The sequence below is a fragment of the Budorcas taxicolor genome, chromosome 20, assembly GCF_023091745.1.
Source record: "Budorcas taxicolor isolate Tak-1 chromosome 20, Takin1.1, whole genome shotgun sequence".
NCBI classification, from domain to species: domain Eukaryota; kingdom Metazoa; phylum Chordata; class Mammalia; order Artiodactyla; family Bovidae; genus Budorcas; species Budorcas taxicolor.
Genome location: NC_068929.1, coordinates 28,102,803 through 28,174,891, shown reverse-complemented (window position 1 = coordinate 28,174,891; position 72,089 = coordinate 28,102,803). Strand labels below are relative to the sequence as shown.

Here is a 72,089-nt window from a genome sequence, read left to right as displayed (position 1 = left end):
ATTCACTGTATTGAAACATAAATGCACAATGGCTTTTTCAGTTATCATCTGTCTTAGTTTTTTCTGCTAGGAAATGTAAAAAGTCTCAGACGAAGAATATCACTTTTCATACTAACTTATATAAACATCATCCTTAAAATATTCTTTACTCGTATTCAAAGCACACACTATAATGCTCCTTCTGCAGTTGAATGTCTCCTGACAACACACTAGTGGGCAATATAAGTTTTTTTTTTTTTTTTTTTTTTTTTTTAATTTTTATTTTTTTTTATTTTTTTTAATTTTAAAATCTTTAATTCTTACATGTGTTCCCAAACATGAACCCCCCTCCCACTTCCCTCCCCATAACATCTCTGTGGGTCATCCCCATGCACCAGCCCCAAGCATGCTGTATCCTGCGTCAGACATAGACTAGCGATTCAATTCTTACATGATAGTATACATGATAGAATGCCATTCTCCCATATCATCCCACCCTCTCCCTCTCCCTCTGAGTCCAAAAGTCCGTTATAGACAGCTGCGTCTTTTTCCTGTCTTGCATACAGGGTCGTCATTGCCATCTTTCTAAATTCCGTATATATGTGTTAGTATACTGTATTGGTGTTTTTCTTTCTGGCTTACTTCACTCTGTATAATCGGCTCCAGTTTCGTCCATCTCATCAGAACTGATTCAAATGAATTCTTTTTAACGGCTGAGTAATACTCCATTGTGTATATGTACCACAGCTTTCTTATCCATTCATCTGCTGATGGACATCTAGGTTGTTTCCATGTCCTGGCTATTATAAACAGTGCTGCGATGAACATTGGGGTACATGTGTCTCTTTCAATTCTGGTTTCCTCGGTGTGTATGCCCAGCAGTGGGATTGCTGGGTCATAAGGGAGTTCTATTTGCAATTTTTTAAGGAATCTCCACACTGTTCTCCATAGTGGCTGTACTAGTTTGCATTCCCACCAACAGTGTAGGAGGGTTCCCTTTTCTCCACACCCTCTCCAGCATTTATTGCTTGCAGATTTTTGGATCGCAGCCATTCTGACTGGTGTGAAGTGGTACCTCATTGTGGTTTTGATTTGCATTTCTCTGATAATGAGTGATGTTGAGCATCTTTTCATGTGTTTGTTAGCCATCCGTATGTCTTCTTTGGAGATGTGTCTATTTAGTTCTTTGGCCCATTTTTTGATTGGGTCATTTATTTTTCTGGAATTGAGCTGCATAAGTTGCTTGTATATTTTTGAGATTAGTTGTTTGTCAGTTGCTTCATTTGCTATTATTTTCTCCCATTCAGAAGGCTGTCTTTTCACCTTGCTGATATTTTCCTTTGTTGTGCAGAAGCTTTTAATTTTAATTAGATCCCATTTGTTTATTTTTGCTTTTATTTCCAGAATTCTGGGGGGTGGATCATAGAGGATCCTGTTGTGATTTATGTCTGAGAGTGTTTTGCCTATGTTCTCCTCTAGGAGTTTTATAGTTTCTGGTCTTACATTTAGATCTTTAATCCATTTTGAGTTTATTTTTGTGTGTGGTGTTAGAAAGTGATCTAGTTTCATTCTTTTACAAGTGGTTGACCAGTTTTCCCAGCACCACTTGTTAAAGAGATTGTCTTTACTCCATTGTATATTCTTGCCTCCTTTGTCAAAGATAAGGTGTCCATATGTGTGTGGATTTATCTCTGGGCTTTCTATTTTGTTCCATTGATCTATATGTCTGTCTTTGTGCCAGTACCATACTGTTTTGATGACTGTGGCTTTGTAGTAGAGCCTGAAGTCAGGCAAGTTGATTCCTCCAGTTCCATTCTTCTTTCTCAAGATTGCTTTGGCAATTCGAGGTTTTTTGTATTTCCATACAAATCTTGAAATTATTTGTTCTAGTTCTGTGAAAAATATGGCTGGTAGCTTGATAGGGATTGCATTGAATTTGTAAATTGCTTTGGGTAGTATACTCATTTTCACTATATTGATTCTTCCGATCCATGAACATGGTATATTTCTCCATCTATTAGTGTCCTCTTTGATTTCTTTCATCAGTGTTTTATAGTTTTCTGTATATAGGTCTTTAGTTTCTTTGGGTAGATATATTCCTAAGTATTTTATTCTTTTCGTTGCAAAGGTGAATGGAATTGTTTCCTTAATTGCTTTTTCTACTTTCTCATTATTGGTGTATAGGAATGCAAGGGATTTCTGTGTGTTGATTTTATATCCTGCAACTTTACTATATTCATTGATGAGCTCTAGTAATTTTCTGGTGGAGTCTTTAGGGTTTTCTATGTAGAGGATCATGTCATCTGCAAACAGTGAGAGTTTTACTTCTTCTTTTCCAATTTGGATTCCTTTTATTTCTTTTTCTGCTCTGATTGCTGTGGCCAAAACTTCCAGAACTATGTTGAATAGTAGCGGTGAAAGTGGACACCCTTGCCTTGTTCCTGACTTTAGGGGAAATGCTTTCAATTTTTCACCATTGAGGATAATGTTTGCTGTGGGTTTGTCATATATAGCTTTTATTATGTTGAGGTATGTTCCTTCTATTCCTGCTTTCTGGAGAGTTTTAATCATAAATGGATGTTGAATTTTGTCAAAGGCCTTCTCTGCATCTATTGAGATAATCATATGGTTTTTATTTTTCAGTTTGTTAATGTGGTGAATTACATTGATTGATTTGCGGATATTGAAGAATCCTTGCATCCCTGGGATAAAGCCCACTTGGTCATGGTGTATGATCTTTTTAATGTGTTGTTGGATTCTGATTGCTAGAATTTTGTTGAGGATTTTTGCATCTATGTTCATCAGTGATATTGGCCTGTAGTTTTCTTTTTTTGTGACATCTTTGTCAGGTTTTGGTATTAGAGTGATGGTGGCCTCATAGAATGAGTTTGGAAGTTTACCTTCCTCTGCAATTTTCTGGAAGAGTTTGAGTAGGATAGGTGTTAGCTCTTCTCGAAATTTTTGGTAGAATTCAGCTGTGAAGCCGTCTGGACCTGGGCTTTTGTTTCCTGGAAGATTTCTGATTACAGTTTCAATTTCCGTGCTTGTGATGGGTCTGTTAAGATTTTCTATTTCTTCCTGGTTCAGTTTTGGAAACTTGTACTTTTCTAAGAATTTGTCCATTTCTTCCATGTTGTCCATTTTATTGGCATACAACTGCTGATAGTAGTCTCTTATGATCCTTTGTATTTCTGTGTTGTCTGTTGTGATCTCTCCATTTTCATTTCTAATTTTATTGATTTGATTTTTCTCTCTTTGCTTCTTGATGAGTCTGGCTAATGGTTTGTCAATTTTATTTATCCTTTCAAAGAACCAGCTTTTGGCTTTGTTGATTTTTGCTATGGTCTCTTTTGTTTCTTTTGCATTTATTTCTGCCCTAATTTTTAAGATTTCTTTCCTTCTACTAACTCTGGGGTTCTCCAATTCTTCCTTTTCTAGTTGCTTTAGTTGTAGAGTTAGGTTATTTATTTGACTTTTTTCTTGTTTCTTGAGGTATGCCTGTATTGCTATGAACTTTCCTCTTAGCACTGCTTTTATAGTGTCCCACAGGTTTTGGGTTGTTGTGTTTTCATTTTCATTAGTTTCTATGCATATTTTGATTTCTTTTTTGATTTCTTCTATGATTTGTTGGTTATTCAGAAGTGTGTTGTTCAACCTCCATATGTTGGAATTTTTAGTAGTTTTTCTCCTGTAATTGAGATCTAATCTTAATGCATTATGGTCAGAAAAGATGCTTGGAATGATTGGCAGGTGATTTTTAACCGCTGGACCACCAGGGAAGTTCTGGAGACCTATTTATTAAGGTGACCCCCTTGGAGACTCCAACAGAACATGCTGACCCATAAAAACAATTCATTGCTAACCTGTATGGTATGGACATACAAACCTGTCCAGAAATGAGAGTCTGGTATAGTCTGAAGGAACAGAAAAGAGTTTCATGGAAATGGGACTTATGTTGGCTCTTAAAGAATGGGATAGAATTTGGGTAGGAGGAGTCCTTCTGCTAGCAGAGCAAATTTTTCCTAAAGCTTGCAGTAATTTGCACTTCTGTGCCATTGGAATAAAATATAAAATAGTGGTTAAAATTAGAAAGTCATTTCCTGTTTGATGACTACATGGTGCTACAGCCAAGCTAGGGCAGAGAAACGGGTGATGTAGTTCCTCAATGCCTGATTTTCCAATCACATGTCACCCGAGTGCCAGGAAAGTTCTAAGGACTTTATACATACCAATCACTCACTCCATACAGCAACCCGGAGATCCAGATATTATGTTTTCCCCATTTTGTGGCTGAGGGTATCTAAGCATATACAATGTCTTGCTGCACAAGACATTACTGCAAACTAGTGGCTTTAAAACAACACGTGTTTACTACCTCACAGTGGGTCAGAAATCAGGATGGCTCAGCTGGGTCCTCTGTAAGGTGCCATCAAATTATCAACCAGGGCTCAGTCCTCATCTGGAAGCTTGACTAACCACAGTGAATCCTCTTCCAAACACATTTAGTAAAGTTACTGAGTCGTGTCCGACTCTTTGTGACCCCATTGACCGTAGCCTACTAGGATCCTCCGTCCATGGAGTGGGTTGCCATTTCCTTCTCTAGGGGATCTTCCCGACCCAGGTATCGAACCCAGGTCTCCCACATTTCAGGCAGATGCTTTACCATCTGAACCACCAGGGAAGTGTAGTAATTTGTTCAGCATCAGTAAGAAACAGAACAAGGGCTTGAACCCATGCAGTCTGACCCTAGACACCATTCTCTCACATCTCTCTGCTTTGTGATTTCTCAGTCCAAGAGAGGGGGTTGGGCTGAGCCTTCCTTATGAAGGTGATCAGTAAAGAACCAGCCTGATCAGGGTGAAGGTTTAGACTTTAGAGGCTGCAACAGGAGGCTGGGGCTGGTCAACAAGTAGGTGGGGCTGGTCAATCAGTTCAGTTCAGTCACTCAGTCGTGTCTGACTAAAGAGTCAGATGGGGAAACAGTGACAGACTTTATCAGACTAAAGAGTCAGACATGACTCTGCAACCCCATGGACTTCAGCACACCAGGCCTCTGTGTCCATCACCAACCCCCAGAGTTTACTCAAACTCATGTCCATTGAGTCGATGATGCCATCCAACCATCTCATCCTCTGTTGCCCCCTTCTCCGCCTGCCTTCAATCTTCCCCAGCATCAGGGTCTTTTCAAATGAGTCATTTCTTCTCATTAGGTGGCCAAAGTATAGGAGTTTCAGCTTCAGCATCTGTCCTTCCAATGAATATTCAGGACTGATTTCCTTTAGGATAGCCTGGTTGGATTTCCTTGCTGTCCAAGGGACTTTCAAGAGTCTTCTCTAACACCATGGTTCAAAAGCATCAGTTCTTCAGCGCTCAGCTTTCTTTATAGTCCAACTCTCACACCTATACACGACTACTAGAAAAACCATTGCTTTGACTAGACGGACCTTTGTTGGCAAAAAATGTCTCTGCTTTTTAATATGCTATCTAGGTTGGTCATAACTTTTCTTTCAAGGAGCAAGTATCTTTTAATTTCATGGCGGGAGTGACCATCTGCAGTGATTTTGGAGCCCCCCAAAATAAAGTCTGTCACTGTTTCCCCATCAATTTGCCATGAAGTGATGGGAACAGATGCCATAATCTTAGTTTTCTGAATGTTGAGGTTTTTTAAAAATTTATTTATTTTAATTGGAGGCTAATTACTTTAAAATATTGTAGTGGTTTTTGTCATACTTTGACATGAATCAGCCATGGGTGTACATGTGTTCCCTATCCTGAACCCCCCACCCACCTCCCTCCCCATCCCATCCCTCAGGGTCATCCCAGTGCACCAGCCCTGAGCACCCTGTCTCATGCATTGAACCTGGGCTGGCTATCTGTTTCACATATGGTAATATACATGTTTCAATGCTATTCCAAATGTTGAATTTTAAGCCAACTTTTTCACTCTCCTCTTTCACTTTTATCAAGAGGCTCTTTAGTTCATCTTCACTTTCTGCCATAAGGGTGGTGTCATCTGCATATCTGAGGTTATTGATATTTCTCCCGACCATCTTGATTCCAGCTTGTGCTTCCTCCAGCCCAGCATTTCTCATGATGTACTCTGCATATAAGTTAAATAAGCAGGGTGACAATATACAGCCTTGACGTACTCCTTTCCCTATTTGGAACCAGTCTGTTGTTCCATTTCCAGTTTTAACTGTTGCTTCCTGACCTGCACACAGGTTTCTCAAGAGGCAGGTCAGGCGCTCTGATATTCCCATCTCTTGAAGAGTTTTCCACAGTTTGTGGTGATCCACACAGTCAAAGGCTTTGGCATAGTCAATAAAGCAGAAATAGATGTTTTTCTGGAACTCTCTTGCTTTTTCCATGGTCCAGCGGACGTTGGCAATTTGATTTCTGGTTCCTCTGCCTTTTCTAAAACCAGCTTGAACATCAGGGAGTTCACGGTTCACGTATTGCTGAAGCCTGGCTTGGAGTATTTTGAGCATTACTTTACTAGCATGTGAGATGAGTGCAATTGTGCAGTAGTTTGAGCATTCTTTGGCATTGCCTTTCTTTGGGATTGGAATGAAAACTGACCTTTTCCAGGCCTGTGGCCACTGGTGAGTTTTCCAAATTTGCTGGTATATTGAGTGCAGCACTTTCACAGCATAATTTTTTAGAATTTGAAATAGCTCAATTGGAATTCCATCAGCTCTACTTGCTTTGTTCGTAGTGATGCTTCCTAAGGCCCACTTGACTTCACATTCCAGGATGTCTGACTCTAGGTGAGTAATCATACCATCATGATTATCTGGGTTGTGATGATCTTTTTTGTACAGTTCTTCTGTGTATTCTTGCTACCTTTTCTTAATATCTTCTGCTTCTGTTAGGTCCATACCATTTGTGTCCTCTATTGAGCCCATCTTTGCATGAAATATTCCCTTGGTATCTCTAATTTTCTTGAAGAGATCTCTAGTCTTTCCCATTCTATTGTTTTCCTCTATTTCTTTGCACTGATCACTGAGGAAGGCTTTCTTATCTCTCCTTGATATTCTGTGGAACACTGCATTCAAATGGGTATATCTTTCCTTTTCTCCTTTGCCTTTAATGTCTCTTCTTTTCACAGCTATTTGTAAGGCCTCCTCAGACAACCATTTTGCCTTTTTACATTTCTTTCTCTTGGGGATGGTCTCTTATCCGTCTCCATCAGAGGGCAGACAGACTGAAAACCACAATCACAGAAAATTAACCACTCTGTCTTGCACAAGACCACAACCTTGTCTAACTCAATGAAACTATGAGCCATGCTGTGTAGGGCCACCCAAGACGGATGGGTCATGGTGGAGAGTTCTGAAAAAACATGGTCCACTGGAGAAGGGAATGGCAAACCACTTCAGTATTCTTGCCTTGAGAACCCCATGAACAGTATGAAATGGCAAAAAGATAGGACACTGAAAGATGAACTCCCCAGGTTGGTAGGTGCCCAATATGCTACTGGAGATCAGTGGAGAAATAACTGCATAAAGAATGAAGAGATGAAGCCAAAGCAAAAACACCACCAGTTGTGGATGTGACTGGTGATAGAAATAAAGTCTGATGCTGTAAAGAGGAATATTGCATAGGAACCTGGAATGTTAGGTCCATGAATCAAGGCAAATTGGAAGTGGTCATACAGGAGATGGCAAGACTGAACATTGACATTTTAGGAATCAGCAAACTAAAATGGACTGGAATGGGTGAATTTAACTCAGATGTCCATTATATCTACTACTGTGAGTAAGAATCCCTGAGAAAAAATGGAGTAACCATCATAGTCAACAAAAGAGTCCAAAATGAAGTAGTTGGATGCAGTCTCAAAAGTGACAGAATGATCTCTGTTTGTTTCCAAGGCAAACCATTCAATATCACAGTAATTCAAGTCTGTGCCCCAACCAGTAATGCTGAAGAAGCTGAAGTTGAATGGTTCTATGAAGACCTTCAAGACCTTCTAAAACTAACAGCCCCAAAAGATGTCCTTTTCATTATAGGGGACTGGAATGCAAAAGTAGGCAGCCAAGAAATACCCAGAGTAATAGGCAAATTTGGCCTTGGAGTACAGAATGAAACAAGGCAAAGGCTAATAGGGTTTTGCCAAGAGAATGCACTGGTCATAGCAAAGACCCTCTTCCAACAACACAAGAGAAGACTCTATACATGGACATCACCAGATGGTCAACACCAAAATCAGATTGATAATATTCTTTGCAGCCAAAGATGGAGAAGCTCTACAGAGTCAGCAAAAACAAGTCCGGGAGCTGACTGTGGCTCAGATCATGGTCTCCTTATTGCCAAATTCAGACTTAAATTGAAGAAAGTAGGGAAACCACTAGACCTTTCAAGTATTACCTAAATCAAACCCCTTATGATTATACAGTAGAAGTGAGAAAGAGATTTAAGGGACTAGATCTGATAGACAGAGTGCCTGAAGAACTATGGACAAAGGTTCGTGACATTGTACAGGAGGTCAATGGAAGGTCAATGGAAGGGTTGAAAAGCCAGGTACTGAAGTTTAGATTCAGAGATAAAAAGAAAGAGGGAGATTAATCTCATGATGTTCCTGCTCAAGAACGATTCTATATTGCTCATCCTATTAGCTCCAAAGGCGGCTTCAAGTGTTTCACTTTGGCAGAATGGACATTATACGTTTATGTAGGTATGACAGAACAAAACTGAAGTGAGAGTGAAAGTCACTCAGTCGTGTCCGACTCTTTGTGACCCCATGGACTATACAGTCCATGGAATTCTCTAGGCCCGAATACTGGAGTGGGTAGCCCTTCCCTTCTCCAGGGGACCTTCCCAACCCAAAGATCAAACCCAGGTCTCCCACATTCCAGATGGGTTCTTTACCAGGTGAGCCACCAGGGAAGTCCAAGAATACTGGAGTGGGTAGCCTATAGGTTCTCCAGCGGATCTTCCTGACCCAGGAATCAAACAAGGGTCTCCTGCATTGCAGGCAGATTCTTTACCAACTGAGCTATGAGGGAAGCCCTGACAGAACAAAACTAGACCCTGATCCTCTGTGCATCAGCTGGGCCACCAATAGGTAGGGCTTGTGAAACGTGTCCTCATTCAGCCTTGCCTTCCAAGCATCTGCCTAGAAGGCAAGCAAGGCTGGAAGTATAAGTGTGAGATTAAATATGTTGATATATTTAAGAACTGAAACCATGGCACGTGAAGCTCCCTGAAAAATAGATTGTAGAGGAGGCAGAAGAGAAATACCAGTAGAAAAGGGAACATGGGCAACCCAGGGCTGTGGGTGTTAGTTGACCTGTAAGACTTCCCTGGTCAGCTCCTTTAAAGTAGTGGTAGAAGATGAGGACAGGTACAAAGCCAGGAAATTGAATAATGAGTTGAAAATCATAAAAGAGAGGGGATGAAGCTTGGCTTCTTCCCTTACATCATTAGTGCATCAGGTAAGGAAACGGACAGGTTTCCTGGTTTGTGTGATGCTCCATACTGTTCACCATTCTCCTGGGGCACTGCTCTTGCTGCTGTTCCGTTGCTAAGTCATGTCCCATTCTTTGTGACCTTCAGACTACAGCCCGCCAGGCTCCTCTGTCCATGGGATTTCCAAGGCAAGTATACTGGAGTGGGTTGCCATTTCCTTCTCCAGGGGATCTTCCTGACCTAGGGATCGAACCTGCATCTCCTGCTTGGCAGGCTGAAGGTGAATTCTTTACCATTGAGCCACCTGGGTTTTAAACTGGCTCTGATGCTGCTGGCAGTGGTGGTGAACAGGCACGTTTGAGAAGTTTGGCAATAAAAAGAAATCAGGAAAGGGTAGCAGATTTTTTCAAAGATCTTTTAAGATAAAAGGATTTAACAGAATGCCCAACTCGTGGTATCATATATGTTTAATTCTTCCTATATAAATGCCATGATTATGTTATCAAGATCTTCGTATCAGTCCAGACCCCACCAGAAAAGCAGAAACCATCATGACTACTTGAAACTGGGGGCTTTAACGCATGTAACTTATGTAGGTGATAGAAAAAGTTGAAAAGCCAAATAGAGGACAGTGGGACAACTTAGAAATTAGCAACAGCAGGAAGCCACTTCTTTGCCAAGTCTGTGATTTGGAGGGTCAAAGAGAAGAGGCTGCTTTACTGGACATCAGAGACCAGTTTGACCTGCAGAAACTGGAAGAGGTGGGCCTGTGGGAAAGTTTGACAAAGAAGAGATACAACTGCTGCCACAGCATCCCCAGAATGGGGGCGGGAGGAGCCTCTAGCGTTTCAATTCCTCCCACTCCAGTCTCCCTCTAGCACCTCCCATGACCGAGTCCAGTGGGACATTCACTGACAGGGAGCCTGGGAAATTCATCCAGGAGGGGTCAGGCCCCAGGACACAGAACAAAACAGGGGACTGGCCAGGGGGAGGGGGCACCTGAGGGCAAACACATCCCAGTCCTGACCTGTGCTCATGTAACATCTGGCCCATTGTGGGGATGGTCTCTTCCTTACCAAGGGCCGAGGCTCATCTGAGGGTGACGTCATTTCTATGAGAAATAATTAGACTCATTCTTCAGCCTCAATTCCAGAAGAATCAAGGTGCCTATTGGTGCCTCTCGGGTGGGCATATGGTTTCTCCCAGATGGAGGGAGGCCAGCTGAGAGGTAGAGAGTGAAGGGTCAGGGAGAGGATCCCAGGAGCACTTCCCTCCCCCGTTAGAAGCTGTGAGAAACATACTGCGGTGGGGAGCAGAGTGGGGCAAAGCTGGGCGTGCTGGAGCTGAGTTGTGATAGGAATAGAGACCTCTACCTTGTAAGCCAGAAGGTTTCTATGTATCCCATACTTCCTCTTTGGTTTTCTTTCTGTGTTTTGATAAATTAAGAAAAGACATTTGAAACCCCTACATGTGATGGTGGTGTTGAGGAGATGGGTGGGGTGAGTGGAGTTTTGTTCAAGCTTGTGCCACAGCTTTAGAGGGCAGTGGATTCCTGGGGCTGGTGGTCATGGGAGCCGAAGCCCAAGGGGAAATGAAATCCAGAACAGAAGGTCCAGGCAGAGGGAGGCAGTTGGCTGTGTGCCTGACTATATAACCCTGTGAGATGGTTGGAGAGTATCTTCAACTCAATGGACTGGAATTTAAGCAAATTCCAGGAGGTAGTGAAGGACGGGGAAGCCTAGCGTGTTGCCATCCATGGGGTCACAAAGAGGTGGACATGACTTAGCAAATGAACAACAACAAAGCGTAGTGATTTGGAGGTTTTTTGTTTCGTTTTTTTTTTTTTTTTTTTGGCCACACCTCCAACTTCCCCAAACAAGGATAGAACCTGTGCTCTACGCAGTGGAAGTGTAGAGTCTTAATCATTGGACTGCCAGAGAAGTTCTTTTTGGAGTTTTTTTTAATAGCTAAGAGTTATTGAGCACTGTCTAACTCTATGTCCTTTTATTTACACTGCCTGTATCAATTAATTTAACCCCAATAACAACCTTATGAGGCAGATTAAAGATGGGGAAATCAAGGCTTAAAGGTTAAGTAACTTGCCCTGGGTTAACTGTGGAGCCAGGACTAAATTTTAGGCAGGCTGTTTCCAGAGTCTGCATGTTTAACCACTTTGAGAAAATCTGAGAACATTGAAAAACAAAAGAAGATGTCTCTGGGAAAAGAGGGAAGATTCTGGAAAAGATAAGATGAGGGAGGGAGCTCTTAGAAGAAGATGGGAAGGGCTGGAGAGGAGAGAACAAGTGAATGGTCCTATGAGAAAGTCTACGCTGCCCTGAGATTACATCAGCCAAGCTGAAACACTGTTGTACAGTCTGTGTCTGACGATTCTAATAGCTGGATTCCCTGTGGAGCTGTGGTCTGTTGTGTCTGCTGGTTCTTATTCAGGGCCTTGTCTCCTCATGTTTCTGGCACTCATTGAGAGGTGGAGTTGTACTTTAAAAAATAATTTATGGAAATATTTTTAAGTCTAGGCTTGTGTTAATTATTCTCAAAAAAAGACTTTGGTTTATTTCTGGGAAATGCTGGCAATCTGGGATCAGCTTACTTCAAGTTCAAGGCCTGAGGTTTTTCTGAACCACCAGGTAATGATAAACCTTGCCTGGTATAAGCTGCCTTATTTCTGATTTACTCTTTCTCTTGTGGTTATGGGAGAGGTCTTTGGGGTCGTAGGCCATAGCAAAGGATTACTTGCCATGGAAGAAGTGCTATTAGAAATAATGAGAAAGCAGTGAATGGATTGCTGTACACTTATCATGAGTTGGTTCTGCATTTCCTCTCAGACCTCTGCTTTCTCTTTCCTATCAACTCTTGTTGATTGTTGATTCTGGGCTGTGGACTGAGGCAGGTGACGTGGGGAGAGGTCAGGGTGGGGTCACAATCAGTAGACTAGACAGAGAACTATAGAAACGGTCGAGTGTAAATTCAATGCTGAACTTTTAGAAATACCCTGAACAATCTAAACTCACTCTCTGATTCAGAGAGTCAACATGAGTCGTGAGGGTGCCATGGGCTGTGACATCTCCCACATCATGAAGAGACAATGAGGTGGGGAGAGGAGGTTAGGTGGTCCTCGCTCAAGCACAAAAGGGCCCAGGTCAGTGGGCTCCCTGACCTTGCTTTTCCCACCAGACCTTCTCTTGGCTGTGAAGGGGGCTCCCAGGAGCTGAGGAGGGCAGACTATGTGCCGTGACTCAAAATTGGAAGGGGCGGGGATGGTCAGGGTCTGGGATTTGATTTTATCCTGTTTTTAAGTGAGTAAGTTAGCTTTAAAAAGCTAATTTGGGTAAAGAAAATATGGGGTGTATACACACACACACACCCATATATACATACACAATGGAATATTACTCAGCTATAAAAGTAATAGCTTATACACACACACACAAAGGAATATTACTCAGCTGTAAAAAGGAAAAATGCCATTTGTAGCAATATGGATGGACCTAGACATTATCATACTAAATGAAGTAAGTGAGAAAAAGAAAGACAAACACCATACGATATCACTTATATGTGGATTCTAAAAAATCATACAAATGAACTTATTTACAAAACAGATTCACAGACATAGAAAACAAACTTGTGATTACCAAAGGGAGAAGGTGGGGGAGTTGGGGATTGGCACATACATACACACTAGCATATCTAAAGCAGATGAACAAAGACCTACTGTAGAGTACAGGGAACTCTACTCAGTATTCCATAATAACCTATATGGGAAAAGAATCGGAAAAAAGAATCAATATATGTATATATATAACTGAATCACTTTGCTGTACACCTGAAACTAATGTAACATTGTAAGTCAACTATACATCAATATAAAATAATTGGCAGAGGGGAGATGGTCATGATCTGGGATTCGATTTAATCCTATTTTTAAGCTAACAAATTAGCCTAAGTATTTCATGCATGCTAGTGGCAGACATTGACTTGGGTTTCACAGAGATGGGACTTTACTACCCGTGGCATAGCACGGCCACTACCACATTGGCATGGACTCTTCTTGCCTCTGGCAAGTCCCTTGAGGGTAACAGAGGGGCCTGGGATGGCCATCTGCATGGGCAGTGAGTGGTGCAACAGAAGATAACCTTGAACTTGGGAAACCTGCTGTTTAAGAACCAGCAGTGAACAGCTTCCCCTTTGCCCCAGGGGAACACTTGATCTCATTCCTCAAGGTTGCCCTTAGCAAACAACCCTGAGAAATGAACTGGGAAAATCGCGGCCCTGCTTCATCCACATGCCAGCAAAAGTGCCCAAGGGCCTTTCAGGTTTCATGGTAAATTCATTTTCAGACAGAGGTGCTATAGGGGGATAACTTAAAATGTGCGTAACCTTAAAAAATTCTTACTTTCCATTTGCAGTCTCTAAACTTGGTGGTGAAAGCCCCAATTGTTAGGGTTCTGCTACTTGTGGGATCCCATCTGTCCAGTTAGCACGGCCTCCTTCACTGTTCTCTCCTGAAGTTTGCTGCCTCATTTCAACGCGGGGCATGTTTTCAATCATGTTCTTTGCATGCTCTGCTGATTTTGAAAGCACTGTGCACAGTGGCATGTTTGCTGATCTTGGCATTAAGAAAGCTGGGTTTAGGTCCAAGCTCTACCATTTGCCAAACAGGACACCAACATGGCTGTCAGGCAATTCAAAGCTGGGGTAACATAATACCTTTCCTTTGTTTAGTGAAGTACACTTCAAGATGTTCATTTTGAAAGTAACTTCTCCCAAAACGAGTTCCACTGCATTCTTTGTCTCACTGAGGGACACCATCTCTCTGTCCGGATTCTTATCTTCCATGCCTCTGCCTCTTATCTTCCAAGCTTTGCCTTTTAAGTAGTGCTGTTCTTTTCATCCTCTACTCTCTTCTCACTGACACTGCTCATCTTGGTCATGTTTCACCTGGAATCATTCAACAGTTCCCGGAGGAGCTTCTGGCCTCAGGTTCACTATCCTTCAATAGAACCGTCTTACTACTTACTGCCTGGTCTTTTCATTTCACTCATTTCAAATACCTCGCATCCTTGTCCAGTCAAATCCCCTTACAGCATGCTGTTTCCTTAAGTCCTTCTGTACCTTACATTGTATTATTGTTACTTACTTCTTGTATTTCTTAGCTCCCAGCATGGTGTTTTAAATCACTGAGTCTTTGACGTTCTTCCTACCTGGAATGACAATCCTCTCTATCTAAGCCCCATTCCTTTAAAAACTCAGGTCTTCTAATAGCCAATTACATGGAAAGGAAATTAGGAGTATAAAACTGGAACGGATATTATAACCCAGGAAAACTCAAAACAATCAATAGAAAAATTACTAGAAGCAGTAAGAGAATTCAGTAAGGTAGCTTGATCAAAATAGTACCCAGAAACATCCATCAATGGGAGAGGGAATGTTTCAATGTATTATGGTACACCCACGTAGTGTGATGTGATAGTGCAGTAGAAGGACAAGGGCATTTCCTATATCCGGACACGGAAATATTTCTAAGACATGTTGCTTAAAAAAGTTGCTTTACAATGCATATAATATGCCACCTCTGTAAAGGAGGAGGGATAAATATATTTGTGCAAGGAAACTGTGTATGCAGGTCAAGAAGCGACAGTTAAAACTGGACAGATCCACTCACAGTCTGGAACAAGAGACTGGTTCTAAATCGGGAGAGGAGTACATCAGAGCTATATATTGTCACCCTGCTTATTTAACTTATATGCAGAATGCCAGGCTTGATGAAGCACAAGCTGGAATCAAGATTGCCAGGAGAAACATCAATAGCCTCAGATATGCAGATGACACCACCCTTATGGCAGAAAGTGAAGAAGAACTAAAGAGCATCTTGATGAAAGTAAAAGAGGAGAGTGAAAAAACTGGCTAAAATTCAACATTCAGAAAACTAAGATTATGGCATCTGATCCCATAACTTCATGCCAAAGAGAGGAGGAAACAATGGAAACAGTGAGAGCCTTTATTTTGGGGGATCCAAAATCACTGCAGATGGTGACTGCAGCCATGAAACTAAAAGACATTTGCTCCTTGGAAGAAAAGCTATGACAAACCTAGACAGCATATTCAAAAGCAGAGACATTACTTTGCCAACAAAGATCCATCTAGTCAAAGCTATGGTTTTTCCAGAGGTCATGTATGGGTGTGAGAGTTGGACTATAAAGAAAGCTGAGCACTGAAGAATTGATGCTTTTGAACTGTGGTGTTGGAGAAGACTCTTGAGAGTCCCTTGGACTGCAAGGAGATACAACCAGTCCATTCTGAAGGAAATCAGTCTTGAATATTCATTGGAAGGACTGATGCTGTAGCTGAAACTCCAATACTTTGGCCACCTGATGTGAAGTACTGGCTCGTTGGAAAAGACCTTGATGCTGGGAAAGATTGAAGGCAAGAGGAGAAGGGGACGACAGAGGATGAGATGGTTGGATGGCATCACTGACTCAATGGACATGAGTCTAAGTAAACTCTGGGAGTTGGTGATGAACAGGGAAGCCTGGCGTGCTGCAGTCCATGGGGTCGCAAATAGCTGGACGTGACTGAGCAACTGAACTGAACTGAAGGAAACTCTTGAATGATAATGCTAAGCTACTGCTAAGTCACTTCAGTCGTGTCCGACTCTGTGCGACCCCATAGACGGCCGCCCACCAGGTTCCCCCATCCCTGGGATTCTCCAGGCAAGAACATTGGAGGGGGTTGCCATTTCCTTCTCCAATGCAGGAAAGTGGAAAGTAAAAGGGAAGTTGTTCAGTCGTGTCTGACTCTTAGTGACCCCATGGACTGCAGCCTACCAGGCTGCTCCGTCCATGGGATTTTCCATGCAAGAGTACTGGAGTGGAGTGCCATTGCCTTCTCTGTTGAATGATAATAAGAAAGTATAAAAGTTCTTGCTTTGGGGGACTTCCCTGGTGGTCCAGTGGTTAAGAATCTGCCTTGCAATGCAGGGGACAGGAGTTCGATTCCCAGTCAGGGAAATAGGATCACACATACTGCATAGCAACTAAGCCCTCGGGCCACAACTACTGAGCCCATGTCCTCTGGAGCCGACGTGCCACAACTAGAGAGAGTTTGTGTGCCACGACAAAGGATCTCACATGATGCAAGGAAGATCCAGCATGCTGCAACTGGAACCCAATGCAGCCATATTAATCAATTAACTAAAAGTTTTTGCTTTTGAACAGGGATAGTGGAGAGGGCTGGAAGGAGACAGGACAGTACAGGGGCAAGACTTCCTGCCGCACACTTTATATGGTTGAGTTTTGAATTAGATGAGCTTATTCAAAAGACTCAAAACAAAAACAAAAAACAAAACCTCAAGCAGGATCTCTGCTCCTTTATGTCTCCTTCACATGAGAAGAAGTCCAGTGCAGTGGCCAGGAGCAGAGGCTTGGTGTCCAACGTGTCTGGATTCAATCCCATGCCTCCACTTAACAACTTTTTGACTGAGGAAAGTCATATGTTCTCTGAGTCTCAATTTTCTTCCTTATAATTTGGGAATAACCGTCCTCAAAGTAACACTTTTAGATGCATATTGCAATGATGTTTGCAATGTAATTAACGTGGTACTTTAAATAAAATCAGCACTTGGCATTTTATACATACATATTGACATATATCTACATAATATACACACATATATACACTCACAGTTAACCCTTGAATAACATGGGGGTGAGGGGTGCTGAAGCCCCACGCACTCAAAAATCCAAGTACTGCTATCTCTGTTTGAAAAACAAAGTAATTGGTAAATGGCTCATCTAAAGTTGTAACAGTTTAGATAGAATCAGGACTCAAATCCTAGATCTGCTGACTCCAGGTACGGTGACCACTAATGGAAAACAAACTTTCCCCCACATTTAAAGATAGACATTACTTTGCCAACAAAGGGCTGTCTAGTCAAGGCTATGGTTTTTCCAGTGGTCATGTATGGATGTGAGAGTTGGACTGTGAAGAAAGCTGAGCGCCGAAGAATTGCTGCTTTTGAACTGTGGTGTTGGAGAAGACTCTTCAGAGTCCCTTGGACTGCAAGGAGATCCAATCAGTCCATTCTGAAGGAGATCAGTCCTGGGTGTTCACTGGAAGGACTGATGGTAAAGCTGAAACTCCAGTACTTTGGCCACCTCATGCGAAGAGTTGACTCATTGGAAAAGACCCTGATGCTGGGAGGGATTGGGGGCAGGAGGAAAAGGGGACGACAGAGGATGAGATGACTTCATGGCATCACTGACTTGATGGACGAGAGTTTAAGTGAACTCCAGGAGTTGGTGATGGACAGGGAGGCCTGGCGTGCTGCAATTCATGGGGTCACAAAGAGTCAGAGACGACTGAGCGACTGAACTGACTGAACTGAAAATGGCCAAAAAACACACCAAATTTATGGTTACCAAAGGGGGTGGTGGAAGGGTAGATTAGGAGTTTGAGATTAAGCCATCTGCTATATATAAAATAGATAAACAACAAGTTCCTACTATATAGCACAGTTAAGTTCAGTTCAGTCACTCAGTTGTGTCTGACTCTGCGACCCCATGGACTGCAGCATGCCAGGCTTCTCTGTCCATCACCAACTCCCGAAGCTTGCTCAAACTCATGTCCATTGAGTCAGTGATGCCATCCAACCATCTCATCCTCTGTCATCCCCTTCTTCTCCTGCCTTCAATCTTTCCCACCATCAGGCTCTTTTTCAATGAGTCAGTTCTTCGCATGAGGTGGCCAAAGTATTGGAGTTTCAGCTTCAGTCTTCCCAAGGAATATTCAAGACTGATTTCCTTTAGAATTGACTGGTTTGATCTCCTTGAAGTCCAAAGGACTCTCAAGAGTCTTCTTCAACACCACAGTTCAAAAGCATCAATTCTTTGCTGCTCAGCTAGCTTTCTTTGTGGTCCAACTGTCATACTCATACATGACCTCTGGAAAAACCATAGCTTTGACTAGATGGATCTTTGTTGGCAAAGTGATGTCTCTGCTTTTTAATATGCTATCTAAGTTTGTCATAGCTTTTCTTCCAAGGAGCAAGTGTCTTTTAATTTCATGGGTGCAGTCACCATCTGCAGGTATTTTGGAGCCCAAGAAAATAAAGTCTGTCATTGTTTCCATTGTTTCCCCATCTATTTGGAATGAAGTGATGGGACTGAATGCCATGATCTTAGTTTTCTGAATGTTGAGTTTTAAGCCAGTTCTTTCACTTTCATCAAGAGGCTCTTCAGTTCCTCTTAGCTTTCTGTCATAAGGGTGGTATCATCTGCATATTTGAGGTTATTGACATTTCTCCCATAAATCTTGATTCCAGGAACCATATTCAGTGTCCTGTAATAAACCATAATGTAAAAGAATATGAAAAAATATATATATATAACTGAGTTACCTTGCTGTACATCAGAAACACATCATTGTAAATCAACTTCAATAAAAAATTTAAAAAATAAGGATCTATAAAATGAAAATATAGATACTATATTTGGGGGAGAAAAAATTCATATATATAAATGGACCCTTGCAGTTCAAATCCATGCTTTTTGAGTCAACTGTCCACACACATGCGCACGTGCGTGCACACACACACACACCTATACATATAAAATACATACATATATGTTTCAGGAGAAGTATAGTTCATGCTACACAGCTACTTTTCAACAGGCCACAGACATTCTTTCTCCAGCCAGGATTTAGGCAGGTAAGAAGTAACTTGGACTTCAAAACACGTGGCTGCAAACTGGAAGCCAATAGAGCAAATGTTGCCCTTAGAAACATGTTACTAGATTCACATGTCTTCAAAATAGGGACATTTTACATCCAAACCAAGGTTTCTGGCTTTTTAGAAAAATTAAGGCATCTGGCAATACGAGGCCTGTATTACAGCAGACAGGTTTCCAAGAGGCAGTGCTGAGTGTCAGCGTCCTTTTTAGAAGAAGTGCTGCTGCTGCTGCTGCTGCTAAGTCGCTTCAGTCATGTCCGACTCTGCGACCCCATAGACGGCAGCCCACCAGGCTCCCCCATCCCTGGGATTCTCCAGGCAAGAACACTGGAGTGGGTTGCCATTTCCTTCTCCAATGCATGAAAGTGAAAAGTGAAAGTGAAGTCGCTCAGTCGTGTCTGACTCTTAGCGACCCCATGGACTGCAGCCTACCAGGCTCCTCCGTCCATGGGATTTTCCAGGCAGGAACATTGGAGTGGGGTGCCATCGCCTTCTCCATTAGAAGAAGTGAGCTCCCCTCATTTCACCATAGGCCCCCAACTTCTAGACTCACCACCCCAGCCCCCACCAGTCCCATTTACGCTACTTCTCTGTCTCATGTCGGTATTTAAACTGATGATTTCTCACCTAAAATGTTATTTATCTCTCATACTTCAGCATCTATGTTTCACATTTAAATAATAGGTCTGCTCTGTACCCACCTCAGGTAAGTCAGATTCCTGGATTAGCACATAGTTTTACCCTTGTATTATAAAAAAATGGGAACGCCCTCCTAGACTGCTGTGTTGTTTAAGTTCTCAGGAAGATAAATGTTCTATTTCAAACATATTCACTTCCCTTCCAACTTATTTCCTCATCTTAGAGACATTTGTTAGTGTGTTTTGATAGGCATCTTAGAGGAGTCAAGATATTGTGAAAACTGATCCTGAATAAATTTTCACTTAGGTTTTGTTTGGCTGTGTATCCTTTTAGGTTTGCTTATTGGTTTATTTCTCTGAATCTTAGATTTTCCTCCAATTTCTGACATCCAGGCAAAGGTGGATGAATGCAGTTCTGAAATGACAAGGAGATAATCAGACAGTCAGAATTAACTGGCAAGAGAGATGGACACGGCTGCTCTAGGGAGAGCCACCATGGTCTGAGGAATGCAAGGGCTTTTCTCTACAGGATGACTTCTTTCTTTCCTGAGCTGCTGCTGCTGCTATGTCACTTCAGTTGTGTCCAACTCTGTGAAACCCCATAGATGGCAGCCTACCAGGGTACACTGTCCCTGGGATTCTCCAGGCAAGAACACTGGAGTGGGTTTCCATTTCCTTCTCCAATGCATGAAAGTGAAAAGTGAAAGTGAAGTCACTCAGTCGTGTCTGACTCTTTGAGACCCCATGCACTGCAGCCCACCAGGCTCCTCCATCCATGGGATTTTCCAGGCAAGAGTACTGGAGTGGGTTGCCATTGCCTTCTCCGTTCCTGACTAAAGGATGAAAATGGACAACTCTTGCTACTTCTATTCAGGAACTGGAACTCACCATATTTATCCCAAACATTTCCTTTGATTCTCCTACCTAAGTTGGCTAATGGTCTCTTGGTATTACGCTTATACTTCGTATGTTGTTGTTCAGTCACTAAGTTGTGTCCGACTCTTTGTGACCCCATGGACTGCAGCACACCAGGCTTCCCTGCCCTTCACTATCTCCCAGAGTTTGCTCAAACTCATGTCCATTGAGTCAGTGATGCCATCCAACTATCTCATTATCTGTTGCCCCTTCTCCTCTCACCCTCAATCTTCCCCAGCATCAGGGTCTTTTCCAGTGAGTTGGCTCTTCCCATCAGGTGGCTAAAGTTTTGGAACTTCAACTTCAGCATCAGTCCTTCCAATGAATATTCAGGACTGATTTCTATTAGGATGGAGTCCAAGAGACCCTCAAGAGTCTTTTCCAATACCACAGTTTAAAAACATAAATTCTTCAGTGTTCAGCTTTCTTTATAGTCCAACTCTCACATCCATACACAACTACTGGAAAAACCATAGCCATGACTAGACAGACCTTTGTTGGCAAAGTAATGTCTCTGCTTTTTAATATGCTGTCTAGGTTTCTCATAACCTTCCTTCCAAGGAGTAAGCGTCTTTTAATTTCAGGACTGCAATTACCATCTGCAGTGATTTTGGAGCCCCCTCCCCCAATAAAGTCTGTCACTGTTTCCATTGCTTCCCCATCTTTTTGCCATGAAGTGATGGGACCAGATGCCATGAACTTAGTGTTTTGAATGTTGAGTTTTAAGCCAGCTTTTTCACTCTCCTCTTTCACTTTCATCAAGAGGCTCTTTAGTTCTTCTTTTCTTTCTGCCATAAGGGTGGTGTCATCTGCATATCTGAGGTTACTGATATTTATCCCAGCAATCTTGATTCCAGCTTGTGCTTCTTCCAGCCCAGCATTTCTCATGACATACTCTGCATGTAAGTTAAATAAGCAGGGTAACAATATACAGCCTTGACATACTCCTCTCCTGTTTTAGATCCACTCTGTTGTTCTGTGCCCAGTTCTAACTGTTGCTTCCTGACCTGCATACAGATTTCTCAAGAGGCAGGTCAGGTGGTCTGGTATTCCCATCTCTTGAAGAATTTTCCAGTTTATTGTGATCCACACAGTCAAAGGCTTTGGCATAGTCAATAAAGCAGAAATAGATGTTTTTCTGGAACTCTCTTACTTTATTGAGGATCCAGCGGATGCTGGAAATTTGATTTCTAGTTCCTCTGTCTTTTCTAAATCCAGTTTGAACATCTGGAAGTTTATGGTTCATGTATTATTAAAGCCTGGCTTGGAGAATTTTGAGCATTATTTTACAAGCATGTGAGATGAGTGCAATTGTGCGGCAGTCTGAGCATTCTTTGGCATTGCCTTTCTTACGGATTGGAATGAAAACTGACATTTTCCAGTCCTGTGGTCACTGATGAGTTTTCCAAATTTGCTGGCATATTGAGTGCAGAAAGTGAAGAGGAACTAAAAAGCCTCTTGATGAAAGTGAAAGAGGAGAGTGAAAAAGTTGGCTTAAAGCTCAACATTCAGAAAATGAAGATCATGGCATCTGGTCCCATCACTTCATGGGAAATAGATGGGGAAACAGTGTCAGACTTTATATTTTTGGGCTCCAAAATCACTGCAGATGGTGACTGCAGCCATGAAATTAAAAGACTCTTACTCCTTGGAAGAAAAGTTATGACCAACCTAGATAGCATATTCAAAAGCAGAGACATTACTTTGCTGACTAAGGTCCGTCTAGTCAAGGCTATGGTTTTTCCAGTAGTCATGTATGGATGTGAGAGTTGGACTGTGAAGAAAGCTGAGGGCTGAAGAATTGATGCTTTTGAACTGCGGTGTTGGAGAAGAGTCTTGAGAGTCCCTTGGACTGCAAGGAGATCCAACCAGCCCATTCTGAAGGAGATCAACCCTGGGATTTCTTTGGAAGAAATGATCCTGAAGCTGAAACTCCAGTACTTTGGCCACCTCATGCAAAGAGTTGACTCATTGGAAAAGACTCTGATGCTGGGAGGGATTAGGGGCAGGAGGAGAAGGGGACAACAGAGGATGAGATGGCTGGATGGCATCACTGGCTTGATGGACGTGAGTGTGAGTGAACTCCGGGAGTTGGTGATGGACAGGGAGGCCTGGCGTGCTGCGATTCATGGGGTCACCAAGAGTCAGACACGACTGAGCAACTGAACTGAACTGAGCTGAACTGAGTGCAGCACTTTCACAGCATCATCTTTCAGGATTTGAAACAGCTCAACTGGAATTCCATCACCTCCACTAGCTTTGTTCATAGTGATGCTTCCTAAGGCCCACTTGACTTCACATTCCAGGATGTCTGGCTCTAGGTGAGTGATCATATCATCGTGATTATCTGGGTTGTGAAGATCTTTTTTGTATAGTTCTTCTGTGTATTCTTGCCACCTCTTCTTAATATCTTCTGCTTCTGTTAGGTCCATACCATTTCTCTCCTTTATTGAGCCCATCTTTGCATGAAATATTCCCTTGGTATCTCTAATTTTTCTTGAAGAGATCTCTAGTCTTTCCCATTCTATCATTTCCCTCTATTTCTTTGCAGTGATCATTGAGGCAGGCTTTCTTATCTCTGCTTGCTATTCTTTGGAACACTGCATTCAAAGGGGTATATCTTTCCTTTTCTCCTTTGTTTTTTGCTTTCCTATAGCTACTACATGTTTGTTGACTTCCAACATGAAATATTTCAGTGTCTCCTGCCATTAGGATAGCTACAGAGAATATAGGTGTGAACCAAGAATAACCTAGTCTGTAAGAACCATCACCTCAAACTCCTGGAATTTTCACTCTGAAATCCATGTAAGGGGACAGCCTGGTGATGAATCTGTAACACTGGAGTGGGTTGCCATTTCCTTCTCCAACACAATGGGATAGAGGCCATAAAACAGGTATAAACAGAATGCTGTGAGAACATGAGGGAAGGAGTAAATTATCTGCCAGGGTTGCCAAGAGATGGTTCTTGGGAGAAAGTTAACAGGATTTCAAAGTATGACCAACAGTTGTGCTAAGCAGATTACTACTCCAGGTAGAGGAAAGAGCCTGGGTAAAAGTCCCAAGTCTAGATAGGCACAGAGCCTATTGAGGAAACAATGGGAGAGCTAGTATGGCTGAAGTGGAAAGCAAATAATACCAGCACATTTACAGTCCATTATAGTGAGAAATGAGCCTAAACTCAATAATGGTAGACTGGATGCAGGAGAAGGGTTAACCTCGGGACATAGGTGAGGGAGGGAGGGAGGAGCAGCAGGAATTAAGCGTAAGTGAAGTTTGCACTTCGGGAGCACTTCTGTACTCTGACACTATCACTAGAGGAGGAAAACCCAGGGTGGGCAGGTCTGGGGTCAGCCGGCAGGTTTGGACACTTTGATCCCATTGAATGACTCCTCTGGCTAAATGTTAAGGGATGTTCTTCATTTTCATTTTCTGATGTGAATTTTTCTTCTGTGAATTTTTTTCTTTCATTTTCGAAGACATCACTCTCTTGCATTTCTTCTTACCTATCCAAACCCTCTTTCTCAAGCGTGCAGGCAAAAAGATGCATCTGAAGGAGGCTATCTGGAATAGGCTATGGTTGCTATCTCTTGTCTATGCTCTCTTACTATGGTAATTTCCCATTTTACAGCTTCTCAATTACCACCTAAACTGGTGACTTCCAATTCCATGTCTGCATCCTTCATCTCTCTCTGGATTCCAGACCTTTTTGTGCAACTGCCTACTGAACATTTCCACCTGGGTGTCCTACAGGCACCTCAAACTCAATGTCCAAAACTGCATTCTCATCTTCCCAAGCCAAACCTGCTCCCACGTATGTCTCATCTCAGCAGATGACTCCTCCATCTACTTGGCTGCCCAGGCTCCTCACAATTCTAAGTTTCATAGGACCATGTCAGTCTTGGTCACCGCTAGCACAGTGAGTGGCCCACACATAGCAGATGTGTGTAGGTACAACAAATGAAGGAGGCGGATCAGGTCCTTAGGTTTCTGACTTCTGTCAATCTTCTTGGAATAAAAGCCATTCTCTGCCCTCCTCCTATCCCATTTTGGTCTGAATTGATCAAACCGAGCACTATTTGCTTTAGAAAGACGTCCCTAAGTATCATCCCACCTCCGTCCATGATCTGCTAAATGCTGTAATTTCCTGAATATGCCCCAGTCATAGTTCATAGCAAATGACTTCCATGACAAGTGCATCCACCAACTCCCTAAAGGAAGAAGCAGGTATCTTCTTTATATCCTACTCCCTACTTGCTTGATGGAAGGAAGCAAAGAAGGAAGGACAAACTGACAGGAATTCTGCAGTTAAAAATGAGTATGGGGCTCGGAAGAAGTCTATGGCAGAGACAGATGTGAATTATCCATGGTGATGCCACTGGGGTGATTGCTTCTGCCCTGAAGGATGTGTGAGGGACACACGCTTCCATGTCTGTAGGAGCTGAGATGGAAGGTGGTCTCCAGTAATGAGTAACAAGGACTGGCAAGAATGTTCCTATCTAAAAAACAATTACTTTGAAGAAGTGCTAGTCCAGGGTAGCCAGATCTTCTGATCTCTCTCTTTTTTTTTTGTTTTTTCAAAAGAAATCAGAAATAAATATATTTCTGAACGAGAAATCTCCTACATTTTAAATGCTGGTCAAACTAAAAATAGGGAAGGCAATGGAAACCCACTCTAGTACTCTTGCCTGGAAAATCCCATGGACGGAGAAGCCTGGTAGGCTGCAGTCCATGGGGTCACTAAGAGTCGGACATGACTGAGCGACTTCACTTTCACTTTTCACTTTCATGAATTGGAGAAGGAACTGGCAACCCACTCCAGTGTTCTTGCCTGGAGAATCCCAGGGATGGGGGAGCCTGGTGGGCTGCCGTCTATGGGGTCGCACAGAGTCGGACACGACTGAAGTGACTTAGCAGTAGCAGCAAACTAAAGAATGTAAAAGTCGCTCAGTCCTGTCTGACTCTTTGCGACCCCACAGACTATACAGTCCATGGAATTCTCCAGGCCAGAATTCTGGAGTAGGTAGCCAATCCCTTCTTCAGGGGATCTTCCCAACCCAGGAATTGAACCCAGGTCTCTTGCATTGCAGGCAGATTCTTTACCAGCTGAGCCACCAAGGAAGCCCAAGAATACTGGAGTGGGATTGAACCAGGGTCTCCTGCATTGCAGGTGGTTTCTTTACCAGCTGAGCTACCAGGAAAGCTGGTCAAACTAAACATTAGGCCAGATTCAGGCTTTAGCTTGACAAATTGTAATCTCTAGTACAAAACATTGAAGAATGTTGACTTTTAAATCATCAGATTGTGGAGAATTCCCTGGTGGTCCAGTGGTTAGGATGCTGTTCTTCCACTGCAGAAGGCATGGGTTTGATCCCTGGTCAGGGAATTAAGATTCTGCATGCCACATGGCCAAAACCAAAATGAAACACTATCAATTTTTGTATATATTGAAAATGAGACAGAGGCCACATTCAAAAGGGAAAAGTAAAAAAGCAAATGGGGAAATCTATCTATAAGAACACCCTCATCAGTCGATAGCTGAGTTAACTTAGGAAACACATGTTTGAAGAAAATGGAAAATTTATAAAAGGTGTTGTTGAATTGAATATTGAATCAGGTTCTTGATTTGATTTTGGAGTAGGAATGAGCCATATATGAAAGAAGTCCAGTACTGAAAAATGAGGGATTTGTTCAATAGTATTTTAGGTCCTTGTGTTATATTCAATAACACTGCAGAAAAAGCAAATCTCATAGAATCCAAATACGAAAGTGTATCTAAGTCACTGAGCTCTCTGCTCACCTCAGGAATGAATTGTGCAATTTGGGAAACTGATTTTAATAAAGAATTGGACTATGTTTTAAATTATATTAAAATTACTTTTATGCTTTGAACATTATTAAAAAAACCATATGAACTAAGTACTTCATTAAATCCTATTGCAAACCTATGAATTATTTTTATTCTCATTTTTTCACACTAAGAAACAATTGATCGGAAAGATTTGTTCATTCATTCATTCATGTGACAAATATTTATTTGATTTAATATTCTGGGCATACAACAGTGAACAAAGCAGACAAAAAATCCCTGCCTTCATGGAACTTATTCTCCTGGTAAAATCAAGTAGTCACAGAGACATAATAATTAGCCTTCCTTTCAGACACAGAGCTGTCCTTGAATCCAGGCCTCCTGTTAAATCATTTACAAAACATCCAGCAAGTGGTCAGTACTCTTTAGCAGTAGCAGTTTTGAGGAGCCAGCAGGGGGCAGACCTACGACAATGGAAGTTCTCACCGCAGCTAACCCAGCTTCATGACCTCAGCAGAGAGCCCTCCATGCAGTCTGTGACAGTGGAGATTACATCTGCTCTGTCATGGAAGAGCTTCTGTGAAAATACATCAGCAAATAAGATTTTAAAGGATGTGAGCGCTTGTAAAATCCTATGTATGTATTTGTGTAATGCTTGATACAGTAAATGAAAAGCTTCTAAGTAAATTGTAAATGCAGTGTTTTATATAATATTATACAAATAACTGAATACAAACATAGATTAGCCAGCTGTGAAATTTTCAGCAGTCTCAGAAAACGTGGAGTGGTGTTTTAGGTGGTTGAGTTACCTTTAATGATGTTGCTTTAAAGAAGTGTCATTTGGGACTTCCCTCAGGGTTCAGTAGTTAAAACTCCACACTCCCACCTCAGGGGGCTTGGATTTGATCCCTGGTTAGGGAACCAGATCCCACATGCTGCAACTAAGGGTTTGCATGCCGCAGCTAAAGATCCCACATGCTGCAAGGAAGGGATGATCCCCTGTGCCACAACCAAGTCCTGCAGCCAAATAAATAAAAATTAGATATATATATATCTATATATCATATCACATGATCTAGTTGCTCAGTAGTGTCTGACTCTTTGCGACCCCATCGTCTGCCAGGCTCTCTGTCCATGGGATTCTCCAGGCAAGAATACTGTAGTGGGTTGCCAGTTCCTTCTCCAGGGAATCTTCCTGACCCAGGAATCAAACCTGGGTCTCCCACATTGCAAGCAGATTTTCTTTTACCATCTGAGCCACCATAAACATATACATATATGGGTTCCCCAGGTGGTGTTAGTGGTAAAGAACCTGCCTGCCAATGCAGGAGAACTAAGAGGCGCTGGTTCCATCCCTGGGTTGGGAAGAATTCCTGGAAGAGGTCAAGCAACCCACTCCAGTATTCTTGCCTGAAAAATTCCATGGACAAAGGAGCCTGGTGAGCTACAGTCCATAGGGTTGCAAAGAGTCGGACACGACTGAAGCAACTTAGCACATGCACATGTATATGTGTGTGAGTGTGTGTGTTCAGTTGCTTCAGCTGTGCTTGAATCTTTGTGATCCTGTGGATCGTAGCCCACCAGACTCCTTTGTCCATGGGATTTTCCCAGCAAGAACACTGGAGTGCATTCCATGCCCACCTCCAGGGGATCTTCCTAACCCAGGGATCAAACGTGTATCTTCTGCATTGCAGGCAGATTCTTTACCACTGAGCCACTGAGGAAGCCCATAAATATATTTAGCTGTCCTTAGAAACATTTAATTTCTGCCGGCAGTTGAGAGGCACAGGCAAATAGAGCCAGACACAGGAAGAGCTACTGAGAAGAGCTGACCTCCAGGGAGATAAGAAGTGGACGTCCCCTCATTTGTACACTGAACAAACATTTGTGGGTTTCCTACCATGTCTGTTTTGTTCATTGCTGTATTCTTAGTACCTCCAAACAAACTCGCTGCCATGACTATATTAATGGGTTTATAGTGGGTAGTAAGTGCTATGATGAAAAGTAGCACAGGATGAAAGAAGGAGATGGGGAAAGGGGAGGTGGTATTTGTCAGAGTAACTGAAGACAGCTGCCTCAATAAACAAACCCATGCAATCTCACTAGCTTACCCAACAAAGGTTTTTTTCTCTCCCAAAATCCAATTGCAGTTGGTGACTCAGGGGCCCGAGCTCCCTCCATCTTATTTCCAGGTTCTCCAAGGCAGGAGAAGAAAGGAGAGAAGGAAAATCCATGTTGATTTGGAATGAAATGAAAGTGCAGTATGGTGGACCTCTGGGGGAAGAGGAATCCAGACAGAGAAAACAGCAGAGAGTAAAGCTGAGCAAACTGGGAAATCAAGCACCCTTCTTAGACCTGTAAGAAAAGTGGGGTCACAGGCAAACTCCCCAAATTGGAGAGACCCACGGGAGGATATAGAGAATCACATCTTCCTAGAGTAGAAACCTCTGCAGGAACCAAGGCTGGATAGGAAAACCTGAACTGTAATTCAGGAATTGCTGGAGGCTTAGTGTGGACAACTCTGAGAGTCACAAACTCCAGGGAGACCCAGTTGTCAGGGGGTCCCACACATCTGTGAGTTTCACCTCTTGGATCTCTACCACATGCTCACAGTGAATATCAGAAATATTCTGGCAGGGAAAAAGGAACCATTTTGAAATATTCCAGAGCATTCTATTCTTCTTAACAAGAACTTCTCTCAGGAGAAACTTTCACCAGAGCCTAAGTTGTTTGGGCTTTAATGGAGCCCAGCTGATCTGGGGGCAGGGACATGCCCAACTCCAGCATCCTCTAGCCATCTAGCCTTACTTAAGAGAACCACATGTGAAGTTCAAAATCCAGAGACACAACCTCGCCAAAAGCTTGAGACCTAATGATAGACTAAAATGTTTCCTAGCCCCCTACATCTTACCATATAGCACTAAAGGCCAATACCTCATGCCTGGCTAGCAAGAAAATTTTACAAGGCATATTAAAAGGCAAAAATATAGTTGGAATAGAGAAAGATCAAGCATTAGAACCAGATTCATATATGGCCAGGATGCTGGAATGATCAGATTGGGAAATTAAAACAACTATGATTAAAAAGCTAAGGGCTCTGATGAATAAAGGAGACAGTATACAAGTACTGATGGGCAGTGCAAGCAGAGAAATGGAAATTCGAGGAACTAAAAGAAATGCTAGAGCTCAAAAACACTGTAAAGAAATGAAGAACGCCTCTGATGAACTTACAGTAGATTGCACATGACAGAAGAAAGGGTGTATGGGTACCCTTGTAGGAGATGCAGCTCTTCATGCCCTTGAACTTGGTCTGCTAGGTGGGGCTGTTGATGATACCCTGGAAGGGGTAGGGGTTCTTCCTGCCACTTGGGGCCACAGGGGCCCAGCACCATACATGACTTGTCCCCATCCTTCCTCTTCTCATGACTGCTTTTCAACATCATACTGGAAGTCCTAGCTAAGGCAGTGAAGAGTAGGAAAAGTTATACAGTTTGGGAAGGAGGAAATAAAACTGTTTGCAGAGGATATGATTATTTATGCAGAAAAATCCAGTAGAATCAACAACAAATTTCACCTCCCCCCATAAAATCCATTATACATTATAGCAAGGTTGCAGGATGCAAGGATAATAGACAAAAGCCAACTGTTTTCCTATACACACCAGCAATGAACAAGTGGAGCTAAAATTAAAAGCACAATACCACTTATACTAGTACCCCCTCAAAATGAACTACTTAGGCATACATCTAACAAAACACACACAAGATGTACATGAAGAAACTACAAAAACTGGGGAAAGAAATGGAAGAACAGTTATACAAATGGAGCGATAAGAACAATTACACAAATGGAGAGAGAGATGGTCCATGTTCCTGAATAGGAATACTGCATATTGCCAAGATGTCAGTTCTTCCCAACTTGACCTATAGATCCAACGCAATTCCAATCAAAATCCCAGCAAGTTATTTTGTAGATATCCACTAACTGATTCTCAAGTTCATACAGAGAGGTAAAAAACCAAGTATAGCCGACACAAAGTTGAAGGAGAAGAACAAAAGTTAAGACTGCTGAAACTACTCAACTTCAAACCTTCCTCTAAAGCTGCAGTAATCAGTACAGTGTAGTACTGGTGAAAGAACAGACAAATCAGTGAAACAGAGAGCCCAGTAACAGACTCATAAATAGAGTCAACTGACCTTTGACAAAAGAGCAAAGATAGGTTTTTCAATAAATAGTGCTGGAACAACTGGACAGCCATATGCAAAAAAAACCAAATCTAGACACAAATCCTATACCCTTCACAAAAATTAACTCAAATGGATCAGAGACCTAAATGTACAAAATGCAAAATGATAAAAATCCTAGAAAATAACATAGGAGAAAACCTAGGTGACCTTGGGTATGACAATGACTTTTCAGATATAACTTCAAAGGTGCTATCCATGAAAAAAAATAATCGATAAGTTGGACTTCATTAACATTAAAAACTTCTGCTCTGTGAAAGATTACATCAAGAAAATGAGAAGACAGGCCATAGATTGGGAGAAATATTTGCAAAAGACACAGTTGATAAAGGACTGTTCTCTCAAATATTCAAAAGATTCTTCAAAATAAAAAATAAGAAAGTAACCCAATTTAAAAATGGGCCGAAGACCTTAATAGACACCTCACTGAAGAAGATATACAGATGGCAAATAAGCACATGCAAAGATGCTCCACTTCATATGTTATCAGGGAAATGCAAATTAAGACAACAATGGCATACCACTACAAGCTTCTTCAGTTCAGTTCAGTTCAGTTCAGTTGCTCAGTCGTGTCTGACTCTTTGCCCACACTGGAGTAATGGAGTACTGGAGTTTCAGTTTCAGCATCAGTCCTTCCAAAGAACACCCAGGACTGATCTTTAGAATGGACTGGTTGGATCTCCTTGCAGTCCAAGGGACTCTCAAGAGTCTTCTTCAACACCACAGTTCAAAAGCATCAATTCTTCGGCCCTCAGCTTTCTTCACAGTCCAACTCTCACATCCATACATGACTACTGGAAAAACCATAGCCTTGACTAGACGGACCTTAGTCGGCAAAGTAATGTCTCTGCTTTTGAATATGCTATCTAGGTTGGTCATAACTTTCCTTCCAAGGAGTAAGCGTCTTTTAATTTCATGGCTGCAATCACCATCTGCAGTGATTTTGGAGCTTAAAAAAATAAAGTCTGACACTGTTTCCACTGTCCCTCCCTACTAATCCTTGGTAAACACTGATACCTTTTCTACTCCAAAGTTTTGCCTGTTTCAGTGTGTCATATAGTGGGAAACATACTATGCAGCCTTTTCAGATTGGCTTCTTTCATTCAGTAATGTGCATTTAAGATTCCTCCGTGTCTTTTCATAGCTTGGTAGCTCATTTCTTTTTAGAACTGAATAGTATTTCATTGCCTGGGTATGCCACGGTTTATCCATTTACCTACTGAAGGACATCTTGGTTGCTTCCAAGTTTTGCCAATTATGAATAAAGCTGCTGTAAATATCTCTGTGCAGGTTTCTGTGTGGCTGTAAGTTAGCAATTCCTTTGGGTGAATATCAAGTAATGCGATTACTGAAGTATGTTTAATTTTGTAAGAAAATGCCAATGGTCTTCTGCAATGACTGTACCAGTTTGCATTCCCACCAGCAAAGAATGAGAGTCCCTGTTTACTGCAAATCCTCACTATCATTTGGTGTTATCAGTGTTCTGGATTTTGGCCCTTCTAATAACCTCATGCTGGAGAAGGAAATGGCAACCCACTCCAGTACTCTTGCCTGGAAAATTCCATGGGTGGAGGAGCCTGGTAGGCTATAGTCCATGGGATTGCAAAGAGTCGGACACGACTGAGCAATTTCACTGACTTCAATAACCTCATGTGAAGAGTTGACTCATTGGAAAAGACTCTGATGCTGGGAGGGATTAAGGGCAGGAGGAGAAGGGGACGACCGAAGATGAGATGGCTGAATGGCATCACCGACTCGATGGACGTGAGTTTGAGTGAACTCCGGGAGTTGGTGATGGACAGGGAGGCCTGGCGTGCTGCGATTCATGGGGTCGCAAAGAGTCGGACACGACTGAGCCTGAGCGACTGAACTGAACTGAACTGAGGAGGGAGGGAGGAGGGAAGGGATTAGCAGGCAGAACACAGAGGAGTCTGGGGGCAGTGAAAGTATTCTATATGATAATGTAATGGTGAATACATGTCATTATACATTTGTCCAAACCCACAGAATGTACAACACTGAGTGAATCCTAACAGAAGCTCTGGACTTTGGGTGATGGATGTGTCCATGGGGAGGCTGTGTGTGGGGGTGGTAGTAGAGTGGCAGGCTGTATACGGAAATATCTCTTTACTTTCTGCTCAGTTTTGCTATGAACCTACTACTGCTCTAAAAAACCAAAGTCTACTGGAAAAAAAAAAAAAAGCAAGGCATGCTTGTCTTGTTCCAGAAATAGCAGAGAAACCACTGCGGTTTCTCTCCAGTGGAAGAGAGGGATAGAAAGAGGGGCAGGAGCCCAGCCACCTAAGGCCTCTGAGGCCAAGGAAAGAAGTGTGAAAATGTTGTTTGGAGCCATTTAGTATTCCCTAGCGACTTGTTTTTAGAAAAGCATAATGAGATGGAAATAGTTGATGGCTATAATGATGATTCTGTAAATTGAGTTAATTGAAGTTCTGTAAATTGAAGTAATATGCTTCATTTTCCAGAGAAATCTCTTTACAATGTACTACTATATCTACTTCCTTGAGTGAACATTTATAAGATTTAATACTTGAGTATATTTTCTAGCTATCCACGGCCTTTAAGGGGTGGGGTCTTTCCTGCTATTAGGGTGCCATGGGGCTAGGAACCACGTCCCTGTCGTTCATGACCGCTAAACATTTGCTCCTGCACTGGTTCTGCAAACAACCTCTGGAATCCAGCAGTTCCCCAGCCATGACTCTACAGAGAAGTCCAACCTATCTATAAATCCCCTCAAATTTCAGCAACATTCACACCTGAAACAGATTTTCAGTCTCCCTCCCTATTTGAAATCCCAAAGCATCACAAGTTTCATGCTACTTAAATAACTCTTTAAGGTTAACTACCAGATGAATAGTAAAGGTGAAACAGAATAGATTTATGTTAAATATTTCTGATTAGCTTCTCAGGAGCTAATAAGTAAAATAAATTGTAATCTTGATGTTTCATAGATGTTGATGTCATGATTCTGACCACATCGATTGCTGACATCAAAATTCAGTGACCTCTGTTACTTGCTGTGAGAACTGTCCTAACCCAGAATTTTCAGCTACAAGTGGTGTAATTCAGAAGTTGCTTACTGAACTGAATTAAGGGTTTGTATTAGGGATAAATACTGTGGGAGTAACTCTGGTATACTGGGTTGGTGGTTTTGTGCAGGAAGCTTAGAATTCCACAGCTCTTATAATGATTGTATACTCTTCTGGCTTGTTTCCCAGATTTGCTTGAAAAGGGTCAGAAGACAGGATGAAATTAATGACATATGAATGCTAACACCCAATTAGAGGTGTCTTCAAAGGAATAATTAGGCTAGACTTAATAAGAGGAGATTCTGAGAAGAAAAAGCTTTAGGCAAATTATACTCTGAAAGAAAAGAAGATGTGAAATAAGGCAACTCTAGGAGACTGGCGTTGATTTAAACTTCAGGAAGTGATTTTATCTACTTATCTCAAAAATAATATAAACATAGTGAGACAAATGAATGGAGAGGGGTGGTCACTGAGTCCAGACTAGGAGCAGGGGTCTGAACACTGGTACCCTTCCTCCAGCACATATCCGGAGACTGTAATTTTAGGACCCCTATTCTCTTTATAATGGAGAAGGAAATGGCAACCCACTCCAGTATTCTTGCCTGGAGAATCCCATGGACAGAGGAGGCTGGTGGGCTACAGTCCATGGGGTCGCTAAGAGTCGGACACGACTGAAGCGGTTTAGCATCCTGGTGGCTCAGGTGCTAAAGTGTCTGCCTGCAATGAGGGAGACCTGAGTTCAACCCCTGGGTCAGGAAGAGCCTCTGGAGAAGGAAATGGCCACCCACTCCAGTATTCTTGCCTAGAAAATTCCATGGATGGAGGAGCCTGGTGGGCTACAGTCCATGGGGTCACAAAGAGTCGGACAGAACTGAGTGACTTCACTTTCTTCTTTCTTATGAAGGAGGACAAGGTTTTTGCTTTTCAAAATAACAACGGCAGCAGCAACAGCGGCAGCAAACACTTAAACTGTGCTTCCCACCTATAATGCTAGCTCTCTGTTTCATTTTCCTCCTCTGTAAATAGGGATTCCACGATTATCAAATCCCCACAGATCCCGGAGTGCAAAAAGTGACTTGCTCAAGGTCATACAGGCAGGGATTATCGGAAGACAGATCGACCCCAGTAGCCTGGGGCGGAAGCGTAAACTCTCATTCAAGCGTTTTAGGGAAGGGACACAGGCAAAATGCGAGCTTTCTCAGCACATTTATTTTAGTGTAAACTCCAATGCCTCCCTCCGCCACACCACCCTTAGCCTCTTAATTGGTGAAACGCAGCGCCTTCCTTACTTTGCTCTTGTCACGCTCCTCTCTTTTTTGACCAAAAACCTACCGTGGGTAGATGTTAGGGCGCTTCTCCGTCAGTTTACAGCGCCCCTCCCGGCATTCCGTCTTTCTTAGCGCAATAGCTAACCTTCACTGAAAACCCGTCAACAGACGCGTGGGTTTATGTCACTGTACGAGTATTCACTGAGCACTCAGAGTGGGAACGTTAATCAGCAATGAAAATATTAACTTACTTTCTAGGATACTTTTTTTTTTCAACTTAAAAGCCTAAAAAAGAAAAATCTCAGTTCACTTCTGAATCGAAACCTTCACCCTCAAGCTCTCACCCCTGCGCCTCACTGAACGGCACTGGCCACAAGGGGGCAGTGGCGGCCACGGAGTCGAACCTGGGGTCGTGCGCGGCGGCTCGGCCATCGCTTGCTCTCGCCTGGAGCGCGGCTCTCGGCCGTGGATTAGCGCAGCTGGGGACGTGGGAGGCCCCGGGCCCCGCCCCCGACCGGCGGCGGCGGCCCAGCGCGGCAGTCTGCGCTGCTAGCGGAGCGGCGCGGAGGGCGCGACCAGCGGGTGGGGGCTCAGGAGCGTGTACTGCCTTCGGGGCTCCTTTCCGCGCGCCAGGGCGCGGGCACCACCGCGGGCCCCTCGGGCGGGCGCCAGGCTCAGGGCGCCGGGGGTCAGGGGGCAGCCCGCCGGGGTGCCGGGACCATGGCGCTGCGCGCCCGGGCGCTCTACGACTTCAGGTCGGAGAACCCGGGCGAGATCTCGCTGCGGGAGCACGAGGTGCTGAGCCTGTGCAGCGAACAGGACATCGAGGGCTGGCTCGAGGGGATCAACAGCCGCGGAGACCGCGGCCTCTTCCCGGCCTCTTACGTGCAGGTGATCCGCGCCCCCGAGCCCAGCCCGGCGGGCGACGGCGGCCCGGGCGCCCCGGCCCGCTACGCCAACGTGCCACCCGGCGGCTTCGAGCCCCTGCCTGCCGCGCCGCCCACCTCCTTCAAGCCGCCACCCGACGCCTTCCAGCCGCTGCTGCAACCGCAACAGGCGCCGCCGGCGAGCACCTTCCAGCCGCCGGGCGCGGGCTTCTCGTACGGCGGGAGCGCCCTGCAGCCGTCGCCGCAGCAGCTCTACGGCGGCGGCGGCTACCAGGCCAGCCAGGGTAGCGACGATGACTGGGACGATGAGTGGGACGACAGCTCCACCGTGGCTGACGAGCCGGGCGCACTGGGGAGCGGCGCTTACCCAGACCTCGACGGCTCGTCGTCTGGGGGCGTCGGCGCTGCTGGCCGCTACCGCCTGTCCACGCGCTCCGACTTGTCGCTGGGCTCCCGCGGCGGCTCTGCGCCCCCGCAGCACCACCCGTCGGGGGCCAAGAGCTCGGCCACCGTGAGCCGTAACCTCAACCGCTTCTCCACCTTCGTCAAGTCGGGCGGGGAGGCCTTCGTGCTGGGTGAGGCGTCGGGCTTCGTGAAGGATGGGGACAAGCTGTGCGTGGTGCTGGGCCCCTATGGCCCCGAGTGGCAGGAGAACCCCTATCCCTTCCAGTGCACCATCGACGACCCCACCAAGCAGACCAAGTTCAAGGGCATGAAGAGCTACATCTCGTACAAGCTGGTGCCTACGCACACGCAGGTACCGGTGCACCGGCGCTACAAGCACTTCGACTGGCTGTACGCGCGCCTGGCCGAGAAGTTCCCTGTCATCTCGGTGCCCCACCTGCCCGAGAAGCAGGCCACCGGCCGCTTCGAGGAGGACTTCATCTCCAAGCGCAGAAAGGGCCTCATCTGGTGGATGAACCACATGGCCAGCCACCCGGTGCTGGCACAGTGCGACGTCTTCCAGCACTTCCTGACCTGCCCCAGCAGCACCGACGAGAAGGCCTGGAAGCAGGGCAAGAGGAAGGCCGAGAAGGATGAGATGGTGGGCGCCAACTTCTTCCTGACCCTGAGCACGCCCCCCGCCGCCGCCCTCGACCTGCAGGAGGTGGAGAGCAAGATCGAAGGCTTCAAGAGCTTCACCAAGAAGATGGACGACAGCGCGCTGCAGCTCAACCACACAGCCAACGAGTTCGCGCGCAAGCAGGTGACCGGCTTCAAGAAGGAGTACCAGAGGGTGGGGCAGTCCTTCCGCGGCCTCAGCCAGGCCTTTGAGCTGGACCAGCAGGCCTTCTCGGCCGGCCTGAACCAGGCCATCGCCTTCACCGGAGATGCCTACGACGCCATCGGCGAGCTCTTCGCCGAGCAGCCCAGGCAAGACCTGGACCCGGTAATGGACCTGTTGGCGTTGTATCAGGGCCACCTGGCCAACTTCCCTGACATCATCCACGTCCAGAAAGGTAAAGCCTGGCCTTAAGAGCGTACGGTGTGGGATGTGTTGTTCAGGCTGAGAGGGTCACTTTGACAGAAGTCCCATTGTCTGTTTCAGATTAATATCCCACAGGTCGGGATCCCGGCAGGGATGTGGGCAGCCAGGCGGTGCCCCAAGGGTAGGGCGGATGGTGGGCTGGTAGCTTCCTCCTTCAAGTATTTCCAGACAGGCTGCGGGTACACTCTTCAGAGGAGGTTGGGAGAGCACTTTTGGCAACAGTGCTGTCATTTTAGAGTTTGAATAGCTGGGTAATGAGCTTCTGGGATCGGTCATCTTGTGTCTAGGGCAGAATGAGAAGGGGACCCAAGCCATGTTAGGCATCCATTTGAACACTGGCAGTGTCACTTAGCCGTGGGTTTCGGGAAGTGTGGAAATCAGGGGCAAGAGTGGATATCTGCAGAAAGGTAGGTCCTGCTTTTGCCCCTCTGCTCATCTCAGCCCCTGCATTGGTAGAGAAATTAGGGTCAGTTCTCTGTAGGTACTACTTAAATGGGGCGGCATAGGAATTCCCTGCACAGTCTTCTTGCTTGCAGCCTTTGTAAAATAAGGTAAAAGACTCAGCCAAATTTCAGGAAGTTTTAAGAAAATTACTCTCTTTAAGCTTGGTCATTTTCAATTTGGTGTCTACTAACCGACTGAAATTAAGAGTATTATTTAGGGAAATGGTGTAGGGAAGCTATGCAGAATGTAGACGATCTGAGTATTGTGTCTGAGAGCAGTGTTTCTGGTATCTCAGCGAGTTAGCTGCCCAACTGTCAGAGCTTGTTTTATTTAGTCGTCGTTAGTGTCCCTAAAGACTGAAGTTTGCAGATTGTTTTCTTAGAAAATAAGTTAGGGCAGAATTAGACCAGTAATTCCTGCCTTAAAGTTACTCGCTGGCTTGCATTCTGATAGCCTGCCTGGAGAGGGGTTGGAGCGGGGAGGCAGCCTTGCTGAGAAGGTTTTCAGTTCAGTGTGGGGGAGGGGAAGAGGACGTCACTAACCACCTTCCTGAGGGGGTGGAAATCTCCTGGCCTTGGGTAATGAGTCGCTGGCTGCCCTTTAAGGTGGGACAACCCATTTACAAACAGCCCAGATCTTTAACCTGTTCTTCCTGGTATTAAACTAAAGTTTGTCTCTCTTGATTCTCTTTCTGTTGCCTGGAAACACACACAGTAAGTTTCTTCCTCCTCATGTCAGCCCATCAGACCCTTTGGGACAGCAGCTTCCTTCCTCTCTGCTGCACTCCTGCCTCTTCCGAATAGGTGACAGGCTTCTAACTCCCCAGAGCGGGGTCCTGCAAACATGCTGATGCTGGTATAGTCCCTGCTAAAATGCACTGCCCCAAACATCCGCAATACTAGTTTCAGTGGAGAACAGTAACTTTTTTGACAATTTACATCTTGTAAGTGCAGTATAAGGTTAAATTAGCTGTTTGGGCAGCCGTATCACTGTTGACCTGCATTGACCCTGCATCTTTGTTCCCTGTGACCCCCCCTTTTTTGCATAAATTGCTATGAATTCTTGATATTTTAGTCGGTGCTGGTGCAACTGACTCTTTGAGCCTTTAACGCAGGATCTAACATTTAAATTCCACTGTGTTACATCATTCTGGATCCAGTGCTGGGTGCCTTTTTACATGTTTCTGTGAGTTTATGCAGATTGTTGGTAAACAGTTGAAAGGGTGCAGCCAGGTGCAGACTCCTGCAGTCACACACAGGTGGCTGGCTACTACAGGGCAGCATCAGTTCATTCAGTGGCTTTCCTGTCTTCAGACCACACACTCAGCCTTGTTGAGTGGCTCTGCTGTCGAAGTGAGTAGAAAATACTTGATGTTTGCCATAAAGTCTATTTTGAGTTTATATGTAGTCTGTTAATTTAACACTAGAACTAAAATCGTCTCCTATTGGGATCTGAGAAACTTCCTTCATTAAAACCAGTACCATTTTTATGTTGTTTAAACAATTCAAGGGCCCTAAACATAATCTTCAGGAACTTCAGAAAGAACATCTGTTGATATTCAACATGGTTTGTCTCTGCTGTAGCCTTGGTGTGTGATGTACAGTGAGCCTGTGTCCCTGGATAACATGTCTTTAGAATGTACTGCCATTTAGAGCTGTAGTGTGCAATGCATACAGCTAAAAGCATTTGTTTACAGCCAGCATTTATCAAGGATGCTAGTGTTGGCCGTTTTAAGAATACAGATGAGCTTTAAGCCCGGCTGAAGCTTTTTGAACATGTTCTGGATGTTCACATGATGGTATAGAGCAGAAGAAACATCCCCCTCCCGCCCCTGCTACACAGTTGCTATTGGAATGAATCTTCATCTGAGCACTTGGGAATTTTGTTTTCAGGTTGTTTTTTCCTTCAGGATCTCAAAACATAATCATATTGTAGGCCTTACTGTGACTTTTGAGAGAAGAGTCAAAACAAAAAAAAGTGAAAATCTTTAAGCAGTTTGTGCGATCTTTTGTTGTAAGTATTTGGCCCAAAGTTTATATTAAGTCTTTGTTGTTTCCAGTAAGAGAAAAGTGGTTTTATCCCTTTTACATTTTACATGTTCTAATCATATATTACCCTGGAGAAAAGCTTGGCAACCCACTCCAGTGTTCTTGCCTGGAGAATCCCATGGACAGAGGAGCCTGACAGGCTACAGTCCATAGGATTGCACAGAGTTGGACACAACTGAAGCGACTTAGCACGCACACAATCATATATTAAGAGACCCACATTCAGTTGAGTCAGAAAAAGATTAGAAAGTACTTTTTGATTACTAAAGCAGTTAAGAAGGGGCGTTAATTAGTTCTTTTTCTCCCTTAATTCTTGGGGGAGAGGATGGGACCATTAGACTCCTCTGGAGCCCCTTTCTTATCCAGGAGACTGCTGCCGTCAGCCAGCTTTCCCAGAGTTTTGGACCTGAGTTCTTCCATGCTGAGTCTGTAAGCCACACATAACTCTTTAAGTTAGTTACAGTTCAATAAAAATTTTAAAAATTCGGTTCCTTAGTCATACTAGCTATACTTCAAGTGCTTTATAGCCAGTGGCTACCATACTGGACAACAGAGATGAGGCCTGTTTCCTTCCTTGCTCTAGGTTCCCATTGGACCGTGTTGAGCTGGACTGTTGGCCAGAGTTTAACTGTCCATCCTGTCATGGGTTTCTCGCAAATCGATGGTCTTTTCACATACTTCCAGATAGTTTTCTTTTCTCTTTATTATCACCTGGCATCCCCTCTCTATATGGACTTAAGGGATAAAAAGTAGGCGGGGAAACAGGTCCTGCTAGATCTTTCTCTACAGAACATCCTGGGTACCCAACCATTGAATACTTGTCCAGCGGGAGGAAGTCCACCGGCTTTGCTGCCTGCCTTCATGGCCCGTTCAGAGAACCCAGCTGGGTTCTAGATGGACATTTGAGGCTCATCAGGAGGCTCAGAAAGAGGGTGGAAAACGTAAATACCCTGCAGTGTGGTCGACTGGGGTTTACTGACCATGCTTAGTACTGAAACCACTTACGCTTAATAATGGTTTTAGTATAAGTGCTTTCTGCAAAAATGAAGAGAGCGTTGTGTTTCCTTCAGTGAAAAGGGAATGTTAGAATTCTGATTTTTTTTTTTTTTTAAATCTACTGATGAAGTCTTAGATAAACGGACCTATTTTGGTTCATGGAGTTCAGTGTAGGAAGAAGGCAGTTTTCTGTAGTCTGAGGTACAGTAGATGGAATTCAGAACCTGTTTGAATCTTATTCATATTTTGCTTTGTTGTCACAGGAGCCCCTTAAATTCTTTGTTCACGGACGGTTCATTGATTGCTGATAGCCAGCCTACACAGGCCTTTCAGTGAGCTTTGTAATCTGTGCTCTTGATTTTCTTTTCTTGAAATGGCAGCCTCTTATCCCCTTCCTCTTAATCGTCCCTGCCTGCTATATGCTTTTATAATGCCAGTGTTAGTGAGTTTGGTGTGGTGTGTAGAATATATTTCACTATCAGTTTCTTAGCATATTCAATTCTGTTTCCAAAGATACGATTAATCTCCGGTATTTAATGAAGCTTAATCTGGAAGGCAGCGAGGGATGGTGGTTTAAAAGCTTTGGGCTTATCTCTTGGGGAATTCTGTGAAAGGGAAAAACTGTAATGTTAGGTGATGAGAAATGTTGGTTTCATCTTTGTTTATGAATCTGGACTAGATAGCCAGAGGCAGTGACTTAAAGGGAAACTGTATTCCAGAGAAAAGGTATAAAAGCATGTAAAAGTGATTGGTTGGTAAAGTATAGTCTGAGTATGTGAAGTGGGGATGCAGAACCAGACAAATAAACAGGCAGTCCTGTTTTCTGTGCTCGTAAGTTAAACACGCAGGGTCTACTTCACTGCCATCTGTAAATGGTCCAGACGGAGCTTTCTTTTCAACAAAAAACAACCCCAGGACCTCAGGAATGGTACACCAGTAGTGAGCCTGTCAGTCTTGTGGGTAGAATTTCACCATTGTGCTTCCTGTCAGCACAGGGAGGGTTGGTCTTCTGTCCCTCAGACATTAATTAAAGATAGCCAGAGTCCCGGCAGGGCACTCGAGGTGAGACTGGGCCACTGCGAGCCCTTCACTCTCTGCTCCCCATTCTCCTGTGTCTAAACATAGCCCTGAGAAGGTGGTGCCAGAAGTACAGAGAAGAGGTCTATTAAGCGGGCTGTTTACAAGCTCATCCTTACTTTGAAACCTCTGGGCTAGCAACTGAGGTCATTCACCTTTTTTGCTTTAGTCTCATCTTTAACTGTACCATTTCTCTTCCCCCATCCACTCCCAGCTATTTTTTAAGGAGACTTCAGTTCTAGCCTTACGATTTGGCCCAATCTGTATTTTCTTAGTGGAGACAAGGTTGCCTTTGGGGTTTTTGTTATAGATGACTGAATCCCTTGGTTAAAGCATCAGTGTGACTGGCCACCGAATGTCTTGGTCACAGTCTAGGTGGGGACACTGCTCACATCACCTTGTCATTGGTTTCTCTGACTTCTTTTTTGAGCCCTGAAGCCCTCTACAGAATCGTATCAGGAAGTCTGGTCTGTTAGGCTGGTCGCTGTAGAGCCCAGAGGTGGCAGGGACCTGAACTTCCACTCACGGTCTTCTGAGGAATCCTGGGCTCAGCTGGACTGTCTGTCCTCTTGAAGTGTCATATGCACAGGCTCCTATCTGGTCATTTTTGAATTTTCGAAGACCATGTGGAACCCAAACAACCCTTACCAACATGACACTTTTCTTAAACAGATTCCTTCTTTTCAGGCTAAATACTCTGCTGTCTCTTGAAGTGTTTTTTAAAACTAAAGTTTCATATCAAATTAGATTTAATTTGCTATCTATTTATGATGATCACACACACACATACAAATAGCACACTAATGCTTAGCTCTGTTTAGAGGGACTGTGCCCAGAAGACCTGAACTGTTCTTCATCCAACGTTTACAGAGCACAGACTCGATTTGTGTCTGCAAAAGGGATGGACAGGACTCTGATCCTCATGGAGGTTTTTGTTGTTGCAGTGGAGGTACAGAGGAAGTCCCATCACGGAGTCTTTTGACTGGTGGCAGAGAAGCTGTGTGCCAGGGTGCTGAGAGTCCCCGGGGCTACACAGAGCAGATGGGGTTGGTCTGGGTCTGATGAGGGGCTGAGTCGGCTCTAGAGCCCCACAGCAGAGTCCGGTCACCATGGGCCAGCCCGACATCTGGGTGACCAGATGTGAGGGGATCCTTGGGCCGCTGTTTTAACCTCTTTGAGCCCCATTTTCTCCCTGACAGAGGGAACACTTCCTCGTAAGGTCATCGTGAGGACCAAATGTTATGGTTCTTAGTAGTTGCTCACTAAGCAATTGATTTTGCAAAGTATAAAGGTACTTTTAAGATGGGAGATACTCTCTCTTAAAAGACAATTCCAGAGATCTTATCATCCCTTCAGGCAGCCTTTTACCACCAGAATTGCAGACAAAGTATAAAACCCCATCGAGTCATGGGTACAATAGTTGCGTGCTGTATTTTAATGCAGCTGTTGTTTTGCACAGCAGGGAAAATGGTGACAGAAGAATAGTCCTTGGTGTAATTGGAGTCCCCAGTTTGCTGTTGTTCATATTAAGGGTTTATGTAAATTGTCTCTTGTCAGCCTCTCTCTTCCTCCTAATTACTGTGTCCTTGCACAAGTGCTGGCGTTTCTGAGCTTCAGTTCTATCACCTGAAACTATGAGGTTCATGGTTTCCTAGATATCGTTTTGTTGGTTAACCCTTTTAATAGCATCACTCCTGCATTGAAAATACAATATTCCAAAAAAAAAAAAGAAAAGAAAATATTCCAAAGTATATAGTGAACATTTTGACCTTGTTTCAGGCTTAGTTTCAAGAGCATTCTATTTGTTTATGTGACTCTGTAATCTAGGGGCATGAAAATCCTTTATCGGTTGGCATGAAAGAAAAGTCACGCACATTTAGTTCAGATCAGCAAACACACATCCAGGGCTTCCCCTGCCAGGTGTTGCAAATGTGAAAGTGATGACTCCCTGGCCTCCTGCCTGTGATGAGAGCTCCCAGGTGTTCCGACGCCAAGGCGTGCTGGGTGGCTGGAGCAGCTTCCCTCTGACCCAGATGAGGGTGTAATTAATAGGGCCACCAAAGAGAGAAGGTGTGATCGGCTGTTTTCCCCCCGGCAAGCTGTAGCCACCTTGAGTTCTAAATACTGTCTGCTCTTCAGACGTAGAGCCAGTCTTTTTTTTTTTTTTTTTAATTTTAAAATCTTTAATTCTTACATGTGTTCCCAAACATGAACCCCCCTCCCACCTCCCTAGAGCCAGTCTTGTATTGTTGATCTTGATTTGTAGCTCGGTTAAACTTCACGGTTAAACGACTTTTAGTCCACATTTCATTTCTTCTCCCTTTCCTTGGAACTCTGTATCTCTCACTGTGATGTGACTTTTTTCTTCTGATAAAGAAGTTTTATTTGTTATTTAGCAGGTAGGGAGACACTGGTTGGGGAGGGGAGCTTAACATCATTCAGTTTATTCATGAGATCTCTGAAAGCTAAACCTGATTTTATTCAACAAGTTTTTAAGGGACCATCATACATCAGACACTAGTAAAGATGCTAGGGTTGTACCAGAAGTCAAAGCAAAGATCACCACCCTTGTAGAGTTTGCATTCTAGCAGGGTGGAGACACAAAGAAGAACACACACTGAGTAATGTGTGTCCAAGTTTGGTATGTGTTCAGTTCAGTCACTCAGTCGTGTCTGACTCTTTGCGACCCCATGGACTGCAGCATGCCAGGCTTCTCCTTCACCATCACCCAAAAGCTTGCTCAGACTCATGTCTATCGAGTCAGTGATGCCATCCAGCCATCTCGTCTTCTGTCATCCCCTTTTCCTCCTGCCTTCAATCTTTCTCAGCATCAAGGTCTTTTCCAGTGAGTTGCTCTTCGCATCAGGTGGCCAAAGTACTAGAGCTTCAGCTTCAGCATCAGTCCTTCCAGTGAATATTCACGGTTGATTTCTTTTAGGATTCACTGGTTTGATCTCCTTGCTGTCCAAGGGACTCTCGGGGAACCGCACCTAAACCCACACCAGCCTCTCTGGGTCACCCCTCACGACCCAGGCCGGTCCCCACCTCCAGAGTGCAGTGGGAAAAACACCTCGGTCAGAAAGAATCTGGCAACCGGGACCCAGGTGTGCCCACCACCCGCCTCAATGCTACAGTCTGGGCCTGTCCCCACCTCCAGAGCAGGTCACTGGGGGACCTTGGGGCCGAGGGGGAATGAACGCTCCTAAGGGTGGCACAGAAGTAGGCCAGACTGCCAAGCCACAGGCGCTCTGGGCGCAGAAGACCCTCTCCCTGCCCACCGCGGTGGCCTGGCCCAGGTAAGGCTGGGCCAGTTGGTCTCTGCAGCCGGAGGGGCACAGGGCGGTGCTGGTTGACCTGATCAGGTGACCCCGGAGCTTGAGTCTGGAGCGCAGTGATAGTCACCTGCCTCATGGTATATGTTGGGGGGAAAATAAAAGTGGAACAGAACAGGTGAGCTTGCGGAGGCAGGAGGCAGAGTGAGACACGTATCGAAAAGCACGATCACCGAGGCCTCGTTGAGAAGATGAGATTTAAGGAGGTGAGGGCGTTAACCAAACAGGTATGGGGGGAGAGTTCTTCAGGCAAGAGATACAGCTAGAGTAAAGGTGCTAGTGTGGGTGTGTGCTGGGCCTGCCGAGGAACGGCAGGGAGACCAGGTGATGGGTGCTAAGAGAGTCTGAGTAGGAGGTGAGGTCCCAGAAGGTTCGACTTACAGGGCTTCATAGGTCATTGTCAGGATTTGGAGTGAAAGCCCTAGTTTGTCGGGAGCCATTACAGGTTTTGAAGGAAGGAGTGATATACCAGTAGGCCTTTTAATAGACGTACTCCAGTTGCTGTGCTGAGAAGAGAATGGGCAGGGATGAGGCAGGGTGGGGAGGTCCAAGGTAAGAGCTGCTGCTGCTGCTGCCAAGTCGCTTCAGTCGTGTCTGACTCTGTGCAACCCCATAGACGGCAGCCCACCAGGCTCCCCCGTCCCCGGGATTCTCCAGGCAAGAACACTGGAGTGGGTTGCCATTTCCTTCTCCAGTGTGTGAAAGTGAAAAATGAAAGGGAAGTCACTCAGTCATGTCCGACTCTTAGCGACCTCATGGACTACAGCCTACCAGGCTCCTCCGTCCATGGGATTTTCCAGGCAAGAGTACTGGAGTGGGCTGCCATTGCCTTCTCCAAAGGTAAGAGCTAGGGGCCAGTAAATCTGATAATGTGGCTGAGAGATGATGAGACAGTGAGGTTTCACTCTAGACTGATTTTAAAGATGGGATCAGCAGGTTTTCCTAAAGGAACGGATGTGGCACCTGAGAGGAAGAGGAGACCTCAGCGTGAGTCTGGTTTGGGCTTCACCAGTGCTAAGAGTGGAGTTTCCATCAAGTGAGATGAGGAAGGCTGTGAGTGACACAGGGGTGCGGATGGGCTATTAGGACTTGAGTGTAATCCTTGAGGGTGGACAGCCTCCTGGATTCTGTTCCACAGCCCCTCCACCCAGCGCATTCACAGTCAAGCCCCAGGTCAAGTTCCTGTCCTTGGAGTATCCCAGCCCTTTTCTGAGCTGTCTTTGCTGATAGAATGCTGACTGGTGTGCCAGAGACTGTATGTTGCTTGGTTAGTGTGCAGGGATCGTGTTTTTATGTTCCTCAAGTATAAAATTCCACTATTTCATACATGCATAGTAAGTACTTGATGAATGCTTGTTGAATTAGTGAAGTAGGCACTCCAAAGTACTTCTTGGTTAATTTTGAAATAGATTTCTTCTGTGAATTATAGAATGTTTTTGTTTTTCTATTTATATGATGATGGATAACAGGATTTAAAAGCGTACAGGAAATAAAGATAGGATCTGGATGTGTTTTATGGGTGAAGTCACGAACATGTGAGCAGTTTAAGTCTTAGACTTAAGTATCTACGAAATGACTTTCCAAAATTCATTGGAGTTGGGAGGAGGAGAGGAAGTTTGCAAATGCTTCATTTTATGTGCTAGAAAAATTATTACCTCATGATTAAACTTTATATTGATTCTTGGTGTTTAAACTCGTGTATCGTATGTTTCTCTCCTCTTTGATAAGCTTTCGTGATACTACTCTTTCCCTGGGGTCCCTTTTGCTTAATTCAAAACATGTGAATTAGAGCATGTGTGTTCAGGGTGTTGAGTGACTTGGATACACAAAGCACTGGGTGTGGGTGTTGAACAGGAGGTGCCTGCCCTCAGGGAAAATGCAGTTCCATGAGGGAGGGAGAGTGTGTGTACAGAAAACTGAAATCAGAGGTGGATGTAACTTAGTGCCTATGTAATAATAGTGTGTGAGAGTCCAGGGTTGTGTTAGAGGTTTGAGTGGTACCATTGGTTTTCCCTTTGAAAGATAGTTGTATTTTGCCTTTTGGAGGAACATTGATGGACAGTGCATGGTTAATCCTGGGAATGCTTTAGGATAGGTTTGATAAGCATATAAGAGCTAATACGCTCCATGCCCAGAGCTTAGGTCACTGAGGGAGGCTGACAGGTGAGTTAGCTGTCACTACGCAGTGTGACCCATACAGGCATGCTAGCACATGCCGTGGTGTGAAGTAGGAAGAGGAGATGTGGTTACTTATGCAGAGTTCAAGGGTGGCTCCTCCCTGTCTCAGTCAAAGAACAGTTTTGAAAAGCAGTTGGGAGTTTGCCTGGTGGGCAGCGCAGGGAAGGACATTCTGGGCAGAGGGAACCATAAGTACAAAAATCAGGGACTAAACCCGGCTTCCTCCCACATCAGCCTTGGCATGGTTGCAGCTGGACATAGGGCCCCTTCCGGATGCACTGAATCTGAAAGACGGGAACATGTAGCCTAGACACTGGTGTTCTTAAGAAAGGTCCTTGTGATTTTGATGCTGGAGGTGATGGAGGGAGCCTCATGGAAGATTAACAGGGGGTATTGATGTGCTCGGTTCTGCAGTCCTGGTGACAGGTGTGAAGGGTGGCTTGGGGTGGGGCAAGATGGGAAGTTCCTGCAATAATTCAGGCAAGACATGGTGAAACACTAAACTGAGAAAATGTCTTTGGGGGTGGGGAAGAGGAGACAGAAGGAGGTGTTGGCCAACAGGAGTGGGGGAAGGGGCAGGGAGAATAAAATGCGCTGCACACTGAGCCTGTGGAGCTGCCAGCAAAGATGCTAGACGATGCAGTGGGGTCTGCAGCCAACAAGTCAAACCCATGCAGGTGCCTGTTCATTTATAGCACTTGAGCTTAAGGGTGTTTTTTATATATATATATATATGTGTATGTATATATATATGTATATTTTTTTAGGCCTCAATTTTGCCTCAACTTGCAAAGCATCAAATATTTACTGTCTGATCCTTAAAGAAAATGTTTGCTGACCCTCCACTTGGAGGTCAGGCAGGTTAGAGAGTTGATGTCTGTGTGGCTGTTGCTACCTTTTTTGAGTACTTACTGTGTGAGCAGCAGTATTCCAGGCAGTCACATCCATTGCATCTAATTCTCTTCAGGGGTGGGTGTGATGGCAGAGTGGTCGTGAGCCTGGACCTCAACCATATGGGGCTGAGTTCCCACCAGCAGCTTCGCTCAGCCTCAGTTTCTTTGTGTGACACCTGGAATAACCATTTTCTATGGCAAATATGTCTCTAAGCATTAATGATTAGCTGTTGAATTAGTTTGCCAGGACTGCTGTAACAAATTAACCACAAACTGGGTGGCTTAAGAAAAGTATAAGTTTATTCTCTCCCAGTTCCGGAGTCTAGAAGTCTGACATGAAGACGTGGGCAGCGCCACTCCCCTCCAAAGGCTGGAGGGGAGGACCCTTCCAGCTTCTGGTGGTTGCCGGCATTCCTTGCGGTTCCTGGCATTCCTTGCGGTTCCTGGCATGTGGACCCATGGCTCCAGTCTCTGCCTCCGTCTTTACCTGGCAGTCTCCCTGTGTGCTCATCTCCTCTTCTTTTAAGGATACTACCACATTGGATTTAGGGCCCATTCTTCCAGTATGTCCTTGTGCTTGCATGCTCGGTCACTCAGTCATGTCCGACTCTTTGCAACCCCATGGACTGTAGCCCGCCAAACTCCTCTATCCATGGGATTTCCCAGGCAAGCTTACTGGAGTGGGTTGCCATTTCTTCCCCCCAGGGATCTTTGACCAAACCTATGTCTCTTGCATTGGCAGGCGGGTTCTTTACCATTGAGCTACCTGGGAAGCCCAATCCAGTATAACCTCACCCAAACTAATTATGTGGGCAAAGACTCTGTTTCCAAATAAGGTCACAGTTCCAGTTCCAGGTGGATGTGAAGGAGATGCTGTTCAATCCAGTATAGCTATTTAACTCCCCAACTGGGTGCCAGGTGAGGCTCAAAGAAGTTGAGTGATTTCCAGGATCACACAGCTAATAAGGAGACCTAGGATTTGAGTTCACTTTTCGCCTGACCCGAGATCAGTACTCTTTATGCTACAATAGGTAGGATGCCTGCTAGAAAATTGTTTTATCCTATAGGCAGTCAGCAGCCACTAAAGGTTTGAAACTGAAGAGTGGCTTCTGAATTGTGATAAAAGTAGCAAATGTACATTGAGGGTTTTTGTGTGCCAGGCATGGTGCTTTGCACTGGATTATATCTATTTAAACCTCATGGAAGATTTTGAGGTAAATTCTCTCATTATCCCCAGTTTTCAGGCAGGAAGGCGGTGAGCCATAGACCCTAACTGAGCTCTTGGCATGCGTCCCCCGAGTGCAACCTGGTTCCCCGGAAGCTGCTCCTGTTGGCTGAGTACAGACCTGCAGAGGCTTGTTAGTAGACCAGGCTTGAGGCGGGCTTTGAAAGAGCAGGTGAACTGAAGACACCTGTCAGGGAGAGTGGAAGACTGGCGAGGGGTGGCTCTCTTGAATCTAGAGTTATTGTTTAGTTGCTAAGTCATGTCCAACTCTTTTGTGACCCCGTGGACTCTAGCCTGCCAGGCTATCCTGTCCATGGGATTTCCCAGGCAAGAATACTGGAATGGGTTGCCGTTTCCTCCTCTGGGGGATCTTTCCGACCCAGGGGTCCAACCCACGTACGTCTCTTGCATCTCCTGCATTGCAGACAGATGCTTTACCACTGAGCCACCAGGGAAGCTTGAGTCTAGAGTTACCTTTGAAGTTTTAAGTTTGAGTGACAGAAAGTAGTGATGCCAAGAATAGAAATAGGTAGGTTTAAGAAAAGAAAGATTAGAGGGAAATAGAAGGAATGGGGCTGAAGGGATCCTTAGAAAATCCCATTTTCTGGACTTTTTATTATATTTCATTATATTGACGTTTGTGATTTTCACAAAAGCCCACCTATTGCCTGCAGTGAGAAATCTCTATAAATGCTAGTAAATGTCAGCATGGGTAATCTATAAGTTTTCCTGTTTTTTGAGTTATATTTTATGTCTGTTTTAAAATACTGTATTTCTATTTGTAGGTTGTTTTGACTTCAGATGTTTATTTATGATTGGTTCAGGAAGTCTAGATGTGGCCAGAGTAGAGACTCATAGCCAGTGGAAACCTGGTCCCCGCCATTGGCAGAAAGCAGGGACACCCCAGGGCCAAGAGTGTTCTTAAGTTTAGAACTGTTGATTTAGGAATCACCCCAAAGTGTAGTGATTGTAAAATGATGTGAAGTGCCGGTCATAATGCCCACAGCAAACACCACTGAGGGGAGGCATTAATGCTGGGCTGCTCACCACTTAGTACCCACCAGAACTTAGGTAGCTGCTGGTAATGCTGGGGTTTGCAATTACATTTCTAAAGTTAAAAACTAGATATTATTTGGGAAGAATACTTGAAAGAAAGAAAAAGATCCTTTGAAAATATTGTTCTAACTGTGGTAGTAACTGCAGCCCTCTCAGAAGCAGTCCTGGGAATCATGGGTCTGGCTTTGGATGTGTGCCTCACGTGTCTGTTTCTTTTCTACAGGGCCGGTGCCACCTCACTCTGTTCTTCCCCCATGGAGTGAGGCTTGTCGGCTTAGCTGCTTCTATTAGGTTTATGTTAGTTTGTGTGTATGTGTGCTCACTTGTGTCTGACTCTTTTGCGACTCCAGGGGCGATAGCCCACCAGGCTTCTCTGTCCATGGGATTCTCCAGGCAAGAATACTGGAGTGGGTTGCCATTTCCTTCTCCAAGGAACTTCCCAATCCAGGGATTGCACCTGCATCTCCTGCATTGGCAGGCGAATTCTTTACTACTGTGCCACCTCTTAGCTTGGGCCTCCCTTTATCATCCTAGAAATAAAGAAACTTAAGGTTTTACCTTTGGTTAAAGGTAGTTTCCAAAGTCCATTTTAGTCTTAGGTATAGGTATGTTTGTTGTATATCAAAGGTCATTTAAATCCAAAGTACTGGCAGCTTTCAAATATCCCTGCTGCTGCTGCTGCTGCTAAGTCACTTCAGTTGTGTCCGACTCTGTGCGATCCCATAGACGGCAGCCACCAGGCTCCCCCATCCCTGGGATTCTCCAGGCAAGAACACTGGAGTGGGTTGCCATTTCCTTCTCCAGTGCATGAAAGTGAAAAGTAAAAGTGAAGTCGCTCAGTCGTGTCCGATTCTTAGCAACCCCATGGATTGCAGCCCACCAGGCTCCTCCGTCCATGGGATTTTCCAGGCAAGAGTACTGGAGTGGGGTGTCATTGCCTTGCCGCTTTATTTGTACAGACCGATATCCATGCGTGTATATCAGGAAACAAAAGGATTAGGAATTAGGAATTATCCACTGTGCACCTCAGGCATCAAGTGTATTCTCTGAATTTTAACCACACTATGGATTCTGTTTTATAGCATTTGTTGTTTTATTCGAGTTTTATTATATGTTCATGATTATTAAGAATATTCCTTCTACCTTATTTTATTATGATTCTGTGGGTAGAAAACCTTTAAGAGAGAAAATGATACATGTTTCTATTATCCTCAGATTTTGGTCTTTATCTCAATTTGCTTGGCCGTAGGCACATCAACATTTTCACCATTGTATCCAGAGTCTTCTGAAATAAAAACACTATTTTTACAGTATTCTCTTGAATCTATCATCCTAGTATCTTTATCATGTATTTAATACTTAATATAAGCTGAAACACAAGAACCTTTATTATATATAACATTTCTTAGCTGTGAACAGAACAACCTATGTTACAAATGAGCCATAAGAGATATAATCACGTGATTTCCGTCTTCATTTCTGAAACAAGGTGAGCTGTATGGATATATGTACATAATGAGTAGAAGTAATCCAATGTTTTAAGATCTGGTGTACTCCAGTGAATGTTTTCATTCTTACTAAATGTCATCCTGCCTGTACACTTCTGGTGATTGCTGAATGGAGCTAAAAGGGCTGCTTAATTAGGAAATAATAAGACTTTTACCAGAACAAACAGCTTCTTATTGTATCTTCAGGACCAAAACGTAGAGGCCTGAGTTCTTTAAGTGATTTTTTCATCATCAAGCAATCAGGTCTTTGTTGTTATTGTTATTATTTTATTTTTTTTTTTGTAATTTATTATTCTGGTCCTGCCCCTCTCTCGTCTTTTTGAATGACTCAAAAGTTCTCATTGTGAATTGAAAGTGAATTTTAAATTACTTGTATCTTTGAATTTTGATAGTTCTTGGCTCTAGGGACATTTTGTCCCTTCAAAAAGTTGCTCTCACTGATGAGTTCAGTGGTACTATTTGCACCCTCTCAAGTTTATTTACGTGGTTCAAATCTGGAGCCCACTTAGTCAGACTTGATGCAGGAATAAATAGAATTGTGAGGGCCTGGAGGCGGTTCATGCATGCCTGCTGGGTTGCTCAGTCGTGTCCTACTCTTTGCGACCCCATAGACTGTAGCCCTCCAGGCTCCTCTGTCAATGGGATTTCCTAGGCAAGAATACTGGAGTGGGTTGCCCTTTCTTTCTCCATGGAGGTGGTTCATGGGTTGCTTATCCCAACATGAGGCCTCTGGAGGCTTGGTGTGGTGTGGTGCCCTGTGTTCTGAGCCTGGTCCGTGGGGCTTTGAGATCTCAGGCAGGAAGCAGCCCCAGTTGGGCAGGTACAGGGAACTGCGTGGGTTAGGAAGCAGACCCAGATTCACACGTAGCTGACACCTTGTTAAGTTATTTACCTTGCCTAAGCCTCTTGTCCACCTCTGAAAATGAGTCATCCTTGCTTTTCTTTCCAGGTTAAAGATTAAAAAAAAACTAGACATGCGGGGTATAGACCACAGCTTTGCATAGAGCAGGTGCTCACATGGGACTGTTTTGCCTGGATGCATGACCATCCTATCCTGCTCCTTTTATGTAGATGTCAGTCTTTGTTTTTGGAGCTATTTTACTAATAAAAAAAAATTAAAAAGTAAATATTGGAGCAGAGAGAGGGGAAGGAGGAGTCAACGAGTGGGTGGATAGAAACCAAAAGGAGGGAGGAAAGTGGAGGGGGAAAGAGTTACTGGGGAGTTAGCAGGGACCCAGGGGGGTGGGTACCAGTGATGAGAGGATGAGAGCAAAATAGGCCACGTTGGCCAAATTAGCATTTTCTTTCAACATTTTACAAGTACCAGGGAATGAAGAAAAACAGGTCTGGTTCACCCAGCTTCTGTACAGCTGTCCCTGTGCCCTTCAGCCTGTATCCTGTTCTGTGCCTCACTGCCTGGGTTTTCTGGGGCAGGGTCCCAGGAAGACAAAATCTTGTTAATGTTCTTGGCACATTCATGATTTCAAAATTAAATGAAGTGCTTACTTTTTTCTTCTAATTCTTTTTTTTTTAAAGGAAGAAAATGTAGCCTTTGGATCCCTGTTGCTTAGTGACTGAACCTTTTGTATAATTGGTCCGAGGAGGGACAAAGCATACGAGAATAAGAGATTTGGTTAAGGAAAGGAAGGCAAAGTTCAGGTGCAGAAACTAGTGGGTTGGGAGCTTCTGAAGCAGCCAGCAAGCCTAGGGGGTAGGGTGGGGGCCTGAGAAGGTGAAGGTGGAGGAGAGGGCCTTACCCGGAGAAACTGAAGGGAGGCCAGATAACTTCAACTGAGTTGAGAGCCTCCCTGGTTAAAATGTCTGAGGCACTGCAGTATGTGAGTGGGTTGTTTTTGTTTTTTTTTTTTTTGCCTCTTTCTGGTTTTGCTGGGTCAGAAGTTGCCAGGGCAGTGCTTTCTTTCTGCAAATCAGAAGGAGATGATACAGCAGAGTTTAGTGTAGTGTAACTGTATTTGCTAATGTGCTTTATAGTTCAGCTCACGGAACCGATCAAAACTGACAAATGTAACACGGAATGATCAAATCTCTGAAAACAAGGTTGAGCAGCTGTCGTTGCTTGAGGGCAACAGAGAGCCGGCTGGTTAACTGTCCCTAACTGTTGTCCTGTTCTCTCCTGCCCTGGCATCACTGTTCGCTCTCTAGGGCTCAGACATCCCTTCCAGAGCAAGGCAGTCTCTGGCCAAGCCTGAAATCCTACCGCATTTTCTACATGTATGTGTATTACTTTTTATTTTTATTTTATTTTATTTTTTTTGTGTGTATTACTTTTTAAATTGCAAGGGAAAAAATAAACATTATATTTTTAAAAAGAAAACTGGGTATATTTTCCAAACACATTTCCCTAAGCGATTGCTCTCAAAATTTAAAGAAGTGGAAGACTGTTCCTGACTGTTGGCTGTTCTTCACAAGTTCTCATTGACTAGATGATACCAGAGCGTCAGTGTTCGCATTCTGCTGCTGCTAAGTCACTTCAGTCGTGTCCGACTCTGTGCGACCCCATAGACGGCAGCCCACCAGGCTCCGCCATCCCTGGGATTCTCCAGGCAAGAACACTGGAGTGGGTTGCCATTTTCAAAAACAAAATGGCAATGAAATGCTTCCTGAACAGTTTTACTAATGTACATAATTTAATGGCATGCTGTGTGAATAATGTGATGCTTTTGAAAATGGTGCTGACTTCCTGGATTGTAATTAATCTGTGAATTTGAGCCCTTTAAGGTTATAATAATAATGAACTTAGTCATGTGATTGGATTCTTTTATGTGTCATTATTTTGTGTTCCCCACAAGCATGCGTAACATCATTCCTCTAAAACTGAGTGCGTGTGGGTTATGAATTAGGATGCTCCTTCTGGCCTGAGCATGCTTTAAAATTATGCTCACATTGGTAAAATATCAGAACATGGGAGGAGACGAGTGGAAGTGAAGTTAGGACATGAGTTCTGCTGGGTTTGGTGATGGGGAAGTGGGCAAAACGCCTTTCTCTGAGCCTGGGTAATTTCAATAAGTATCAAAATGAACACAGTTAGGAATTTTGCATGTACAGAGTCAGCTAAGAATGCCGAAAAAGTCTGGGTCCTAAAGCAAGGTTGAAATACTGGTTTAGTTTTCCTTTTATGACTCCAAATGTAGAAAGGGAAGGACCCTTTTCAACAGAGTGGAGCAGAGGCTCTGACTAGAATGTTAAGTGAAAAGTGGCAGGGCTGGCAGGCAGGTAGGAAGGGTGAGTTCTTTGCCAGGAATTAGCTGTGGGACTTCGGACAAGTCACAGCCTCTTGCTAGAGAGACTGAAAAAAACTACCAAAACCTCATCTAACCTTCACAACCTTATAGCTCATTGAAAAAAACAATCGGAGACCCAACTCTGCCCTTCTTACCAAGGACTCAGTTCTCCCAGCTTCCCCAGTAGGTACCTTGCCAAGGTGGAGTGGTGGATGAGGAGGAAGTTGTCATGGTCCTTCTCCATCCCTTGGAATAAAGGTTTAGGGTGATCAGTTCCTGAGTGAACTTTCTATCCTGTGGAAATCCTTTAATACTTTGTCCAACTATTTTAATAGTTCGATCGAGTGCTCAGCTGCACGTCCCTTCTCAGCCTGGAAGCCTTTTTAGCAGGGTGACTCTGTATTATGAAAAGACTGTTTGCGGCCCATGGACTGTAGCCCGCCAGGCTCCTCTGTGCATGAAATTTTCCAGGCAAGAATACTGGAGTGGGTTGTCATGCCTTTCTCTAGGGGATCTTCCCGGACCCAGGGATCAAACGCGCATCTCTTATGCCTCCTGCACTGGCAGGCCGGAGGCATACCACCAGCGCCACCTGGGAAGCGCATCTCTGTACTCCTTTCTGCCTCCCCGCCACAGGGATTCCCTGAGGAAGAAACACCTGAAATGTGTCCAGCTCAGCCCAGTGTCCTGTGTGGGAGCTAGATTGCTTTTGCCTGTTGGGGAGCACAGTCATGGGTGTGATGGAAATACATTGCCCACTTTCATGATACCTTTTCCTGTACTTCTAATAAATACCCTTTAAGAATTTATTTTTAGTTGTATAACTTGGGGAGGCTGCACCATTTTTCATGTATTACCTTCTTGTTATTTTGTCTTGTTATTGGTACCTTAATGAAGAAAGTGTTCATTGTTCTGTAATTTCAGCCTCTTCTTATTTAATGTCAGAATTTAATAATTGCCTCTATTTTCTTTTCTTGATAAAATCTTATTTTGTCCATATATAACCCCATATAATGTTTGTCTTGTTTGTCTTTTAGCCCGAGAAATAATTTTGCAGTTATATACTTGTATTCCTACTCTGAAATGTGTTTCCCTCTGATCCCTCCTATTTTTAATTTTTTTTCACTTTAAAACAGTTGCTGTGCCCATGAGTATTATGGGTCTTTTGTTTAATCCAGAAGCAACCACTTTACACCTTAGGCTTTATTTTATTATTTCTCCCCCTTATTGTTTGATTTTCCTTACTGTTACAAAAGCAGGGTGACAGTGTGATGTTTGTGACAGAAGAGGCCTGGTAGGGGTTAGATTCCTCCTAAATTAGCCACTATCAAAGTACAGCTTTTGGGGGAGGGGAGTTTGGAGGACAATGGATACATGTATATGTATGGCTGAACTCCTTCCCTGTTCACCTGAAATTATCACAACATTGTTAATCTGCTCTTCCCCAAAACAAAGTTAAAAAAAAAAAATACAGGTTTCGAAAACCTTTGCCTGTTTTTGTATTGACGGCATGATAAAAGTATGTGTTCCTGTTGGTCTTTAGATTCTGGGCCATGTTTCTAGCTTTTATTTACACTCCTCTTGGGTTTGGTACAGCTGAGAGAATACTTAAAATATGCTGTAGTGTTTGTTACAACTGTGCAGCTGGTTACATTGTACCTCTGCAACTGATTCGTAGGCTACAAGTTAATATTTTAAGCTATCCTGGAAGTAGCAAGTCTGTAGGGATTTAACCCTGCCCCTTATAGTTTTCTTTCTCCAACACTTCACTCTTTAGAAGCTAAACCTGATCGAAAATGTGGCTATCTCTGCCTTGTGATGTTTAATATTTTAGATTTGGAAGTATGGGAAGCATAGATGTGTGTACAGATAATTCCCAGTTTGAGAATTGGCAAATAAACTGCAAGAATACACCATCTGTGACAAAGTTCTAGTTCTAATAGTGAAACTATTTTACTTATATCTAGTGGATGTTTGTAATATCATTTCTATTGGAAAAGTATGTTCCCACTTTGACCTTGAGAGAAGCCAGAGTTTAGAAGTGCAGTGGGTAGAAGTGGGGTAGAGGAGAGCTTCGGGGAAACTCCAGAAAGTAGTTCTGTTCATCAATTCCCCAGTGGTTTTTCCTTTTTTTCTGTATACTCTCAGACAGTAAACTAATTAACTTCCATAATTAGCTTATTGAATGATTTAACTTTATCTTTCTTATAAGAAAACACACTAAACCCTTATTATTTGTTAAAAATGTATGGGAAAAACTAATCAGAGGCTTGTGAGGTGAATATTTAAACACAGAATGGTTTTCTTCTTGAAGGAAATGATTTTTTAACTGTCAATAATGTTTTGACTTACTTAAGATAACTTTTGAGGGGGCTTGGGGTTCAAGGTCTTTGGGTTGTCATCCTGAAATGTAACAGCCAGATGCTTAAAGAACAGGATTGCTGTCAACTCGGGAACTCTTTCGATTTTTCAAAAAGTATATTGCTGTCAGGCCTGTTTTTTGTTGATCATCTTTCTTCAGAAGGTGGGTCTGGAGGGAAACCAGTTTAACTACATTTTAGTTAAAAGATGTTGTGGTTTTAAAATTTGCTCCAAATTCATGGGTCCAGTTTTGTGAAGACATAATCTTCCTTGATGACACCTAGCACTCTCTCTTCTACCAGTGTGTACGTTTATGGAATGCTGTTCAGTACCTTCATTTTCTATCTTGTGTAGGTCTTTAATGGTTTCAGGAATGTAAATCTTGTCACCTCAAAAAATAATTCGAGTCCCTAAAATAGGAACCATGTCTCTTTCTGATAAACATATTTCACCTGTTTCCTTGCTCCTTGCAATCCTGATGCGTTATGCGAATAGATTTGAATTGTGTTAAGTGCCTTAAACCAAATTCCAAGTGAAATTGCCCTTTGGGTACTTTTCTTCAGTGGTTTGTTCTGTTCTTCCTATTTTGCAAAATAATTTTTGGCTGGGCTGTCCAACTGCACCAGAGCAAACAAAGGCAAAGCCCATCCAGGGATTGTATGTTACTATTTTGGGTGATAGTTCTTGACTTATATAATTTTCCAAGAGAATCTAAGTCAGTGAGAAGGGGGCAGGTGGAGGGAAGACAAAACCCCCCACCCCCCATGTAAGTTTGAGTTTAAAATTTTAAAATAATGAAATATGTGCTGCCTTTTCGATTTCTTTTTTGTAGCACCCTAATTGTATGCTTCAAAGATAAGAAAGTCAGACATCTTATGCATATTTTTTAAAAGGCTCTACAGGCACAATTAATGAATTGAATGAGGCTACTAAGATTCCAGAGGGAACTTTTCAACACCTATATGGTTTATTTTACATATTCACAAGGTCTCCTGATGTGCATGTCAGATTAAAAGCCGGGGACCAGCAAGGAAGGGGAGGGCAGGAGCTCCTGCCCTTGTCCCCAGCACCCTGCTCGCCAGCCCACTGTGCCTTTTTGCCTCTTCAGTTTCCAGTTTCTTTCCTGAATATTTGTGGTGTTTGCTTTGAAGTCTGCATTCAGATCCCATCTCTCCTGCCTCTTACTGGGTTACTGCTAACTTCGGGGCTCAAAGAATGTGGGTGGCTTTCTCAGTTTCCTTGTGAAACAGCAGTAATGTCTGTAGCAGAGTTGCAGCAGGGTTAGACTTGGTACACAGAAAGTGCCTCACATATACGACTGTTTTAGGCAGCTCCCTTTTACTGTTACCTCCGCTTATTCCTGCCCCCACCCTGGCACCCTTTGTCCTCAGCACTGCCTGGCACAGAGCAGGTCCTCCAAGCATTTTCCCTTGTGACGCGATTACATTATCTTGGAAGAAGCCATAGTCCGTTCCCGTGCAGAATTCCGTGCTTTGCAGCGCTGTTTCACTTCACGTCATGGCTGTGTGCTGGTCCTCAGTGTGCTTTCTCATGGTGTCTTCCTTGAGAGTTCCGGAGGCTGGGGACTTGAACGCTTGGTGTGAGCCCCGCCATGTGCATCCCCCTTGCCAGCTCTGTGCTGTCCTTGTGTGTGTGTTAAGTTGCTTCAGTCGTGTCCAGCTGTTTGCAACCCCACAGACTGTAGCCTGCCAGGCTCCCCTGTCCATGAGGATTCTCCAGACAAGAATGGAGTGGGTTGCCATGCCCTCCTCCAGGGGATCTTCCCCTCCCAGGGATCTAACTCATGTCTTCTGCAGCTTCTGCACGGCAGGTGGATTCTTGACTGCTGAGCCACTGGGGAAGCCAGGCCCTCCACAAATGTTGGTAAATGAGCTGAGATTATTGCCTTGGAAACCCAACTGTTCAGAGCTCTGTGTTATTTACAAAATAAATTCATAGCTGGGAGAAAAGTGAGTCTTCAGTTCACAGCTCCTTTTTAGTATGTACGCTCAGAAAGCTTGAAGGTGACAAACGCCCAAAGCTCTTTAGGCCTTGGGGAGATTTAGTGCTTGTACTGTGTCCAGGAGTTTTGAAAATGTATTCTGATGTGATTCAGGTTGTGAAAACGTCAGGCTTGTTCATTTGTAAATTGGTTTTTACGGATGCACGTCTGCAGGTCTGTGTCATAGAATGTCGTTTCTGAAAAGGTGGGGATCTCATCTGGAGGCGGATGAGCTGCAGGTTCATTGACCTTGGCACTGCTCAGGGCCAGGTTTCTGAGTTCCTCTGCGCTGGACTCCAGTAACTGTAACAAGTGACACTCGCAGCATATTCCCGGTGCCCAGCTGCTTCACGGCTCAGTGCCTGTCCTCCATGCTCAATAGCTGGCACCTTGGCCCTGAATCACGAAATCAGATCGCCTGAGACTCTGCTCTCTTGATGCCTTGTTTGGGCTTCCTAGGTGGCGCGGTGGTAAAGAATCTACCTGCCAAGCAGGATACACAGGTTCCTTCCCTGGATCAGAAAGATCTCCTGAGGAAGGAAATGGCAACCCACTCCAATATTCTTGCCTGGGAAATCTCATGGACAGAGCCTGGCGGGCTACAATCCACAGGGTTGCAAAAAGAGAGTCGGACACGACTTAGCAGCCAAACAGTAACAGCAAGCGCTCTCTCAACCATTTTCAACGTAAATTTCATAGTTTCATATTCTCAGTCATCTTTTAGGTAATTTTTTCTTTTTTAGTTTGCTGTCTCATGCTTTCCTAGTTTATTCAACTTCAATTTTTATATATAAATGATGATACTTGTACAAATATAATGAACATAAGTTCACTATAAGAAATTATTCTTTTCTGTCTCTAAGGAAGAGGAGCATTCTCTGTTTAGTGTAGACCACAGGCAGGCAGGTTGCACTGCTTCTTGAGGCTCGTCTGCTGTGGGGCAAGTGTTAACAGGGCCACGTTTTCAAGGTGATGGCTACTTAGGGGATTGGGTAGGTGTCTTCCTGTAGCCCTGTTAACATGGACAACATCTCCACTGTGTGGTTACGGGGCAAGCAGTTTATTCTGTCTGCTCCAGGGCTCTCCCGCTTTTCAGGTTAAGGTCTTCTTTAGAATAGATAAATGAAAATATACAAACATACATACATTTATATCTGTAACATTTGTTGTTGATGAGTTTTAATTTCTCAGGTCTTGGAGTTGTGCAAAAAACCCAAAAGTGTTTAAGGATTTTATTTAATAGTAGGTTTACTCTATTTTGTAGATTTGAAGATATTTAGATACAGGGCTTTTCCCTTGTATATTTCACCATTGGCTAAAACAACATTTCCACAACAAAGTTGCTCAGCTTCCCCACTGCCTTCTAAACAGGCTACCTTTCCCTCCACTTAGCATCATCACATCCTCAGTCCAGCAAGCCTGGTGTCCCAAGTGTTTCTTTCGTCTTTCATCATGATTCAGTAGAATGGATGCATGTGGGGTCAGGAATCTGGATTCTTGAGCTGGCTGTGCTCAAGTGATTTGAACTTTATCATCACTCATTTTTAAGAACACATGAATAGTCTTTATTTTTCCTACCTCCTATGCATCCTCAGGCTTTTGTGCTTTTTTTAATGACTGTGCTTCTAGGGGAAGATCTGCCCTCATGTGGCACTTGCCACAGAAACCATCCTCTCCACCCCACCCCACCCCCAACCCCTTGGGCCCCGCATCCTCTGGTGATGTTTCTTGGCCACAGGCTATGACACCTCTGGCTTCATTCCCAGGTCACCATTAGGGCAAACTCAATACTCACTGATCTTTACAGCCTGTAAAGAGAAGGAGGCATATGTTTACTGCACAGGGCCATTATGCTACAGGTATGGATCTCCTGGTAGAATGTGGAGTCAGAATCAGGCATGCATGCAGTATGCTCCACTTTAGAGATGACCGTCTTAATATATGTGTATATAGTGGTGTTGGTGGCTCAGATGGTAAAAAAAATCTTAACTGCAATGTGGGAGACCCAGTTTTGATGGCTGGGTTGGAAAGATCCCCTGGAGAAGTGAATGGCTGCCCACTCCAGTGTTCATGACTGGAGAATTCCATGGACAGAGGAGCCTAGCAGGCTAGTCCATGGGGTTGCCAAGAGTCGGATGTGACTGAGCGACTAACACACACACATACAGAGTGGTGTTACACTTTGTCCCTTAAGAATGTTAAAATTAGAGAGTTTCTTGGTTTGTCTTTAGGAAAAATTCCTTGCAGTTTTTTGTCTGTAGTATATAGTATCTCTGCTGTTGGAAGAGATGAAACATACTATTTGGTCAATGGCAAAGGCTAGTTTTGATAAGTGAATTTGTAGCAGTGGAAATGTTTTCAGAAACTTTACCAGATTTCTTCTTTTTTAATAAATAATTATAGTCACCCCTTTAAATGCCGAGGACTTCAAAATAGTTCAGGCAAGTATTTATAATGCCCAACATTCTGTTTACTATGTAGCTGTAACACTGGGATACATATGTATTTTTTATTTTTTTATATGTATTTTTTAATTAATTTTTTTTTTAAACTACAGGAGCTCTTACCAAAGTAAAGGAGAGTAGGCGACACGTGGAAGAAGGGAAGATGGAAGTCCAGAAGGCTGATGGCATTCAGGATCGCTGTAACACTATTTCTTTTGCTACTTTGGCTGAAATTCACCACTTCCATCAAATTCGAGTAAGAGACTTTAAATCACAAATGCAGCATTTCTTACAACAACAAATAATATTTTTCCAAAAAGTGACGCAGAAGTTGGAAGAGGCTCTTCACAAATATGATAGTGTTTAATGACTGGACGTTGGATTGTGGACTTTTTTTTTCAGTTCAAGGATAATTTCTACAGCAGAATACAAACTGCTATCAAAGAACTATTGCCAACTATCAGCAGTGGCACAAGGATGGTTTTGTGTTCAACTGAAACTGGGCTGAATATATAATTATGTAGGAAAGAAGCAGTTAATATGTTTATATAACAGAAACAGTACCACACATTGTAACTAAATTATACTCTGTATGCCTACACTACCATTGTAACTTTTGGAATAATGAGTATACTATTTGCCTTATTGCTTTTTGAAGTATGGGTATTTTAGTGCATACTTTGTAGACCTCAAAACCCATGAAGGGTCTCAAAGAAGCTGGCTGGTTAAAAGCCTGCTGTGGATGCCTTTTTACTCTCATAGATTGGGATTACCTAAATTCAGCCTATTCTCTGTTTACAAACTCCAACTAGAGCAGCTATGCGACTTTGTGCCTTTAGACTCTTGGTTTTTCATTTCTCCACCCCCTACCCCCTTTTTAAAGCAACCACAACTTTTCTGATGGAAAGAGTGAAAGGCCAGTGCACATAATGACAAACTGCTGGGCACCTCCTGTTGGCACTGGGGGCAGGGTGGGAGGATCAGCTGTCACCAGTTTGCCCAGCGAGTTTTGTCCCCTGATAGATGCTGGCGAGCACAGAGGAGGGAGCCTCAAGTTCACCTTCAGATAGGGTGTCTGTTAGGGAAGAAAATGGTGCCACTCTGCTCCCTTAGATGCTGCAGTAGCCTAGTCTCTTCACTCAAGTGTCCTGGAAACTTGACGTGGAGATTTAATCAAACATGTCTTACAACCCGGAAAAGGGGTCTAATCTGTTGGGGACATGAGCACAGAATCAGTGACAATACACACTCGGTTTTAATTCTTACGAGAGTTTTCTTTTCTTTTTTTCCTTTTTTAGCTTGAAATTTTTCTTTTAATATTCAGTGTGTGTGTGTGTGTGTGTTTTAATGGATCTACACTGTTAACTGATTGAGACTCCACTGTGATTCACTTGTTTACTTAATCAAAAACTTTTCAGGGATGTCTATAAAATTCAGTGTTATATGTGATGAAAAGTAATGTTGGTTGATCTAATGAGGGACCAGAAATAATTTCTACTATTCCAAATGCTGATGGAAAAAAGTAAATTTTTTTTTAAGTATTGATAAGCCCCAAGGACATTTAACCTTAAAAATTACTTTAAGTATATTCTTTTATTACTATAAGGGAAATACAAATGGCTGATAAATACCAAAAATATTCAAAAGCAGCTTAATCTAAAAAGCACAAAGAGATTTTGGTTTGAAATACCAGAATCTCAATGTTTTTATAGTTGCTGAGCTCAATAATGTGATTCTTGAGTTTACAGATTTTAAAACTGTCACTGAAAGGTTAAAGTGTCTACTGTTTTTAATGAAGTCAAACTTATGCTGCCTCAGAAATCCCTGGGTATTCAAGTGGTAACATAGAAGTAAAGAGGTCAGTTTGAAATGTTGGTGAGTCACATTGATTAAAAGAAAAGGGTCAATTTGCATATAGTCATACAAAGTGAAGGTTATTGAAATGATTTCTCAATAGCACATTTACTCTATGAAGTAATCTCACATGGGTTGAATTTTTAAGATCAGATTTGATCAAAACTTTATACCTTAGGTAACTTAGAGCCAGATTTAACATCATGTGGCTTTGTCTCTACTACCGACATGCGGAACTGTAACCAAATATATTGTTCTCTAAAAAAATAACTTTCTCCTGTTGATTGCAAGATACAGTTCTATAAATGAAACCCATATATATATATATATATATGTTAATTTTATTGCAGAAGTTTAGAGATGATAATGATAACATTTAATTTAAGTTTGAGTCTGTATTGGACAAATAAGCACTATGCTTTTCAAATGATTGGAAAATCATTTTTATTTGCCTCCTTTTTTTGACAGTGGTTTGATTTTTTGTTTGTTTAAGTAAAAATCACTAAACTTGTGCAATGGTAGCATGGAAATTATCTGAGGTGTCTTGTATGATTGTGCTTTGGCCAGGGTGGACATAGTTCAAATTGTAAGAGCTAAAGATTAAAGAGCGAGAAGGTATAGGTTCATGCTGCCTATTTAGAAGAGAACTTTCATTCTTCAGAGCTACATAACATGATAATGCCACTGATTCATAAGGGGTTTAAATTAATTCTAAGGGGTAGGACACCAGAATCATTAGTGTTCATTTTCATCTAAGATCTTTATCTCTCTAACGTTCTTGGTCCTATTGAAACATTTCAGTATACAAAAATACTGCGATGTTAATACCCAAGAGAAAAGCCATCGTAATGTGTATGCTGGTCATTATGATCAGTGTGGTACAATTTTTAAAAAATAAACTATCATGCCCTTCATGCCATTATTTGTCTTTTTTTCTGTAATTCATAATCTATGATTCAAGTGTGTATTTAGAGCAGGGCGTGCACTTGAGCCTGGCTTTGCTGTTTTAATTAGAAACAGTTGTAGCTGTTCATGTGCTGTGACTATAATGCAGCAAGGCTGGTTCTGCAGCTGTGCCCTGGAGCTCTGTCACTCTGCTAGACTCTCTTATCTGAAGGTATATTTCAAACCTGGAATAAGGGAACACGTTGGAAAGTGAAATGGAAAGCCAGTGCTCATTGGCTTGAATGGAGTTGTAACTGGGATTTTCTTGGGCTTCACTAGTACTTTTGTCTTACATTTATTCTTAACAACACAGCAGCTTCTTAAATGCCAGCTTTTAATTGTCTTGAATTTTGCTGCTGTTCTCATCATTAGGGACTTTAAAAGTGTTTTGGTCTCAAATGAAGCATGTAAAGTTTACATATAAACCTTTAAATGTCATTCTTTCCTAAGTTCATTTTTTTCTATTAATTTACCAAGCCCGTTTTTCCATTTATGCTTTTATTTCTTCAGAATTGAATACCATGGTCAATACTTTTAAATCCATAGGCATGATCCAATATTCTCATTTCCAACCTTGTCTTTGGCTGACAGAATAAGTAAAACAGGGTATTATTTATTTGTAGACTAAAAATATTGAATATTGTTTTATTTCCTTCACAATATTATGATTAGTGCAGATCAGCCATGTTTATCTTTTAAAAAATAAACAAAGGTTGCTTTATTTCTCAGCTTCAATGGAATATTATAATTATTTTTTTCTCCAGTAATCAAGGAGGCATTTATTTAACGTGAAAGACTTAAACAGAAAAATAGAAGACTGAATTCACTGTCTTGAGCTTCCACCTGCAGTTGCCATATAAATTGTTCATGAAATTCTGCACTGTTTGATTAATTTAAATCTGTAAGCCATTTGGAAGTCCCACTGAATATCTGCTTGTGTTAGTAACTTCAGTAACTTTTGAGCTTATAACAATAAATTGTGAGTGAGGTGTTTTGAAATAGTAGCTACTGTGTGTCTAGCACCTGACACATAGTAGGTGCTTAAGTAGTTGCGTGTTTTCTCTGTTGGGAATTGTCGCTATTGGTTGCCAGAGGCAAGCCAGCTCCAACTAGCCTAATCCGAAATGCTAAGGGTTGCGATGGGTACAGGGACCTGGAAATCCCACACAGGGCCAAACTCTAGAACTAAGCTTGCCATCCATGTGGGGCTTTGTAATTTATTTTCCTGTGGTCTTGCAGTTCACAGATTTCCTTAGGCCAGTGGTGGAAACCTGACCCAAGCTGGAGACTTCATCTGCGGCCCAAGATTGAGGGGTGGGACATGAGAAGGAGAAGGTCTCTTAAACGGTGTTTGAAAGAAGAAAGGAAGCCACAGGAACTAATGTGAAATTCAGCATTTAATTCCACTTGGTCTGGGTCAGAATTAGCCATGACAAGTTCCCCTTGGTCACAGGTAGAAGCAACAAATGATTTTCCACGTGGTAAGTTCTGCTGAGGCTGAGGAGTGGTGGAGTAAACTTCTAGGCAGAGTACAGAAGGGTGCTCTGCTAGGGGTCTGGGGGCAGGCCCCTGGAAAAACCCAACTCAGGGATTTGCCTCTATCCCAGGCCTCTGACATTGTGGGCAGTTAATCTAGGATTGAGTCATAGCTAAAGCCTTTCTAGGGATCACGAGTTCCTGCTACTTGGTCTTGATTTCCCAATCCCATTATTCCTGTGGCAGAGATGGAGCTTCCAAAGGTGGCTTGTTTTATTAAGTCTTGTTTAGTCACTCAGCCACGTCCAACTCTTTTTGCCTCTTTGGACTGTAGCCTGCCAGGCTCCTCTGTCCATGGGATTCTCCAGGCAAGAATACTGGAGTGGGTTGCAATTTCCTTCTCCAGGGGATCTTCCCAACCCAGGGATCAAACCTGGGTCTCTTGCATTGCAGGCAGATTCTGTACCTGCTGAGCCATTGAGGAAGTTCCATTTCCTTGGATGAACTTGTACCAGAAGCCAGCATTACCTGTGAAGCTACCCTAAAAGGGACTTAGAAAGACACAAGATGTGTGACATTCCTTTGCTGTGCATCCCATTAGCATATGTGGAAATGATTTCTAAGTTTGAAGTGGCCAGATGCATCAGATCTTATTTTTCTAGTGGTTTAAATTTTCAGTTACTCCAAGAAATAGCTCTCAGGACTTAATAACTGCTGAGTTGCTGGACTTCTCTGCCTACATAATGGGGAAGCTGACCCAGCCTATCTGTGAGAAAGAGAATGCATTGGAGCCAGGAGGCATACACTAGCTCCTACTCTCTGAATGACCTCAGGCAACTCACCAGCCCATCTCTGGGCCTCCATTTCCTCCATTGTAAGATAGGCCTATTTAGATCTTATTGAATTATTGAGAGAGTGGGTTAACCAGTATGTATAGCCCTTCACCATTCAGCAGTATTCCCTCTCTAAATAACAACCATGGGAAGTGATAAAAGTTCCAAAAGTAGGTACTTAGTAAATGATAGCAAGGTTCCCAAATGCTGTGTGACCTTGAGGTAGTCACTTAACTTCTCTGAGCCAGTTTTCTGTCTGTGACTAGGAGAGACTGCTTCACAGAAATTGCAAGAATTGAATGACACATAAAGAGCCCTGAGCCCAGTGCATGGCAAGAGTAAGAATGATAGATTGTGATTATGTGAGAAGGGATGAGATGTTATAGGGACCTCGTATAAGCTATAAGGAACCCACACCCTGGTCCCCATCAGACAGGAGTTCCCACTGTCACCTTGTACCTATCTTGGCCAGCTCTCCCCTATCCAGCTCTGGCTCAGGTCTAAACTCCTCTCCAGGTTCCCAGAATCCTAGCACAGCATCCTTACATATTCTGCCTAGCAGCATAATTCATTGCTTCTCAGACTCTCAATTCTTCCTGCTGGGGTGGGCAGGGGCTCAGCTCTCTAGTGATCAGCCCTTGTCCATAAGGCTCCCTACTTGATTTTAAAGAGTTTAAATACCAGTATGTTTACAAAATTGTCCTGTAGCTCTTACCAAGATGAAGAAGACAGCTCAGAATTCTGCTTTTGTTCACCAAATTAATAACGGTTTTATTGATGTCTGCTGTGTTCACACCCTAAAATTATATACTTGAGGCCTAGGATGAACAAAGAGGGGCAACATGTTCTTGTGTTCAGTGTCTCAGCCCTGACCTCATGAAATGCACATTTAGACATATTTCAAAATGACTGTCATTGTGTTCATTCTGGGAAGCTGAATTTTTCGAATGACTTTTGGAGCAACCATGCCCTGTATCAAAGAAGACATCCATGTAGACCAAGTTTGGTTAGACAACGTCGTAGTTCAGCTTTTGTTCAACCTCACGGTTTTAGGAAATGCAGTTTTCATTTTTAATTCAAAATGGTTTACTTGGGGAGAAGAATGTTTTTTAAAAGTTGGAGTATGGTTTGGTATCTAGCAAATTTGTTTCAGCTTAAATCCTGCAGTGTTTCAGTGTATCTGTTGATGTTCAGAGTCTATAGTTTTGATCACTTATGTCCTGGCCTCTGTTTGTGAACTGATTTTGAGTCACCTGGAGTAGTGAGGTGCTAGCTGCATACTCAGTACAAGGCTGCAGCCACGTGAGACCAAGTCCATGTTCTTTATCTGAACCCAAATGCCTATGGAAAAAGCAAAGCCTTCCCTTGGGGGAAGGAGGGAGGCCTTCTTAACAAGTGGTGCTTTTATTCTAGAATCCGTGGAAAGAAAATTTGACATTTTAGGTACCCATGCTGATAGGTGATCCCATGATAAATTGCACAGTTACCAGAAAGATTAAGACAATAGGTATCAAACATCTAAAAAAATAAAGATATCTTCATATACTAATATAGAATTTTCTCAAGAAAAATTACATAACAAAAAGAATGTGTTACCCTCTGAGTAAAAGAGGAAATTCTATTTGGTTATACACGCTGGGACTATTTCTGCAGAGACAAGCAGTTGGTGACAAGAGTAACATTGTTTGCTTTGGGGTCTGGGAACTGGATGATGGGTGAGAGGGAGATTTTTTTATTATATGACTTTTTATATCTTTGAAAGTTTGAATGTATTTTCTATTTTAAAAATAAGGATAAATTTTAAAGTTGACAGAGGTACTAGTTAAAAAAAAAAAAATATATATATATATATAAATATACACACACACACAAAGGAGGTTGGAGCCACCTCTGAGACCTGGAAGCAGGTTGTCCAAATGTAGAAGGAACAGTCTCCTGTGGACAATGAACTCACAATAGTGAGCAAATTAGCCTTCATTGTGATAGTCCTTGTTGAAATCCAACAGCATTACTAAGTATCCTATTACCAGGATGGGTAAAGTAAACTGTAAAGAGTGAAAGTGAAGTGAAAGTTGCTCAGTCATGTCCAGCTCTTTGTGACTCCATGGACTATATGGTCCATGGAATTCTCCAGGCCAGAGTACTGGAGTGGGTACCCTATCCCTTCTCCAGGGGATCTTACCAACCCAGGAACTGAACCCGAGTCTCCTGTATTGCAGACAGATTCTTTCCCAACCAAGCTATTAGGTAAGCCAGACTGTGAAGAGAGGTAGGACCAAACCATAGCCTTGTTTTCTGTAGCCCAGTTTACTCTCTTGCCTTCCTCCCTGCCCAGTGAAACCTTCCACAATGCTCCCTTGTGTCTGGTCCCTTCCCTGAAACCCTGTCACTTTTGTGATGACATTTGGCAAATAAGCACACATGGATCTTGGGCTGAGATGGATTTCTTTTTCCTGCTGCTTACATCTAGAGTGTGTGTTATGCTCTAGGTGTGGTACTATTCCTGGCCATTAAGTACGTTATCTATAGAACTGACTTAAACAAAACCATTTTGCAAACAAGGATACAGGCTTCTAGACATTCTGTGATGGTTACACTAGCCAGAAAGAGGCAGAGTTGGGATCTGAACCCAGGTCACCTGATTGAACGCTGCTTCCAGTGGCTCAGAAATAAAAAAACCTGCATGCAGTGTAGGAGTCGCAGGAGACGTGGGTTCAATCCCTGGGTTGGGAAGAGTCCCTGGAGGAGGGCATGGCAACCCACTCCAGTATTCTTGCCTGGAGAATCCCTATCCACAGAGGAGCCTGGTGGGTTACGGTCCATGAGGTTGCCAACAGTAGGCCATGACTGAGGCGACTTAGCACACACGCATGCACCTGACTCCGGGATCACCTAACCCCACAACTCTGTCCTCCTATTTGAGAACAGAGGTGCAAGTGCTTGAGCCTAGAAGGAGGAGGCGTGATATTGCCCTTGAGGACCTGCCCTGTCCTCCTCCTGGTGCCCCAGCAGGCAGCATGAAGGGCCCAGGCAGTAAGTGCGGGAGGGGGGACTGTGCTTAGAGAGCAAAGGATGTCTGGGACTCGCCCAGTTCACGAATTACACCAAATTGCATTTTAGGAAAAAAGGAAAGGCCAGAAAATCTTAGCCCTCTGCATTCACACTACCAGCACAAGTGGTTAGCCTTCTTGTGAGGGCCGTTTTCCACAAAGACAGACCTGTGTTCTGGTTCCAGGAGGAAGGAGCCTGTGGCTGCAGGAGGAGGGGGCTGGGGAATGGCAGTGCAGTCAGCCCAAGGCAGCGATGAGCCATTGTTTTGACTGTCAAATCCACAAACACCAGGTTGCTGCTGTATGTTTTCCCTAGACACAACTGGCAGAGTTTCCCTAAACACAAAGGCACAAGCTGAGCTCCAGAATCAAGAGGAAAGCTGGCCTCCTGGCCTCTGAGTGTTGGGGCAGGGGGTCTCATGGGTCAAGCCCGAGAACTCACTACAATGGAAGCTGTTTGGAGTTTGAAGCCCTAAATAAGATGAGGAAGTCACCACTGCCCTGCTGTGTTTTCACTCCTTCAACAGGAAAACTTTGACTGGAGCTAGACAACATATCCTCTCCTGCTTTACTCTGTGGGAAACCAAACCCTCATCAAAAGGTTGCTGTGAAAATGTAGTCACCCCAACGTCATCACTTACTTTGGAAAGCTTGATGAATCCATCGGTACAGTAGAGATATCCTGGCTGTTGAATAAATACTTACTGATGCCTATTTTCTAGGTATTGTGCTAGGCTCTAGGAATATAGCAGTTAACAAAACCAACCAAAATCTCTGCCCTCATGTATTTACATTCTAGTGGGAAAGACATAATAATCAAATGTATTAGTGAAATATGGTATATTTAGATGATGATAAGTGGCATGGAGAAAAATAAACTGGGGTGGAGGTGGGGATGAGTAGAGAGAGGTGGGAGAATTTGTTATTTTAAATAAAGAGGTCAGGACAGGCCTCCCAACCTGAAGTAAAGAACTGAAGGACTTGAGAGTGAGCCCAGTGGACACCCAGGGGAAGAACATTCCAGAAATTCAACAGCAAATGCAAAGGCCTCAGCATGTTTGAGGATTTGACAGTCAAAATGATGACTGATCACCAAGGGAGGCTGGGTGGGGTGGGAGTGGGAAGTCGGGGGAGGGGTAGAGGTAACACAGGGCTGAGTAGGAGGAGATGAGGCCCAGAGGTGTGGATTCGGGTCATAGGTGGCCATATACAGGCTGTTGTAAGGATTTTGGCTTTTCCTCTAAGATGGGAGCCAATGAAAGGCATGAGGAAAAGAGCATGACCTGCCTCATATTTTGACAGGGTGACTTTAGCTGCTTGCTGGGAGCAGCAAAAGCAGAAGCAGGGAGACAAGTTGGGAGGCTTTGTGTTAGTCCAGACACAATGGAGGCCACACTAGATGTGGGCAGTGGGAGATCAGGACAGTTGGGTGGAGACCCCTGACCAGGGTGCTGTGTCCCCACTCTGGAGCTTATGAAGCACAGATACAGTGCCTTCCTGGTTTTCTGTGGCTCCACAGCTGACAACCACTCCTTCCAATTAGATAACTTCTTACTCTGTAATTTCACAGTCCGTCTTGCTCTGATTCAAGAGCTATTCATCTCGCCTTAGCAAGACTCTTCCTATTAAGTATTGATTTTGTAACTAAGCTCTCAGAGAATACCCTATGGAAGTCCGTAGGGCCCCTTCATCACTG

General features: G+C 43.6%; 1 protein-coding gene across 1 annotated transcript; it reads left to right on the top strand.

The window, feature by feature from the left end:
* Positions 1 to 35,772: 35,772 nt before the first annotated feature.
* On the top strand, positions 35,773 to 63,463 carry SNX18 (sorting nexin 18). Its single transcript, XM_052659212.1, has 2 exons — positions 35,773 to 37,400; positions 62,349 to 63,463. The coding sequence occupies exons 1-2, from the start codon at positions 35,774 to 35,776 to the stop codon at positions 62,600 to 62,602; spliced, it is 1,881 nt and encodes a 626-aa protein (XP_052515172.1). The 5' UTR covers position 35,773; the 3' UTR covers positions 62,603 to 63,463.
* Positions 63,464 to 72,089: the final 8,626 nt, after the last annotated feature.

Coding starts and splice junctions, on each gene's coding strand:
- SNX18 (XM_052659212.1), top strand. CDS start 35,774: ATGGCGCTGCGCGCCCGGGCGCTCTACGACTTCAGGTCGGAGAACCCG. Junction 37,401..62,348: donor CATCATCCACGTCCAGAAAG/GTAAAGCCTGGC, acceptor TTTAAACTACAG/GAGCTCTTACCAAAGTAAAG.